The 60050-nt window shown below is 61.7% G+C and overlaps 3 protein-coding genes across 4 annotated transcripts in view; all 3 read right to left on the bottom strand.

Annotated features, from left to right (window-relative positions):
* Positions 1 to 3487: 3487 nt before the first annotated feature.
* PLD4 (phospholipase D family member 4) lies at positions 3488 to 10271 on the bottom strand (the record flags this gene model as incomplete). The annotated part of the gene is made up of 14 exons (XM_080707239.1): positions 3488 to 3690; positions 3930 to 4026; positions 4123 to 4288; positions 4379 to 4518; positions 5013 to 5213; positions 6284 to 6411; positions 6896 to 7016; positions 7326 to 7509; positions 8084 to 8348; positions 8662 to 8748; positions 9218 to 9266; positions 9632 to 9805; positions 9915 to 10049; positions 10236 to 10271. 14 exons carry the CDS (start codon positions 10269 to 10271, stop codon positions 3488 to 3490), a joined length of 1986 nt encoding a protein of 661 aa, XP_080563365.1.
* Positions 10272 to 18712: 8441 nt separating this feature from the next.
* Positions 18713 to 38295, bottom strand: CEP170B (centrosomal protein 170B; the record flags this gene model as incomplete). Of its 2 annotated transcripts, none has more annotated exons than XM_080707375.1 (18): positions 18713 to 18966; positions 19043 to 19094; positions 19395 to 19488; positions 19578 to 19666; positions 19769 to 19909; positions 20389 to 20548; positions 21680 to 21923; positions 23291 to 25012; positions 25105 to 25195; positions 25599 to 25772; positions 25919 to 26631; positions 26894 to 27376; positions 27528 to 27629; positions 29094 to 29229; positions 30023 to 30081; positions 30509 to 30587; positions 31493 to 31582; positions 38191 to 38295. In XM_080707375.1, the coding sequence occupies 18 exons, from the start codon at positions 38293 to 38295 to the stop codon at positions 18713 to 18715; spliced, it is 4788 nt and encodes a 1595-aa protein (XP_080563501.1). The 2 variants fall into 2 exon arrangements, with proteins under 2 accessions (XP_080563501.1, XP_080563502.1); XM_080707376.1 differs by having other exon boundaries at positions 21680 to 21818.
* Positions 38296 to 59851: 21556 nt separating this feature from the next.
* Positions 59852 to 60050, bottom strand: part of ZBTB42 (zinc finger and BTB domain containing 42) — a gene marked incomplete at both ends in the record, with an annotated part of 1239 nt that continues 1040 nt past the window's right edge. Inside the window, one exon of the mRNA XM_080707850.1 lies at positions 59852 to 60050. This exon is cut by the window's right edge and continues 1040 nt beyond it. Within this exon, the coding sequence (XP_080563976.1) occupies positions 59852 to 60050 (199 nt within the window).

Here is a 60050-nt window from a genome sequence, read left to right as displayed (position 1 = left end):
GCCCGCCTGGGGGACGTGCTGCTTCTTGGGCAGGCTTCCAGGGGCTGTGAGTGCGGCGGTGTGGGGAAGCCTCTGTCCACTGACGCTGTTTCCTAGCGGATGCGGTTTTCCTCTTTCAGGTAGAGCGCGTGGTATGCAGGGAAGCCTTGCCGCCTGCTCACCTATGAGCTTACTCTGTTGACTATCTCGCTGGCACCAAGCTTCACGCTGCTTTGTGTGATGGCACGCGCTTGCTGGGCAGGAGGTGTTGGCCGACTGGTGCTGTGCACAGTGGTGACCACAGGCAGGACCCGCCAGCTGGGCACAACACCTGCAAGTGGCCAGAGACATCGACGCGTGTGTGCCCGCCTGCCAGTGCCTGGCTGTTCTTCCAGTGCGCGGTCCGCGCTCTGGTACCTCTGCCCCCATGTACACGCCGCAGCCAGACTGTGGTGGGACTGGCCCCGCTACCCCGATGGCAATAAAGGAAGTCCTACACCCCTGGCAAGGCTGCTGAAGCCTGTGTTCTGCGCGTCCCGCGCCCCAGCCCCGCGCCCCGGCCCCGCTCTTCATTAGGCTGCGCTAGACAGGGTCAGGGTGCGTCTCCGAGTGCCTATATTCCCTGAGCCAGGCTTCAAGGGAGACAGAGAGAAAGACAGGGCCCCTGAGCTCATGTGGGGCAGGGGCCACTGGCGCATGCCCTCCCACCAGCTGGAAGACGGAGCCAGGACAGAGCAGTGTGCAGAGCAGGGGCAGGAGGCTTGGTGGGCCCTTGACCAGACTCAAGGCCACTGCACGAAGGGGATTCACGTGGGCAGCCGAGCGAGCTCGAGGGGTTCCTGCAAGCTCCCGGCTGCCCACAGACACCCGTGAGCTCGCAGTGTTCTGAGGGGTGTGGGCACTGGCCCCGGCCCCGGCCCCTCATCCTGCAGGGCGCATGGCTGCTGTCACCAGTGGAGAGCGGCCACTCTGAAGGACCGGGCAGAGCACCACCCGCCGCTCCCAAGGCCGCCCGCGCTCTGGTTGTTCTGAGCGGGCCTGGAGAAGAGGCGAAGACGTGGGGACCCTAGCCAGGGAGGAGAGGTGGGTTCTTCTCACACCATGTCAGTCCTGCCTGCCCCTGTGGCTGGCTGGGACAGTCACCCAATCAGAAGGCACGACACTTCTAGAAAGAGGAGGTCAGCGGGCCTCTGCCCACCGCCCAGCAGGGCCGCTGCATCCCCGCCCTCTGCCACCGCAGGGGTCCCTGGCTTCATGGGCTTCCGTTTCACTCTGAACCGGGAGGAGTGGGACGTTGTGCTGGAGGGCAGAGGGGTGGCTGTGTGCCGCGTGAGGTGGCCAAGGTGGGTGCCCACAGGATTGCCAGAGGCCTTGGTATGGGTCAACCACGTTACAAAGCCTATGGCCACATCTTAGCACCCTGAAACAACACCACTGAAGGTCCCCCGTTTCCCCTGGTCAGGAGTCCAAGCAAGGCCTGGCTGTCCTTGGCTGGCAGGGGCTGGTGCATCATTTCCTGGCTCACCTGAGGAGGGGCCGCGGGGCTCAAACGGTTGCTGGCAGCGCCCACTTCCCAGGGGCTGGATGACTGAGGGCTTCTTGCTGGCTCGAGCTGGAGCCACCCTGGTGCCCCGCCATGTGGCCCTCCCCACAGAACGACGCCACCAGCAGACACTCCCAGCAGGATGGTGGTGCGGTCTGTGTCATGTAACCAAGGAGGAGCAGGCCATCACTGTGCCAGGATGGGTGAGGTTACACAGGTACCAGGAGACAGACGGGGGGGGGGGGGCTCACTTAGAGTCTGCCACACCCCAGAAGGGCCACGGTCCCCTCCTGTCCAGCTGGCTCTCCTCCAGAGAGCGGGCGGCTTGCTTTGAAGCGGATCTTTGAGGTTGTCACTGGCTACCAGACCCCAATGTGCAGGAGCAAGCCTCTCAAGATCAGAGGTCAAGAGCTCTCCTGGCCAATAGCTTCCGGTCCTGAAGAGAGGGGCGGGAGCTGGGCTGGCAGGGGTGCGGTGCTGCTTGCGGGTGGAGCTGGGAGCACCGCAGGGGATGGTCACTGCTGGCAGCAGCAGGAGAGGCTGGGGCTTAGCTGGCTGAGTGCGGTTCACATGCAAGGCCAGCTGCCGGGAGCTCCTGGCCTTTCAGCGCTGCCTGGGTCTCTGGGCCAGGCCTGTGAGGCATGACTTGGGGCAGAGGGAGAAAAGGCACCTGGGTGGGGGATGCAACAGCCACGCTAGACTGGGACAGAGACTCCTTGATTTTCCCTTTTTAGAAGCGTCCACATCCCCTGATCTGAGTGACTCCAGATCTCACAAATCAGGCGGAAGGCAGGCTGAATTCAGAGGACCTTCCGTGCAGCACCGATGCTGAGCCCCACGGTGCCTTTCAGACTGCCCAGCACAGTCCCCGTGGCCCAAGACCCGCCCACACACCAGCACCGCCCACACAGTAGCCACGCCCTGCCCATACACCAGCCCCCTCACTCTAGCCCCGCCCCACACGCCAGCCCCGCCCACGCAGCCCTGTCCCCACTAACCCGTACCCCTCACACCAGCTCCGCCCACACGCACTAGCCCCGCCCACGTGCACTAGCCCCGCCCACACGCACCAGCTCCACTCACAGACGCCAGTGCATCCTCGAGGGCCCGGCTGCCCCACACACACCAGACTCCATACGGTTCCCTCCCACCTTGCTCCTCCACGTGTCTGGAATGTGTGCAAGACCCGAGAGTGACTGGGGGAATGGAGGGCGTCCCCTGGACCCTGCTCCCGGTGATGGGGAGCCAGAATCCGGCCAGGATAAGCCCCGTTTGGAGGGTGGGTGTGCCCGAGTTGGCCGCCGGCGCCCAGCCCTTTCCCAGCCCCATGAGGGCCTGAACTGGGCAAGTTTCCACCGAGCTCCTGCGTGCTGGATTTAGACAGAGCACAGCCTCGCCTGTGGCTGAGGGCTCCCTGGAGGAGGTGGAGACAGGGGCTAGCTGTTGCCTCTGCCCTAGGGTGGAGCAGTCCTGACCTGGAGGGCCTGGCGGGAAGCAGATGCCCTGTCAGATTTGGACATTTCCACGTGGACTCCCAAACCATCAGAGCACCAGGGCCCTTGCCGCGAATGGGGCAGTAGGAAGTGACCCAGGAATGCAGAACTTGACCTGGGCTGGCCGGCAAGCCGTCCGCATCTTATTGGGGGTTGCAGCAGGCCAGCTGTCACCAGTGGCCCCCCAGCCTTACACCTGGGGATGCCACCCGTCACCCCAGAGGTGCAGCCGAGGGCTGGCCGCTGCCCTCATGTAGCTTGTGGGGCTGCCTGGGCCGTGGCCTCTTCTTCCTTTAAAAGCCGTGTGATTTGAAGGTCCCCAGAATTTTCTTGACTGTGGGAACCTGCAATCAGCGAATCGCAGCTCTCGGGGCTGGGGAGCATTCTTTAACCACTGCAGTTTCTGAGCTTGAATTGACCCCTGGTGGGCACTGGTATCCGCCAAGGGCTGCGGGTCCACCCAGGCTCGGCCTCAGCCCTGCCAAACACAGTCCTGGCCCGGGGCCTGTCCGTCCAGGCCCACAGCATAGCGGGAACTCCAGTCGCGCTCAAAGAGACCCCGCAGCTGTTCCTGCACAGGGCGCGGCCCTGGCTGGGCAGGGGGGGCTCTCTGGGTGACCACGAGGCCTACGCCCGAGGTGGTGCTGAAGTAATCCTCGGACCAGTTGGAGGTGCCTGGGGGTGGGCAGCAGAGACACTGGGCTCAGCCCTGCCGCTGACGGCAGGTTGGGGATCGGTGGCACCTGGCTATTCTCGACCGGAGGGCCAGCTGGCTCTGGCAGTGGGACCCCGCCCACCTCACTGGGATGGCTGTCCTCACTCAGCCTCCTCTGCCCGCAGCTCTGGGATGCCCCGCCTGCCCGGGGCTCTCATGGCCACGGGGCTGGCGCACGCGCAGGCCCCCAGCTGCTCACCTATGTAGGCTGCCTTCTCGGTGACCATGAACTTGCTGTGATTCACCCTGCTGAAGGGGATGTTGGAGTGGTTCCCCACGGGCACGATGAAGACTTTCTTTGGGGAACAGAGAGGGAGCGAGTTGGGGGGTGCTGGGAGGGACAGGCGGGGGCTGCTGTCCCTCAGCCCACCCTGGGAGAGAGTGGTGCTCACCACATCCACCGAGACGCCGGCTGAGGGGTTGTTGAGGGCCTGCAGGGACCGCAGGTAAGGAAACATGCTGGGGTCCGTGCTGAGGCCACAGCTGACCAGCAGGCGCACGCACACGTGTCTGCTGACGGCGGCCGCCCGCAGTGCGTTGTCCAACACCGGCCAGTACCTGGGGAAGGGGCCAGCGTTCTGCCTACAGGTACTTGGGGGGGAGGGGACGCGCCCTCCACCCTTCAGGGCTGTGCCTCCCCGGGCTCACTTGGCAGGGTGGCTGAAGCGCGTGGTAGGGAAGTACTCCATTACAGAGGCGTAGATGAACTGCTGGGCGCCCCTCAGCACAGCCAGCACCGCCTCCAGGTCCCTGGTGCGGCCGCGGGGGCAGAGTGCGGGCGGTGAAGCCTGTGGCGGGAGAGGCATCCCTGGACTTGCAACACCACTGTGCCCCCAACAGGCCAAGCCGTGTGTGTGTGTGTGTGTGTGTGTGTGTGTGTGTGTGTGTGTGTGTCTGTCTGCTGGTGTCCCCTCTCCCTCTGCAGAGTCAGGGACCCCTTTGTGTGCTGCCTCCCCCACCCCCACAGCCTGGCCAGAGCCTTGGGACCCCCCACCTCATCTCAACAGTCTGGAGACTCCCAGGGCCACAGGGCCTGCCGCCTCCCTGGCCACCTGTCTCCCGCTGACGGTGCTGCCCTGACATCCTCTCCAGGAGCCAAGGCTGCCTCCCGGCACAGCCCCAGGGCCCCCCTTCTGCTGGGCCATGGCCCCATCCACGGCCTCACTCCCTGGGGCCAGCTCTACAGGGCTGTCTGAGGGCCAGGCCCAGGGTGCGGCAGGCTCCCTGTGGGTCTGGCCAGGTGGGAGAGCAGGGGCTGAGGGCCCTCCTTAGCCTGCCTTACCGAGAAGTAGGCAGTGGTGGGCACTCCGTCAAAGTAGGCTCGGAAGGGCCGGGCACGGTTGATGCGGGTGGAGACATTCCGAGGCCAGGTTCTGGGGAGAACAGCCTGCGGTGCTCCCAGCATCCAGTAGGTCTGGAAGGTTTTTTCCAGGTCCTGGGCCAGGTGGCCGCAGTTGTAGATGATGGTGCCAAGCTCCTTTACCTGAGGGAGTGGAGGTGGCTGTAGGAGGCAAGGTCTTCCGGGGCTGGACGGGGCCACCGCCGGCCTTGGCCCTGCCTACGGGCAGTAGCTCAGCAGCACCTGCAGGGCTGCGCTGGAGGGGGGCTGCTCCATGGGCCCCTGTTTTCCTGAACATTGTATTCCAGTTATCAAAACAATACTTGACTAGCTGGGCATGGTGGCTCACACTTGTAATCCCAGCATTCGGGAGGCTGAGACAGGAGGATCATGGTTTTAGGGCAGCTGCAGCTACTTAATGGGGCCCTCTGCAACTCAGTGAGACCCTGTGTCAAAGAATAAAAAATAGAGCTGGGTGTGGTGGTGCATGCTTGTAATCCCAGCATTCGGGAGGCTGAGAAAGGAGGATTGTGGTTCGCAGACAGCCACCGCTACTTAGTGAGGCCCTCTGCAACTTAGTGAGACCCTGTTTCAAAATAAAGAATAATAAATAGGGCAGGGCAGAGGGTGTAGCTCAGAGGTCAAATGCCCCTGGGTCCCATCCCCAGTACTGTAAAAAAAAAAAAAAATTGACTATTGCAATAAGCAACATAAAATGCATAAAAACACAAAGAAGGGAGCAAAAATCACTCTTCGTCAAGCAATAACTGCCGTATTTGCATTGGTGTTTTGACATGCACGTACGTGTGTGTGCGTATATGTGCATGTGCGTGCGTGTGTGGCTGTGATTCAGCCCCAGGGCCTGGCATATGCTAAGCGCACACTGTACCGCTGAGCCACACGCCCTGCCCCGATTCATTTTCCCCGTGTTGCTGCTTCTCAGGAGGCTGGTGCTGTGTCTCACGTGTTTCCCTGGGGGACGACGCCCGCGCACCTCTGGGTCCTTGAGTCCAGGCTGTACAGAGCGTCACAGCTGGCGGAGCCAGTCTCCAATCTCTCCACAGCGATGCATGAGCCCGGCTATGCCACCCAGGGCTCCGTCCGCTGGTTTCTCGTGACACTGGCTTCCCGGATGGTGGGGACAGCAGGTGGAGCCCCTGGGAGTGGGGGGGAAGAGCCCGGTGTGCCTCCTGGCCCTGGGCCCTGGGACTCACCTGTGTCAGGGACCGCCAGTCCATGTTGGCACTCCCCACGTACAGGTGCCGCCCGTCCACAACCCAGAACTTGGTGTGCAGGACGCCCCCAGTGAGGTGCCGCATGGGCACCTGTCGCACCTGCGCGCCTGTGACAGTGTGACAGGATATGCTGGCCGCTGTTACGGGCTGGCTGCACGCTGAGCCTCATTCTGGGCTCTCTGAGCTGAGTTAACGCACCCTCAAAAAAGCCCTTCCAGGGGGATACTGCTGCCATCACTGCCTTACAGGTAGAGAGACTGAGGCACACACAGGCCCAGGATCCTCTGGGGAGCCCAGCTCCAGAGCATGTGGCCACTCTGCCGGCCGCCCTGGCTCCCTGGGTGGGGATCCTGGCCTCGGCGTCCAGCGGGTCAGAACAGCCTGCGCTCTGCCCAGGGGACATGATGTGTCCGGCTCCGTGAAATTGCCTGAGCCCAGGGAAGCAGGTTCAGGGGACCCGGAGGCCCAGGCTCTGCCCTCCAGCGGGCTCCGGGAGCACAGCCCCCGCCCCACCTGGCAGCTCAGCCCCTCTTTGCCCTTGCCCTGGGCCCCCAGGACAGGATGGTGGGGCCTGGAGCGTCAGGTGCCTACCATGAGCTGCCAGGACTTTCAGGTCAGTGGACTCCTTGACCAGCGTGGGGCTGTTGGTGGCCACTGCCAGGGAGATGTTCCTGTCCAGGACTTGCTGCAGCTTCTGTAGAAGGGCCTCTCCCTGTGAAGCAGGCTGGCCATGAGAGATGGCTCCCAGGCGGCCCCAGGGTGCCCCAGCCCGGCTATTTGGGTGCCCTTGATTGGGAGCAGAACTGCACCCTGGCGCAGCCTGAGTGCTCTGACCCCCAGAGGCCTACCCTCTCTTCCCGCACCCAGAGAGCCCCCCAGGAAGGTCATGGCCCCTGCTCTGTCCCAGCCCCCACTGCAGATCTGAGCGCTGGGCCTGGGCCGAGAGCTCGGCATGGATGTATGCTGGTCGCTGGACAGGGTGGGGCAGCCTCAGAGTTAGGGGACGGGGCCCGAGATGCACCGGCTTGGAAGAGGAGTCGTTGACCCCGATGTCGGGCCCTGTGAGGGACCAGTAGTACGAGGCCATGTGGATGCTCTCCTGGGCAGTGTCCAGCAGCTGGAGCCAGGCCTGGGCCAGGGGCTGGGCGGACGGGCTGCCGGCTGCAGACGGCAGGTCCTGGGGGATGCTTTCCACAAGGACAAGCCTGTAGAGAGAGCCAAGACGGCCCTGCGTGGCTGCGAGGCCCCGGCTGCGCAACCCCGGCTGCGCCCTGAGCCGCACTGAAGGACGGCCAGTAGTGGGGTGGGCCCAGTCAAGGTGCAGCCAGAGCGGCCTGGAGAGAAGGCCGGGCCCACAGCCCTGGTGGCAGTGACAGCCAAGGAGACAGGACTGCCTGGCTGGTGTGGGGAACTCTGGGAGGCCCTGGCTCCTTCCCAGCCCACAGGGAGCAGTCGGCCTGCAGCTGGGGGCCCGGACCCCCCCATAGCAGGGTGGGAAGGGCAGAAGGAGGCTGTGGTGCCACTGGGGCAGTAGCACCAGCCCCCATGGGGTGGAAACCTCAGGTGCCAAGGTGTTGGCCAGCCTAGCCAGAGCCCCCAGGCCGGTATGCTGCAGAGCACCCCAAGTCCTCGCTGCCCCCAGCCCTGCTTGAGCCTGACAATCCAGGCCCTCCCTTTGACCCGTGCCATCCTGCAGGTGCTGGCAGGGGGCAACACAGCCCCAGGGCACATTCAGAGGTGAACCACAGGTGCGCCCCGTGAGGTCCGCCCTCATCCCACCATAGGCCCTCTGGGCACACGCACTGGCAGGCGTCCGTCTGCTGCCCAGCCTCCCCCTGCAGGGTCCCCCAGGACCCAGGAGGAGCTTCCTCAGGGTGCATCTGGTGCCAGGTGGGGGGTGCTGTCCACAGGAGGCGGGTGAGAGCCACGAAGCCGAGACTCAGTATAGCCAGGACGCCGAACACCTGCAGGAGAGGCCATTTCTGCAGGGCCCTGGGACGGTCAGGACAGACTGCCCAGGATTCCCAGGGACCTGGCTGCGCTCCTGGGGGTGAAAAGGGAGGGGGAGGCAGGCCCAGAGTAGGGCCCAGGCGCTGAGTAGGGTGGGTGCCCCTGGTCCCTGGCAGAGAGATTCGGACCAGGTTTCCGCAGGGTAGGGGGCTTGCCCCCCACTCACCTGGCCCTCTACCCCCGCCTGGCCTGGCTTTATCTTTTCTACTCAACCCTGGGGGTCAAGATTTGATAAAAAAAAAATTGACTCTAAAACATTGTTTGTAATTATAACAATTAGGAATTGGACCAAAACCTGTTTCTAAACGTTCTAGACCCTGGAGACCCCTCCCTCGAGGCCCTCCTACCTTGCAGGCTCCGCTGCAGGGGCGGGGTTGGGGCACGGAGCAGGGCTGCGCGGGGTCCTCCACTGCCGTCCACACCGCTGTCAGCATCTGCACCTGGTGGCTTGGTGTCCCCTTAGTGCCGCCCCCTCGTGGCGTCCCCAGACACACACTGGAACCCCGGGGCCAGACCCACCTGGTGTGGGCCAGTGGCTGGCGCCAACCCACCCTGGGCAGCCAGCCTCGGTGGCGGCTCCACGTGGGCCCAGAGCGGCTGCGCCCGCACCTGGCAGGCCCCGGCAGGCCTGGCCCGGGGTGTCTGGGTCTCAGTTCCTTATTCTACCTGCAGCTGAAACTGAGTGTGAAAGGGGCCGTTTCTGCTTTCACGCTTGGTGTCCCTCCTGGGGCCATGATCACTGCTTCCCTCCCAGGCTGGCCCCTGGTCGCCCCCCTCCTGGAGACTGAGGCACAGGGAGGGCCCAGGTGGCCAGAAGTCCCGGGCGGGCGGCGTGCCTCTGCGGAGATGGAGGACTCGCCAGCCGCCCCAGGAGCCAGGAGCCAGGAGCCAGGCCAGCCCCACCCGACTGGCCCCAGCGCAGCTGAGCTCCACTCTCGAAGGTGGCCCCCACCTACAGGGGCAGCTCAAGGCACCCAGAGCCCCACAGCCAGGGTCCTAGCAGCGCGGCTCCAGGCTTGCCCTCCTTCCCTGACTTCTGGGGAGTGGCCAGTGTGAGGTCCTGGGCTGGGGCACCCCTCCTGCTCCTCCTGGGAAAAAGGTTTTCACCCCTTAAATGCCCAGGCCGAGCTCAGCAGCCTGCCTCTGGGTCCTGAATCTTGTCTGAGGGCCTCCGAGGGCCACAGACCCTTGACCTCCTCCTGCCCACGGGGCTGTGCTGGGCCAAGGCAAGCAGCTGTGCAGGGTGGCTCCCGTGCCTGGGGCCTGGGGTGCTGTGTGCTCTGAGTTGGGGCTGGCTAGTGGGAGAGAATGACCCACTTGCACAGGCCTTTTGGGGCTGGGCTGGGCGGTGGAGCCCAAGCCTCCCAGCACCCTGGTGGGCCTGCCGGGCTCAGAGGGCAGCCGAAGAGCGGAGTTCTTCCCTGTGTGGCAGGGGCCTGGGCCCCCTCCTGTTGGCCTACTGGAGCCTGATGCCCCAGTCATCCTGGCTGGCTGCACGGGCCAAGGACAGGACATCACGGGCCCCTGGAGCTGGGGCCACAGAAGTGGCAGCCACTCTTTCCTGCTGGCTCTCCCCTGCCCTGGCCCCGTCAGCACCTACCTCTGGGGGTCCTGTCTTGGCATCCATCTCGGCTCCAGCCACCGACTGCACATTTAGCTCAGCGGGCAGGCCTGCCACTCCTCCCTGGCCCCCACTTCCCCTTTTAGCCACTTCCTCTTTGTTCTGAGCACCCACCTCAAGACAGAGAGCTGGAGCTGAGGGGCCACTGGAGGAGGCCGAAAACTTTCACCTCCAGAGGAAACCCTCCCTCCCAGAGGGCACAGACCATGGGCCACAGAGCTCCAAGCCCAGCCACATCCAGGGGCTGGTGGTACAGAGTCAGTGCTGTCTCCATGGCCAGAGGGAGCTGGGCCCCTGTACCCTTCGGGTCCCAGTTCCTAGGCGCCCTAGCTTCATGGCCCATAATGGCAGCTCAGCCATTTTGTCTATGCTCCCAGCAGAAAATAAGAGATCCCAGAGGAGGCTTCCTGCGGGCCCCATAGAGCCCACCCTGGTTTTCCGACCTAGAGCTTGACCCAGACCTGGTCACCAGGCTGCACCTAGCTGCAAGGGAGGCAGAGGACCTCGTGCTCGGCGATGGTCGCCGGGCTGTCTGAACAGATAGGTATGTCTGGAGGCTTGCAGCGGGGCTCCCGCCCACGGCCACCATGCTCTCCAGGGCTCCTCTCGCCTCCCCTGGGCCTGGAGGACAGTCCTCTGCTTTGAATGAGGTTCGGGCTCTGCCCTGCCCCCTCTGTCAGTGGGCAGCGGGCTTCTGTCCAGGGTGCTGACCTTTCAGTGTCCAGAGGGAAGGACGTCGGGCTCACCGAGGCGGTAGCATTTCTCAGAGCAGGGGGTCAGCGAGTGAGCCAGTAAGAGAGCCTCGTCCCCCCTTCCTGCTGGACCGCCCAGGGCAGCCTTGGCCTCAGCCTCCCTCTCCAGGTGGTAGGGAGCCGATACCTGGTGCTGCTGTGTCCCGGGGACTGGGTGAGTTGGGCCCCATGGTAGCAATGGCAGGAAGGGGACCTAATAGAACGGCTTTCTCCAGCTGCCTGGGACGAGGTGCTGGGTGAGGGCTGGTGGACGAGGCACCGGAGGCCCTGGGCTCCCTGGATGCATGGGCAGAGCCGGTGCCAGGGGCCAGCTGTGGTGGGGCCCGGAGCCCTCTGCTCTGTAGGTCCCGGCTTATTAGCCAGCCGGTAACCTGCCCCCACCCTTCCAGCCAGGACTGGGCACAGGTGTCGCCGTCAGCCTGTGGATGAACCCCGGGCTGGGGACATCTGAGCAGAGCCTCAGGTTTGGAGGGGCTCATGTGCCCTGGACATACCCTCTGGCCTGAGACTCGCCCCGAGAGGAGCACAGACCCCCGGGTGGGGCTCAGGGAAGCCACCAGGACCCTGTGCCACTACTCCCTGCTCCCCTCCCCCCACACAGGCAGGGCACCTGGGCTCCAGGGCTCCTGGGGGCAGGGACAGGAGCTGGAGGTTCCTTCCTTCCTTCCTTCCTTCCATTTTTTATTTTGTACTGAGGAGTGAACCCAGAGAAATTCTACCTCTGAACTACACCACTGGCCCTTTTTATTTTGAAACAGGCCTCACTAAGTTGCTGTGGCTGGCCACAAACCCGTGATCCTTCTGTCTCAGCTCCCAAGTACTGGGATTACAGGTGTGGGGCACCACACCCGGCTTCTTTAATTTCCTATTTCAAAAACTATCTTCTGGGAAAAACCATCTCATTGTCAGCAGGCCTAAGGGATCGTTTTACCCCTAACATGAGTCAGCGTCTGAGAGCCACCTGTAGCCATGGTGAGCACTTCAGAGTAGGCCCATGGTGGTACTGAGAGCCAGCTCTGGACTCCAGGCCGCAGAGCGCACAGCTTCTGTGCCTGTGTGTCACCGCCACCTCCAGACCACCCAGCAGCCTCCCTGAGGGCCCTTCCTACCCTTGGGCTCAGCACGCGGGCTTCAGGAGCCCACAGCGGGCCTGTGCACCAGGCCTTCCCCACGCAGTCCGGGGCCCTTGTCTTCCCACCAGGCTGGGCGCATGCCAGCCATGCTTCCTTGGGGTCGCTGGACGTGGTGACATGTTCTGAGAAGCCACTGGGAATCTGTCGTGTGCACATCAGAAAGTGTACTTACGTAAACCAGGTGGTAGCGCCTCCCCACTTTCTCGGTCCATGACCACTTTTAATTTTGTTTCCAGGTAATATCTCCATGTAGACTTATTTTTTTTTTCTGTACTGAACCCAGGGATGCTCTCTGAGCTATACCCCTAGCCTATTTTATTTTTGGTTTTGAAACAAAGTCTTAAACTGGGAGCGGTGGTACATGCTTGTAATCCCAGCATTTGAGAGGCTGAGACCGGAGGATCGCGGTTCGTGAGACCCTGTTTCAAAATAAAAAATAAGCCGGGCGTGGTGGTGCACACTTGTAATCCCAGCATTTGGGAGGCTGAGACTGGAGGATTGCAGTTTGTGGACAGCCTCAGCTACTTAGGCCCTCGGCAACTCAGTGAGACCCTGTTTCAAAAAAATAAAAATAAAAAATTGGGCAGGGGGTGTAGCTTGGAGATCGAATGCCTCTGGGTTCCATCCCCAGACTCGCAAAACAAAAAAAAAAAAAGAAAAGAAACAGAGTCTTCCTCAATTGCTGAGGGTGCTGCCGACTCGCCCAGGCTGGCCTTGCGCCTCCTGTCCTCCTGTCCAGCCTCCCGAGCAGTGGGACTCCAGGCCCCACGTGGACTCTTACCCGCAACATAGGCAGCCGACAGTGCAGCGGGCCCTCGGCAGGCATGGGCGGGAGGAGCCCGCCGCTGGCGCAGTGCGGTACGCTGATTCACCATGAGGTGGCTTTTTTTTTTTTTTTTAATAAGTTGAAGGAAAACATTCTAAAATTATGCCTAAATTTTTAGCATGAGCCGGGTGTGGTGGCGCATGCCTGTAATCCTAGTACTTGGGAGGCTGAGATAGGAGGATCCACAGGTTCCCAGGTTCGTGGCCGGCCTCAGCAAATGAACGAGACACTGTTTCAAAATAAAACAAAAATAAAATAGGGCTGGCTGGCGTGTGGCTCAGAGATAGAATGCCCCCGGCTCAGTCTCCAGTACAACAAAAGTATGGCATAGTAGCCAGGCGTGGTGGCCTCGTCCATTATGCTTGTAACCCCAGTACAGGATACAGGGACAGCACAGTAAAGCTGGGTGAGGTGGGACACACAGGCAACAGGAGAGTCACAGGTTCAAGGCCAGCCTGGGCGACCTAACAGGACCCTGTTTAAAACTCAAATAAAGCAGCTGTGGTGGCACACGCTTGTAATCCCAGCATTTGGGGGGCTGAGACAAGAGGATCACGGTTTGAGGACAGCCTCTGCTACTTAGTGAGGCTGTTTGCAACTCAGTGAGATGCTATTTCAAAATAAAGAATAAAAATATAGGGTTGGGGTGTAACTCAGAGGTAGAATGCCCCTGGGTTCCCCGGTACCTAAAGAAAATAATAATAAAGCCGAATGTGGTGGTGCACGCTTGTAATCCCAGCATTCAGGAGGCTAAGACAAGGAGGATCGAGGTTCATGGCCAGCCTCAGCTACTTAGTGGGGCCCTTTGCAACTCAGTTTTGAGACCCGGTTTCAAAATAAAGAATAAAAAAATAGAGCTGGGGGTGTAGCTCAGAGGTAGAATGCCCCTGGGTTCCATTCCCAATACGCAAAAATAAATAAATAAATAATAAAAATAAAATAAAAATAAAAATGGCTGGGGGTGTAGCTGAGATGTGGAATGCCCTGCGTTTAACCCCTAGGGCCCCCAAAGCCCAGTATTGTAACCACCGCTGGCAAGCGCTCCGCACTGCACATGACTGTAGGTGTCGGGCTTCATAGTCCTGGGGTGTGGCAGGTGTAGGCACAGCAGGGTCTGCAGGAGCCTGAGTCAGTGCTGGGCCCGATGCCACCACCCAGTGACATCACTGGGTGAGAGGAACTCACCCTCCTAATCCCATGGACTGCGCTGCGGTGGTCTGTGGAACTGACCCAGGGGTATTCTACTTATGAGCTATCCCCAGCACTATTTTATTTTTATTTTGAAATAGGGTCTAAGTTGCTCTGTAGCTGAGGGCCTCAAGAAGTTGCTAAAGCTGGCCTCAAACCTGTATCACTCCTGTCTCAGCCTCCTGAGTTCTGGGATTTCAAGCGTGCAACACCACCTGTGGTTCATTGAACCTTCTTTATTCTCTTTGCCCCACAACCCCAACGACTTGGAAATTGTATTGAAAGGCTCCATTTAGAGAAAAAATCATAAGCCCCTAGCAGCTAGCTAATAGTTAAAACAGCCAGCTAATAGTTAAAAAGAAAAAGTATATTTTACTGCAGCTTACAGCTTAGGAATGTAAGATATGCGATAAGCCCACCCCATCTTATCTATGCTGTCTGGGCCAGAGCGCCTTGACCCGGGAGCTTACTGACTACACCTGGTATTTTATCTAACACTTGACTACAGAATGTACTTTTCAAATGATTCTGTAATTTTCTGTAAACGCATGCAATTTAGCCCAAAACCCCCTAACTAATGGTCTTTTCCCTATAAATACCCTCAGTTTCAGTGGCTCGGGGCTGAACTCCTATACGAGTCGGCCCCAGTGCACTGGCTCCTTAATAAACCTTCATCTTTTGCTCATTGTGTCAAGGACGTAGTCTCTCATGGTACTTGACGTCGCTTATCCCGAGGTTGATTGAGGGTTTCCCCTCGGCGGGGGTCTTACAGTATCTTCTTTTCCCCTTAAAAACAATGATTTTAGCCGGGTGTGGTGGCACACGCTTTTAATCCCTGCTCTTGGGAGGCGAAGACAGGAGGATCGTGCAGGTTTGAAGCCAGCCGCGCTGGCTTAAGAGACCCTGTTTCCAAATTAAAATAAAAAATAGGTCTGGGAGTGTAGCCCGGAGGTAGAAGGGCTTCCAGGAACCCCAGTACCACCAAAATAAAGAAAGAAAGAAAGAAAAGAAAGAAAGAAAGAAAGAAAGAAAGAAAGAAAGAAAGAGAGAGAGAGAGAGAAACTTTTGTAGTCGGGCACTGTGGCACATGCCTGGAATCCCAGTGCTTGGGATTCTGAGACAGGAGGATCACAGGTTTGCACCCAACCTCGGCAACTTACTGAGACCCTGTTTCAAATTAAAAAATAAAATAGGCTGGGGTGAAGCTCAGAGGTGGAATGCTCCTGGGTGGTTCCACCGCAGGGTCCCTGCCTCCGCCTTGTCGCACGCACGCATGCACGCAGCCTGCGACCGGAGCCAAGGGCTTGTCCGCTCCAAGCGCCTGGGGGTGAGCCGTCCACTGCCGCGGCCGCCCTAGACCTCACTGTTGTCCCGCCGCACGCCTTCCGCACCGTGCACCTTCCCTGCGCTGCTTCCCAGCGCCCTGCTCAGTGAACCCCAGCAGCTCTGATGACTGCTGTGGTGAGAACTCCCCCGCATTCTTCCTGCCAGTTGCTGAGCTATCCGATCCCTAAGTCCGTAGTTTTCAAGAAGTTTGGAAAACATGTTGCCATTGTTCCAAGATTTTTTTCTACCCTGCTCCTCTTTCTGGAACCGCAGTGGCACACACCTGGCCTGCCGGGTGGTCGGCAGTTTCTGTGGTCCTGGCTTGGCTGGAGAAAGGCCAGAACAGCGCTGTGGTGGCACAGGCCCACAGGCCCAGCGCTTGGGGGGCTGAACAGGTCGCAGGGCTGAGACTTGGCAACTTAGCGAGACCGTTTCAAAATAAAAATAAAGGGCTGGGATATAGCGCAGAGGTAAAATGCCCTTGAGTTCAATCTCCAGTACCAAAACAGAAAGCAAAACAGCGACCGTCCTTGTCCGTGGCTGCCTGCCAGGGGCAGCACGCACGCACCTTCCATGTGAGGCGTGCGATGCGCTCTCGCCTCTGCCGCTACCTGCTCCTCGCACGCCTGGCGGCCGCCTGGACTTAATTGTGCCCCTTCCATGAATGTTGGAATTTGGACTTTGTTCTGGCAAAGACACGTCTCTTTTCTTTCTTCTTCCCTCCCTCCCTCTCTTTGTGGTACTGGGGATGGAACCCAGGAGCCTGCTGCCTCTGAGCTACACTCACAACTCATACTCCCAGCCCTATTTTATTTTATTTTCAAACAGGATTTCATTAAATTGCTAAGGGCTTTGCTAAGTTGCTGAGGCTGGGCACAAACTTGCGAACCTCCTATCTCAGTCTCCCAAGTACTGGAATTATAAGTGTGTACCACCACACCCAGCTTTTTATTTTGAAACAGGGTCTCTGGTAAATTTCTGAGGATAGCCTCAAACCTGCAGTTTTCCTGTCTCAGCCTCCCAAATACTGGGATTACAGGTGTACGCCATCATAACACCTACCAGAAAACTTTTTTTTGCAGTGCTGGGGATTGAACCCAGGGACATTCTATCTCTGAACTATACCCCAGACTCTATTTTTTTCATTCTTTTGAAGCAGGATCTAAGTTGTGGAGGGCCTAAGTAGCTGAGGCTAGCCACAAACCTGCGATCCTCCTGTCTCAACCTCCAAGTACTGAGATTACAAGTGTGCACTATCACACTGGCTCTGTGTGTGTGTGTGTGTGTGTGTGTGTGTGTGTGTGTGTGTGTTACTAGGGATTGAACTCAGGGGCATTTTGCTTCCAAGCTTTATCCCCAGCCCTATTTTTTTTTTTTCCAGTACTGCAGATGGAACCCAGGAGCATTCTACCTCCGAGCTATACTCCCAGCCCAATTTTTTATTCTTTCTTTCTTTCTTTATTTATTTTGGTGGTACTGGGGATGGAACCCTTCTATCTCCAGGCTACATTCCCAGACCTATTTTATATTTTTTTATTTGGAAACAGGGTCTCTTAAACCAGCGAGGCTGGCTTCGAACCTGTGCCATCTTCCTTGTCTCCACCTCCCAAGTGCGGGGATTACAAGCGTGCGCCCCCACGCCCGGCCCCCAGTCTTGCTGCAGGACGGGGGTCTCACTAGTTACTGCAGCTGTCCTTGAACTGCAACCCCTGTCTCAGCCTCCCGTCTTGGGACCATGAGAGTGCACCTCAGCCTGGCTTTCTTTTTCAAGAAGAAACATTTGGTTTGCATGCTGGCCTAGGCCTCCCCCTGGTGGCAACATCGCAGACTCGCAATCTCCCGGGTCTGGGGGTCAAACCCTTTTCATTTCCAGCCACTGAGGCCCCTCCCTGGCCCCAGGGTGGCCCACCCCAACACCTGCAGGAGAAGCCGACGAGGCAGCAGGCGCTGGTGTGCTGCTGTGTGATACAAGAATGATTTATTAGAACAAACTCCATGACAAATCATATAAAATAACCATTTTCTGAAGGACACCCACAAGACCACCTGAGAACAATGTAGATACCTCCGAGAAGCCAGGCAAGGGAGTCACCAATCCCAGGTCGAAGGCTGGAGCTGGCAAACAAAGGAACTCATGTGTGTGGCGGAGGGGCACCAACGTGTGCTTTAAAAAAACTCCAGAGCGATGACCAGGGGCGGTAGGTGGGGACGCGAAGGAGTCTCAGACAACGGTGGACGAATGGCCAGTGCTGTCTCCAGGGGACAGGCTATGGGTCACTGAGGGGCATGCAGGGCAGGCGGCGGCCCAGGCGGGCCATCTAGCACCTCCTCCGATGGACAGCAGGCTCTAGGGTGGGGCAGCGGGGACCCCGCCACCCCCACACACGTAAACATCGGTGGGCTGAGGCACGCGGACCCAGGCTCGACTGCACAGCAACTAACTAAACAGGGAGGCCCATCACCCTCCGTGGGCCTCCGCAGAGCCTCACAGCCACCTGGCCCTTGAGGTCCAACACCACACGCCGCCAGGCTGGTCGAGGTAGGAGAGCCCCACCCCTCCAGAGTCAACGCCTCTTTGGCTTAGGGCCTCCAGAACGGCCGGGGCCGCATTCTGCTCACCATTCCCAGCTGCAAGGATCCTGAGAAACCGTCCCGGGGCCTGCCCTGTCCCAGGGCACCAGACCACCGGACCCTGTCGCAGAACCTAGGTGATACCCACGGCGCCCAGGATGGTGCGCCAGAGGACTCGGGCAGTTTAGGTCACCAAGCTACGCAGGAGCTCCTGGCAACCCAGTTCCCAGCCACCTTGGCCAGTGCTCACTGCCAAGGGTCTGCTTGCCCACCTACTCGCACACACCCTGTCTAGGGGCCTAGGATCCCAGGCTGGGAGAGCCCTGCAGGCATGCCTGGACACAATCTGCGTGGACGCATGCTGGGTCTACACCTGTGTTCTCCTGCCGACCTGGCGCACACTCGGGCTCTGCGGGGACAGCCCCGCTCGGCGGGCTTGGCAGTGGAGTTGGCACAGAGGCTCAGAGCTGTGGGCTTCCTGCCCGAAGGTCTCCGTGGCCACTCGCTCCAGGCTGCGGGGCTCTGGAGGCTCTGCCTGGGCAGGTGCCCTCCCCTGAGCAGGAGCAGGCTCATGCCAAGCCCTCGGCTCTGTGTTTGGCACTGAACGGCTCCTGGCCTCCTGGCCCAGCCCCTCTTCCTCTGTCTGCCTGGTCTTGGGCCAGCGTGCGGGGACCTGACAGGCGTGGACAGGGCCTCCCAGGCCGAGGGAGGGACTGCTGCAATGGCGCGAGCTGCTTTCCTTTAAAGCCAACAACAAAAATACCAGGGAGGAGAGGTGGGACGTACCCAGGGTGGGAGCTGGGCCAGGAGGCTGGGGCGGGGTGGGGGCTGGGGAGGCACCTGCGCAAGGAGGCGCTGGCCCTTGGCATTATGGCACGTGTGGGGGTTTTCATGGAACCGCCCGAGGTCAGAGGTGGGAAGAGAGATGGATGGGCAGGCACAGGACCACGCACGCGGAGGCCGGCCTTCCTCAGGCCACGCCTAGATCAGGAACTTTTCTGAGTCAGGGAGGAAGGCGGGCTCCGGGAGGCCAGGGGGCCCACAGTTGGGCCTCTGCGGGAAGCTCCTCAGCGGCGGGGCAGCCAGCAAGGTCTCCGCAGAGGCAGGCGTGGCCGTGGCCGGAGTCTGGGCAGCCATCCGCCCCTTCCCGAGCCCTGGCTGGGCCAAGCTCACAGAAGCCCTGTTTCCCGTGAGGAGGTCCAGGTTCCCGCTGGGGTCCACAATGGCGTTGATGACTGTGGGAAGGATGGAGGGGGTCAGACCGCTGAGGCCGGCCTCCGCCAGCTCCCCGCCCAGCCAGGCTACACCCACCTTCCAGCTGCTTCTGCACACGCCGCAGTTCCCTCAGGATGGAGCTGATTTCCTAGAGAAGGCGAGGGGGGGCAGGTAGAGCAGCACGCGGGAGGTCCCTCCCCCCGCCACCGAGCTCTGGCCAGAAGGGGGGCAGGTAGAGCAGCATGCAGGCCCCCCCCCACCCCAGCTCTGGCCAGAGGGGGCGCAGGTAGAACAGCACGCATGCGCCCCCCCCCTCTGGCCAGAGGGGGGGGGCAGGTAGAGCAGCAAGCGCCCCCCCCCAGCTCTGGCCAGAGGGGGGGCAGGTAGAGCAGCAGCACGCAGGCGCCCCCCCCCCCCCGGGCTCTGGAGGGCAGCCGCGGCCACTCACCTTGTTGGAGGTCTTCAGGATGGGCACCTCGTTCTCGGCGCTGATCCTGGCTTCCAGTTCCTCCCACGTGCGGCCCGTGTTCTGGAAGAGGATCCTGCGGGGAGGGACAAACGGGAGCAGGCCGCGATGGTGCCGGGCTGGGGACCCGCGCTCCCTCGGCCGGCCCACGCCACACATACGTACTTCATCTTCTCAGCAAGATGCTCCGTGTTCTCGCGGATGGTGTGTGACAGCTGGGACACTGGGTTCAGCATCAGGCTGTCGAGGATCGCCTGAAGGAACCCGGGCGTCACCATGGTGCCCAGGAAGCCCCACAGCCCATGTGGCCCAGACCCCGCCGGCACCCCACGGCTGCACACACGAGGGGGTGGCACCTCCTCTCGGTTCCGAGGCCTCGTCCTGTTGGCCAGGGTGTCCTCGCGGCTGTTCATGTTCTGGTCAAAGTCCTGAGAGTTCAGGGAGCCGGGCGGCACCTTCTGGAAGTTGAGACTGGCCTCTGGGATGCGCTGCACCAGCTGCAGGGGGCAGGTGGGGCATGTGCTCACCTGGCAGGGCCCCTGCTCCAGGCAGATAGGTCGGGGCCTGCACAGCGCCCGCTCTTTTCCCTGTGATGCTCAGGGTTGAACCCAGGGGCACTCCACCTTCCAACTATTTTATTATAGTTTGAAGGCCAATTTTATTCTTATTTTGAAGCTAGGATCTCACTAGGTTGACGAGTCTCACTACTTGCTGAGGGTGGCCTTGAACCTGCAATCCTCCTGTCCAGCCTCCCACCCCTTTGGAGGGAGGCACTGAGCTTGGGGACAGGTGCAAAGGTGCATCTGACTCCCCAGACCACAGGGTTCTGGTAGGGGCTACGTAGGGGAGCCAGCCCAGAGGCACCCGCTCGGGCCCTGAGCTTGGGTGGGTGCAGCTGCCACTGCCCTGTGCCCATCCTCTGCCCCAGCAGACCGCTACCTTCCCTGGCATGTACACCCAGGGATCCAGGGCTCACCTCCTCGCGGGCAGAGATGGTAGAGGCGGGGGTACTGGGCACATTCCCAAGGGAGGGGCTGCGGGTGGGCCCCGGTGAGCCCAGTGAGTCACCATCCCCGGCCACATCATGGATCTCCTGGGCTAGGATGGCCACGTCCTTCACCAGTGTCTGGCTCAGCCTGCGGGGGGCAAGGAAGATGCAGGTCCTGGGGGTACCCTTGTGAGAGCCCAGCTTGGAAGAAGAGGGACCCGAAAGCTGCTGCCCCAGGGGAGATGGTGTGGGCCAGGGTCCAAGCAGAGGGGGGAACCCCGGGCTCTGAGCGTGCAGGGGTCCTCTCCCACCCACCGGGGCTAGGCATGGTGGCCACCAGGCCCTCACTATGCAGACCTGACTCAGCCATGAAGGTGGGGGTGCCTCGGGTGCCACCTCTGCAGGCAGGGACACAGAGGCAGGTGGACAGTGGTCATGGCAGCTAGAACTGGGGGCTCCTGACCTCAGGGTCAGAGCCAGGTGAGGGAGGGAGCAGGCTCTGGGAGGATGGGCCTTCCCAGGACAGGGGTCACAGGAAAGCCAAGCTTCCACTCCAGCCGTGCAGGGGGCGCACAGGCCACCATGGCCTGCATCAGCAGCATGCCCAGGCAGCAGAGGAGGGCAGAGCCAGCTGGGGACGAAGGCAGCCCCCCATCTGGGGGTCCTCAGGCCCACAGCCAGCGTAGCCGTCTCCACACAGGCAGCTCTCCTGAGGCCGCCGGCCTCTGGTCTCCTCCTCCCAGTGCCTAGGGGCTCCCAAGCTCTGCACCCTCAACAGAAACACCTGCTGTTTACCCAGCCCCAGTGGCCCACCGGCCCATCCCAGGGAGGGTCCTCGCAGGGCTCGGCCGTGGTGGCACTGAGCACCGCCTGCCGACACCACTCACCTCACTCACCTCCCTGCACCATCCTCACCACCTGGCCCAGGATGGACCCTAACCCTCGCCTTGGGAAAGGCCTCCTGTGCCAAAGTCCCCCTCCATGCACCCAGCCGTCCATTCACTCAGCCCAGCCATCTCCCCAGTGCCCACCCACCTGCCCATGTAGCTACCACCAATGGCCCTCCCAGCGACCCACCTGTCCACCTTCCACCCACCTGTCCATCACCCGTCTATCCACTGACCTGTCTACCCAGCCTTCCAATCATTCACCCACGCTTCCTTCAGTCTCTCCCCCTACCCACCTACACACACATCCATCCTCTCACCCACTCACCCATCTGTCCACCCACCCCACCCCTCCCCTCCCCCACCCCTTCATGGAGATGGGCACAGCTCACCTTGCAATCTCCGCGATCTCCGCCGTCTGGACGATGAACCCATAGGGGTCAGGTTCCTCCTCGTCGTCGTCCGTGTCCCGCGGGCCAGGGGCCCGGGAGCGAGTCCGGCCAGTGGCGCCGGCCCGCGGGGTCTGCGTGGCTGTTGAGGCATGGGAGCGTGTGTGTTTGGGGGAGCCGTGGTGGGAGCCGTACTCCTCCTCAGAGGTGGACGTGTAATCCGAGCCCTGCGGTCGGCGACGCGTGCCTTGGGTGAGTGGATTGGTTTCAGAAGCAAGAACAGAACAGAGGGGGCTCAGCACCTGCGGGGCCCCAGGGCCCTCTAGGTGAGGGCCCACGCCGCGGGTCTCCGCTGGTGCCCCGCACCCAAAGCCCTCAGCACAAGTGACACACTGCTAAGCTCTGGGACATGCGGGCAGATGGCCGGGCACTCCCAAAGCCACTGCAGTGCCCTAGCGATGGGTCTGTGCCTGGTGAGATGAAAGCCACCCCAGGTGACCAGGTGGTGCTAGTTCACCTGGGCCCTGCCCGGGCCCTCCAGGTAGCTGGTTGGCCCAGGTGGCCTGGCCGCCCTTAGATTCATCCCCTCAGGTACATTCCCTGGGGCAGGGTCCTTGCCCAGCCCTGCTCAGAGCCCCAAAGCACCTTTTCTCCCCTGGTGGTACTGGGGACCTAACTCAGGGGTATCTGCCTCTGAGCTACATTCCCAGCCTCTTTTAAGTTTTGAAACAGGATCTCACTAAGTTGCTGAGGCTGGCCTCAAACCTTGATCCTCCTGTCTCAGCCCAAAGCAGCTTGAACAGCAAATGCACTGCGGTAAGGCAGGCAGGTGGGGCCGCATGCTCCAGTGGCGAGGTGGGCTGGGGACAATGGGGTCTACCAAGCAGGGGTCCTAGCCCACAGCCACAGCGTCCTGCCCCATGGACCAGCAGGCAGGGAGAGCGTAGGAGGATGCTGGGAGCCTGGGTGGGCTGGCCAGCCCAGACAGGGCTGGACAAAAGCAAGGGGGAAGGCCAGGGCCGCGGCACCTGGGCCTCAAACCAATCCACTCGGGCACCGTGTGGCTCCCTCCACAGGACAGGAGGCCTCAGCCGTGCAGGCGAGATGCCTGCCACGCCAGGCCGGGTGCCAGCTCCGGTGGCCACGGCAGCCTGTCCCTCCTGACTGGACACACAGACCTCGGAGTGCAGGGTGAGGCTCTGCTCCTGGGGGTCTGACAACCCTCCCTGGCTGTGAAGTCTGTGGACTCAGACAAGTCAGCGCCCCCCAGACAGGCAGACTTGGCACCCTTCACTGGCACAGGGGCAGAGAACCATGGACCCCTACATAGGCAGCTCAGGAGCCATCGACCCTGCCCCCGCCTCGGGAGTATAGGGGAGTAAAAGGGCCAGCCCCTCAGTCCACTGAGGAAGAGGACGCCCCTCCATCCTGGGGAGTTCTGGGTTCTTCTGCCCGATTTGGGGCAGCTACCCCAAAGACATGGTGTGTACATCTGCACTGCCCCCCAGCTCTGCGAACAGGAGCTCCCCTGGGGCCAGAACCAGGCCTGCAGGGACACTGGGCTACCTCAGGTGCAGGAAGCCCCTGGGCCCGTGCAGCCCCCGCGGCACTCACTGGAGGCGTATCTGGCGCTTCCCGGGCGGGCTCTGCTGAAGGGCTGGCGGGGGCCGGCGGCGGCAGTGGCAGTGGCTGCCTTCCGGGCGGCAGCACGGGCTTCAGCCATGGTAGGCTTGCGGTTGGCACAGCATAACTCCACGCTGCGGCCTGAGAAACCGGTGCGGGTGGGGGCTGCCTCGGAGTCACTGGGCCCTGTGAAGGAGCCAGCCCGCTTCCGGGGCATGGCCAGGATGTCCAGGCGCGACAGCTTCTTGGCCTGCTCGGCAGCGGGCCGGCCTGCGGACTCGGGATTGGCCGCGGCCCCCCGCTCACCATCCACAGCCTCAGTGTCCGAGGCCTCGCCCAGCCGGGCCCGTCTGAGCCGAGAGGCCCGTGTGGGCCGCGGCGTGGACAGGCTGTTGGACCGCGTCAGTGCCTGCTGCACCTTCTGGGCACTGGTGGAGCTGCGGTTCTGCTCCTCCCGGGCAGCCGGGGACGGCGGGGGTGCCCCTGGTTTCCGGCGAGGCCCTGGCCGACCGGCCCCGGGGGCCTCAGGGGTCTCGTGGTTAGAGCCCACATCGGAGGTGGGTGTCTGGGTGAGGCCAGCGCCTCTCTCATCATCGGGCCAGTCCAGGGACCCTCGTGGCCCGTGGCCGCGCCGGACGGCCAGGCGCCGTGGTGGCTCCCCGCGGCCAGGGTCTGCAGGGCCTGACGGGCGGTGCTGCTTCTCCAGAGGCCGCTCTCGGGCACTGCCCGGGGCGTGGCCCCCAGGGTCGGGAGCCGCTGGCGGGGACGGCAGCCTCTCCTGCAGCCCTGGGGCCTGTGGAGTCGCCGGGCTGGGCCCATTCTTACCGCTGAGCAGGCTGGCGGTGCTGGCTGTATCCACATCTGAGTCCCCAGACAGTGAGTCCTCGGGCCTGGCGGTGCCGGCCCCCTCGCCGTCGTCCATGGACTTGGACAGCAGCTGTGCCTCCAGGGCAGCCAGGGCCGTCTCGGTCTCCTTCAAGAACAGGTGGGTGTCCTGGGGATGGAGGTCCGCGCGCGAGGCCCGGGCTGCGGCGAGGTCCTGCAGGAGCGGGTGGCTGCAGATGCGAGGAAGCTTGCCGGGCACGGCAGAGCTGCTGGCTGGCTCCTTGGTGAAGCTCTCTTGCCGGACAAAGGCCAGCGCCTCCTTGGGCGGAGCGAGGCCAGGGTTGTCAGGCTCTGGGGACCGCCCAGTGCGCAGCTGGATAACCATCCTGCCGCTGGTGCTGACGTAGAGGCCGTCCCTCGCCGGGGGGCTGCTCTGGACCACCCGTCCCGGGCCCTCTACCTCTCCGGGAGGTGCGGAGGGTTTCCTGGGGAAGGCAACCTCCCCATTCTGGTCCCCAATGAAGAAGGAGGTGGGGGCCAGCTCCCCGGGAGCCCTCGGCGAGCGCCGCCCCCTGGCCCAGGCCGGGCCCTCCTGGGGGGTCCTGCGGCTCTCCTCCTGCTGCTGAGTGCCTGGCTCAGGGCCCCGGCCCCCGTCTGACCCGCTGGCATCACTAAGGCTGTCGGGGTCCAGTTCCTCTGGGCCCACGGGCTGGCCAGCCTGCTCGCTGCTTGGCTCTGCAGGTACGGGAGGCCCAGGTCCACTCCTTCTGGCAGCCTCAGGGCCTGCGGGGCTGCCAGCCCTGTCACTGGGCAGCTGAGGGAGTAGTCGCCGTGTGCGCACCGGCAGGGCCCCCTCAGCCTCTCCAGCTCTGCGCCCGGGGTCGTCCTCTGGAAGGTTGAGCAGGATGGTCAGAAGAGCCCAGGGCTGTGGGCACACAGGCCCGACCCTCCTCCAGGCATGAGACCCCTTACTCACATACCTGCCAGACCCGGGTCCGAGTAGCTGTCAGCCAGGCTGGCCCAGCGGGACACCCACTTCGGACCCCCAGGGGAGCCTGGAACCAGGAGGCCCTGCAGAGAGGAGGGCAGGAGGGTGTCGCAGCAGGGGCAGCACAAGCCTGGAAGTAGGCCCAGGGACAAGCTGCACCTGCCACAGGCATGCCCCACATAAAAGCGGCAGGAGACCCACGGTGGGCTTTGCTGGGCTCACACAAACACAGCATGATGGGCCACCAGGCCAGCTCTGCCAGAGGGGCCAGGTCAGTGGTTGGGGCTCAGCTCCAGGCCAGAAGCTGACTTCCAACCCTTGGCAATGACCACCCTACCTGGGGCAGCGCACACTCAGCTCTGGGCCTCGACACCTGGCCCCAAGCCCTCCACACCAGAGCCCCGGCCGCCTCCAGGGAAGGCCCAGCCAGCCCTACCAGGCTGCTGACCTCAGGTCTCGGCCCTCTCGAGTCCTGTCTCATTGTACCTGTTGTTCTGCTGGGGCCGCCATGCCAAGAGGCCGAGGGGAAAACTCCTGCAACATGGCCATGCGCTGGGCCACGCCCCCGTCACCGGACTCATCTTTGTCGCCGCTAATGACTGGGCGGAAGGTGACCGAAGACACCCTGGAGAGTTCAGGAGATTCGAGCACCCCAAAAACCTGCCAGGAGGGATGGCACTGAAGGGTCGGAGGTGCCTGGCCCCCCTCACTCAAGCCTGGTGGCACAGCACACAGCTTGTGTGGCCCAGCTAGAGAGGCCTCGGCCCTGACGCAGGAGCCCCCTCCACCCCACACGGGCCGCCCACCTGGTCAATCATCTTGCGGGCCTCCTCCACCTCATGGTCCTGGGCCTCCGTCTCGATGGTGTAGGTGCCCGCATCGCTGAGGCTGTCATCCTCTTCCTGTCTACGTGCCTTGGTGAGCTGGGGGTCGGCGGGAGGCGGGGGAGGGCCCAGGGGCGCCACAGGGCTGGCCACCCGGGGCGTCGAGGGGGCGGGCAGCACCGGGGGAGCCTCCTCAGGACCAGGCCTGGCAGCTGGGGACCTCTCCTGTGCACACTGGGCCATGAAGTCCTGTGCCAGGCGGGAGCGGCGCCCGACACTGCCGAAGGGGCGGGCAGGGGCCCGGGCAGCGGGCGAGGCGCTGCCCAGGCGCTCCTCCGTCTTCTCCCGCTTGAGTGAGCTGGCCCTCTGTGACCCCAAGACACCTCCGCCCGAGCGGGCTGGGGTGCTCGGGCGCTCCCTGTCGGGCCCCCCTGGGCCCCGGCGCTTGTCAGCCTTGGGGTCCCCAGGCGGGGTGTGTGTGAAGGACTGGGAGCGTTTCTTGCGGGGCGTGTCCTCGTCGAAGAACTCAATGACGAAGGCCTGCTGGTTATGCAGCAGCTCCTGGGGGTCCCGCCTGATTTGCCTCTGCAGCCGCACAGGCTCCCCGCTCGCCTCTGTGGGGGCCCCGGCCGCTGGGGCCGCCTCGGCCAGGGGGTCCTCTGAGTCGCTCTGGGTGCCGTCCTCATGCTTGTGGCCTAGGGGGACCCAGCTCATCAGGAACCAGGGACGGTGCTCGCCCCTCGCCCCGCACCCAGGGAAAGCCAATGCACGCGGGCTCACGGGTGCAGGGGGACTGGGCGCCCCATGCCAAAGGGAGCCCGACACATGCAACAGACTCTGGACACTGCCATGCTGGGCAGGTGGCTCTCGGACAGTGCATCAGGAACAAGACTCAGGCCAGCCAAGGCAGGCCAGCACGCGGCGCTCGCGGAGGAACGCAGGCCACCATGCACTCACCCTTCAGGGTGCGGGTGTGGATGGGCAGGTCACTCTTGGTGCTGTGGCGGTCATTGCTGGGGCCGGTCCGGCGCAGCAGGCTCGGGTCATTCTGAACCAGCCAGTCGGCCACCTTGGTCTGGGCTGAGACCACCTCCACAGGCGTGGCCTCCTTGCCGGGCAGCCGCCGCTGGCGCAGGGAGAACTTGGTGATGTGGTCTTTGATCTTCACCCTGCCCGGGCTGCAGTCGTCAAACTCAATGGTGAAGGAGGCGTGACTCTGCACCACGGGGGCCGCCCTGCCCCCCGCCTCCTCATCCTTGGTGGGTGCCTCGTGCGCTGGCACCTCGGGGGGCCGAGCGGGCTGCGGGGCCTCCTTTGTGGGGATCTCGAAGTAGCTGGGCTCCCGCCGGAGTGAGTAGCCCTGCTGCTCGGCCAGGGCACGGAGGCCGTCCAGCATGCCGTCTGGCTCGCCATCCCGCTGTGCTGGCTCCTTGGCACGCTCTGGGGGGAAGTGACCTCAGAACAGGCACAGGACAGCCACCCTCAGCCGCCCTCTTCTGTCTCCCCTTCATAGGCGCCTGAGGCCCGGCCGCCCCACCCTCACCACATGCCTGGAGCTCAGGAGCCAGGCAGCCTGGCTGTGGAAGCCCACCTTGGTAGGCTTCCTCGGGGCGCCGGTCCTCGGGTGGTGTGCCGGTATCATCCTCACCCCACCAGGAGGGCTGCCCGTATAGGGGCGTGCGGTAAGCCGTCTCTGTGGGAGAGGTTTAGCCATGGGGTCACCAGGCTCCTAGGGCGAGTCCAGCCTGGGTCCCAGGGCCCGACAAGGCTCCGACCAGCTGCGACCACTCTGGGCCACCCATGCGTCTTCGAGCAGTGACGATGGTCTACTGTGCCTGGACATTCACAGCCTCATCCTGACCCGGGCCTCCCTCGGTGGCCGTGTAGGGAGGCTCATCCCGAGGGGGGGGGCAGTCCTCAACACCCCTCCCTGGGCAGGCAACCTCAGGCTGCTCCGGCCTCGGCCCCCAGAGCCTGCTTGACTGGCGGCACCCGGTTCCCGCCCTTCCCCAAGGCTCTATATGTGACTCAGGCCACAGGTGGGTGGCTCTGGGTCCACCTGCTTTAGTGTCTGAATCACTGGCCAGGAGCTACAAACTGGACTTCACACGCACTCCAGTTCCCAGTTGCCGTTCGGACAGGAGCGGAGGCTGGTGCCCCACACTGGCACGTTGGCTCCAAGGCACCTCCCAGCCTCTCGAGCCCTTCCCATCTCTGCCTGCACCTTGTGGTCACTGGAGTCTGGCCAGCTATGGCTCCCGCTGCCCACACCGCGAGGCCCAGGAGGGCCCAGAGGCCGGGCACCTGTCAGATGCCACATGGTCCCACAGAGTAGAGCTGAGCCTTTCTTGGCCCTGGGCTGCACCTGGGGCGGCTGAGGCAGGGTGTCTGGCCCAGCCTGTGTCTGCCCTCAACACGCTGCTCCGCCTCTCTGACTGCACCTGCTCCCAGCAGGCTCCCAGCTGTGTGTGTTCACTGCAGCCTGGAGTCCACAGGTGCCCCAGGCAGCTCAGAGAGCTTTCTGGAAACCTTCCTGGTTCCCAGCAGTCTTCCAAAAGAAAAATGTGGGTGGGGCTCCAACAGGGGAAGATCTGCCTCTGGGCCCCCAGCACCACACCGAGGGGCACCGAGGTACCGGCTGGCCGGCGGCTCACTGCTGGCCACAGCAGGAGCCCTTTCCACACAGCTGGGATGGGAGCCAGCCTCCCTGGATACCCCCACCCCATCCCCTGCACACCCAGCACACCTTCCTCTGTGCCCACCACCACTGGCCACTCACAGGCACCCGGCCCTCCTGGGGCTCTGTCACTAGGTTAGCCCATCCGCCTGACCTGCTGGCCCTAGGAGGGTGGTACTGCTTGGCAGGTGGGTGCCAGCGGCAGGCACATGGGCACACACCAACAGACCCCTGCCTGGACGGCTGCCAGCCCGGGAGATGTCGAGCCAGGGCGGTCATGTGGGGTGGTGGGGTAAGTGCAGGAGCACAGGGCATGATGGGGGCACGCTGGGCAAAGGGCGTGGGGAAGGATGCCTCGTGGAGGGAAGGGGGCACAGTGGGGAGAGGCACCGGGGAGGGGCACAGAGGGCACAGTGGTGGCTTGGCTGGCTCTAGGGGCCCTGTGTGGACAGCTCCCGTCTCCCAGCACCCTGGGCCTACCTGCTCCAGGCCTCCGGTCCCCTTTCTCCGGCCTGGGGTTGGAGGACTCGCAGTAGGGCGTGTTCTGGGGCCCCTCGCCCTTCGTGGGTGCTGAGCCCTTGACGCTCACCTGCAGCTGACTGGTGTACTTCTCGTGCTGTGGACAGTGCGGCAGGGGTGAGGCAGGGGCACCAGCCTGGGCCCCACCTGGGCAGACCCAGCCTCTCAGTTGTCATGAAGTCTCTCACACCCGAGGCGGGGTGCTCGGTAGCCCCAGGGTGTGCTTGGATGGGAGGATGGAGCAGGCCGGGTTCATCAGAGGACAGGGGCTGGCCACTGCCCCAGGCCCCACCTGAAGCAGGCCCTGTCCCCCCAAATCCTTCCCAGCTGTGTGGCCCTGTGCTGCCCAGGCGAGGGGAGAGGCCACACCTGCCTAAGGGTGTGCTTACGACCCCACACAGACAGCGAGGGGAGAGGCCACACCTGCCTGTCCAGGCTCCCGGCAGACTGGGGGCTCGAGAGCTGGGGAGCACTCCAGAAGGCACTCCCATGGCCCCCAGGGGCTCTCCTGGGTCAGCAGGCCTCCCCATGCCCAAGACCGTAGCTCCTCCCTCCTCCCCACAGTGGGCTCGAAGCCGGGCTTTAGCCTCCCCCCAGGCAATCCAGCAGCCCCTCCAGGTTCTCAGCCACCAGCCAGCTGAAGAGCTGTGAGGCCAGGCACAGAGGCCAGGGCCAGCTCTGTGGAGCAGCTCGCAGGCCTCAGCTCCAGGCCTGGCCCCACCCAGCAATGACTCTGCCACCTGTCAGACTAGGCCGTCCAGCAGGGCAGGGCCGGCGGCTGAGCCCCAAGCCAGGATGGCCCCAGGTGCCTGGGGAGTGTTGGCCAGGGAGACACGGCAGCAGGAACAGACAGGGCCCGGCCCTGGAGGCCAGAGACCCCAGGCACTGACCTTGAGCGCCTCCTCAGGGAGTCGGTGCTGCACACGCTCCAGCACATACATGTTTGAATGTGGCCACACGTTAAGGAGAACATGGCGCAGGAAGAGCCGGGAGAACCCAAGGCCTGAGCTGGAGTCCACACCCAGTGGTCAGCGAGCAGACTCAAGTGCCCATCAAGGCAGACGGAGGGCTCCTCCTCAGGGGACCCACCGCGTCCCCCATGCTTGGAGCCCAGGGTGGCCAGCCTGGGCGGCCTGAAGGTCAAGTGAGGACTCTGGGTCCTGGGCAGTGGGCATTCGTATCCCAGGTCCTACGCGACCTCAGCCACAGCAGGTGGGCAGGCAGGAGGACAGCAGGGGCATGGGCAGCACGGGTCAGCTCCAGTGTACCCGAGGGCCCAGCTGTGGGCCCCGGGGCCCTGACCCTGCCTGCAGGACAACAGCAAGCCGTGGCCTTGGGTTGAGCGGGAGGCAGGGAGCAGGTCAGGGAAAGGGTATCGTAGCCGAAGCGGATGACGTCGTTAAGCTTCAAGGTGATGTACTTCTGGTCTGGGATGCGCACGTCATTCACAAAGGTCTGCAGAGGGAATGTGCCGCCGTGCTGCTGACCCCTGGGGCCGCTCGGTGCCGCGACAGACCCCTGGGGGCTGCAGGGCCAGGGGCGCATCCCGGGCCCACACGCCCCTGTGGGGAGCGGAGGAGAGCCCGCTCCCCAGGTGCCACGTGGAGGTGGGGCTGCTCCGCCTGCTGCAAAGGCTGAGGGAGGCCGGACCGAGACTGACCCGGGCAGTGGAGGGCCACACCCAGGGCTCCATGGAGGCCCAGTGAGCGGGTGCCCTGAGGGAACCAGGGAACCCCCATGCTCTCGGCTGCATGGGCCGGGAAAGGTGGGAGCCTGGTTTGTTTTCTTACTGAGATAGCATCCCAGGGTGGCCCACGTCCATCAAACACAGAAAGAAATGACGATCTCTAGACTGGTGGCCCGGATAGACACACGCCCTATGGGGCCCTCCTGCCCTTGCACCCCACTCAGCAGCTCCTCCAGCCCAGCCCCCTACTCCCGTAGTCAGCCTCTCTCCTGGCCACCAGACTCACGAGAGGCCACACAGCCCCACGTGCAGGAAGGTACCTGACACAGCGCCTTTCAACTCAGGGGCCCACTTCCCTGCTCGAAGTCTCCCCTACCACCTGAGGGGTCCACTCTCCCCAGAAAGCAACCCCACCATGAGGGCCAAGCCCCAGCCAGGGGGAGTCTGGCCTCCACAGCTGAGGGAGACTGCTGCCCCCAAGGAGCAGGAGGCCCTGGGGTGGTGGAGGATTGGGCGGAGCCAGGGCAGATGAAGGGGCGAGGCCAGAGCTGAGGGGCGGGGCCAGAGCGTGGGGGTGGGGACAGACTGAAGGGGAGCAGGGGCGGGAGCTGAGGGGCGGGGCCAGGTCCTCCGCAGAGTCCAGCACACTCACCCCAGAGTCCAGCACACTCACCCCGTTGAGGCTGCCCAAGTCCTTCACCCAGTGCTCATCCCGGTCCTGGTCGTAGTTGATTACAGCATGCTGCTTGTCCACGCTGCGGGACTGGGAAGGCAGGTGGCCCTCAGGAGCCACGTCCTGGGGAGGGAGGCCCAGGAGGCAGAAGCACCTCCTGCAGGCCCACCAAGGAGGGGCACCCCACCGAAACAGCAGCTCTAGCACCCGAGCCCCCTCCCCAGCAGCGTGTGTGCCCTCTCAAGCCCACAGGCCCAGAGCAAGCCCCAGCGGCGAAGCAAGGGGCCAGGACTACACCCCACCCCCACTATCACCCCACCCCTCCTGCATGGCCACCCTCCCCAGGTCCCTTCGCTTTAGCAGTGGGAGGGTGGGAGCCCTCTGGTCATCTGGAACAGGCTGTTTCCTCCCAAGGGCAGGCAGGGGTGGCAGGCAGGGGCAGGTCTTCCCCTCCTGGCCCAGCCCCAGCACCAGCCCCAGAGGGACACATGCCAGCACTCAGTGTGACATCCCACATAGCCCCACACCCCATAGGCCTGGCCTGGACACGTGCGCACACGCACGCACACGCACACACGTGCCCTGCAACGCACAATGCACGCCCACCTGCGTAAGTCTATTTTCCTGGCCACCAGCCTAGCCAGCACCCCTCCTGCCAGTGGCCCAGCGCCCTCGCTCCCCGGGGCAGAGGTGGCACAGGTCACGCTCTGGCTGAGGCACCAGCAGCATGGCCTGGAGCACCTGCTCCCCAAGGACAGCAATCTCGGCACAGCCAGGGCCAGCTTCCTGGAGATGAGTGGGCACTGCAGCCCGCCTCCAGAGCTTACCAGCCTCCCCTCCCCCGGCTCCAGGGGCTCTCAGTCTCTCAATGGGAGCCCAGCCCCCAGCCCAGGTCAGCAGCCCACTTCCCCAGGCAGCCTGCTTCTACGGAGACCCTCCTCTCTGGTCTGCTCCACCTGGGCACCCTCTGAGAATCAGAGGCCCCAGGGGAGGATGCCTTCCTTCCCAGAGACCAGGGCACACAATGGGGCTGGGGAGGGGTGGACATGGGCTTAGCCCTGCCCCCCCCACTCAGGGTCACCAGGCCAGGCCCTAGAGACAGCAGGTGGGAGGTGGGTGGGTTCATAGTGGCCAGCAGGCCTGAGCCTGGGCCCTCACTCCTGCGGCCTCTGCCATCCCAGAAGTGAGCACTGGGAAGCCCCACAGCAGTCCTGGGGGCCACAGAGAAGCTGGCACAGGAGGGCAGGACCATACCTCATCCCACCCAGACCCTAGGTCCTCTGAGGCAGTGGGTGGGGGCGCAGGGGGTCACTTAACAGGGTCCTCAAGCAGCCATCTCTGAGCCACCTCCATCTGCCCAGCCCACATCTTCCCCAGGAAGTGGGGAAGAGGCTCAGGTGAGAGGCAGGTGAGATGCAGGTGGGAGGCTCAGCCTGCTCTCAGCCCTCCCTGGGAGGCCCCAGGACTGGTCCAACCCACCTGCCCCCAGAGCAGCAGGTCTGGCAGGATGTGCAGGCCTGGAGCCCTACAGCGCATCCCAGGCCCCACCTCTACCCCATTCCAAACTCCTCATCTGAGGCTGGTACCCAGAACAGCCTGAGGCTTGGAGGGGAGGCCAGGGCCACACCAGATCTGCGCCCTCCAGCAGAGCTGGAGCTGAGGTCCCTGGTACAGGCCCCACCAACCCTTCTTCTTCCTCTGTGCCGCACGGGTAGCCTAGGGCAGGGTGACGCTTTCTGGGGGGCTCCTTCCTCTGAGCTGTGGTCTACCGAGAAGGCAGGGGTTGGAGGAGCTTCCCCCCAGAACCGGGGTGCGGGGGGACTGAGGGCTCCTGATTCCTACCTCAGGGCCAGCCTGGAAGCTGGGAGGACTGGGGTCCCAGCCAGGGCCGAGGGTTCACTTCACCTGCACCCTATCCTGGGCACACACAGTGCTCCTCTGCACTGCTGGGCATTCAGAAGGGACCCCTGCCTCAGAGAAGCACACCCTGAGGCCCGAGGGCCGGACCCCCGCCCTCCGTGCGGGCATCAGACCTCCTTGGGAGTCGGGCGGGAGAGGGCAGGGAGGGCGTGTCACAGGGGCTGCTGGGGCCGGCTTCCGCCCGAGGGCACCTGGGATGGCCTGAGCTCTGCTGGCCTGAGGTGGACAGGGTGGGCAGCCACCTTTCATGAGGACTGTCCCGGGAGAGGTGCTTCTAACCTTTCCAGCCTGGAAACCCCCTCCCAGAAGCCTCAGACCCCTGAGGCCTGACCTCTACCTCCTAGAAACAACCCGGGAGCCTTCCAGGGGCCCCTCCTGCCCAGCCTGTGGCCCCCCTCCAGGCTTCTTCCAGTAATGTCCAGCCAGTGTGCCCCTTCCACCCCCAGGCACCCACACCACGTTCTCTGTCCTCAGCAGTTCTTAATCTGCGTCCACACCAAGGCCACTCACTGACCTCCCAGCCCCCGCCTGGCCCTTGGACTATCCCGACCTCACCACACTCCTACTGAGGCTTCCGGGACTCCCCCTGGCCTGGGAGGAGGGCCAGCCTTGCTCGGAGCCCCGGGCCCTGGAGGCCTCTCTAAACCTCTCTCTCCTACTAAGCCACCCTCTGGGAACTGGCCACATAATTCGGGGGGCTTGGCACACCCAGCCGCCTGGCCTTGCAGGTGCTCACACAGTGCCCCTGTCCCGGCCCACCCTCCCTGCCCACCTGCCCTCCCCAGCAAGATGCTTGCCCTCAGCCCAGCTGCCAAGGCCCTGGACTCACAGTTCCTCGGGCCTCCATCACACCAGGGCCTGGGCTGCCCACCCACTCCTGGGGCCGACCGTCCACTGCTGGCCAGGGCCTTGCCCCAGACCGCTCCTGCTAAGGCCCTCCCAGGCTGTAGGAGCACCAGAGACTCAGGCCCCTCAACTCCAGAAACCACTCTCCTGGCCCCGCACCGCGGGCCAGAAGCAGACCCCATCCGGCCAAGCCCACAGTTCAGGAGCTGGAAGCCAGCCCGCCCAAGAGAGGCGGCTCCTGGCCCATGGCTCAGAACTTAAAACCACACAAACCGGGGGCTGCGGAAAGGAAAGGTCCATGCAGAAAGACGGGTGGGCAGTCACGCAAGTGGCCGCAAGAAGCCCAAACACATGGACTTGGAGGAGAAGGCGGGCCATCATCTGTGCTCACTTGAAAATGGAATAAAGATGTGTTACCAAGTTCACGTCTGATGCCCTCCACCAGGGAGAGTCTGTCCAGGCTGTGCTGACCCTGGCGGGGCCACACCCTCTGGCCAGCTCATCCCCCGCGTCACCACCTGCGAGGCCACAGACACCCACGGCAGGCTGGCTGGGCTCCTGGGTGTAGTGGCTTCTGGGGCCACTCTGGGGGTGCTTTCTGAGTCTCAGCGGTCACACATGTTCATGGATAGCCAAAGGTCAAACTGGGTGGAGACAGAGAGGACAGAGGAGACCGCTCACAAACCGTAACACACTTATGCATACACACGTATGCACAAAGACGTGCAGGAGGCCATGCAGGTGCACACACGTGCACACTCACCATGCAAGAGGTGTGTTCAAAGTACGTGTTTGTACACACATGTCACTTACAGGCACATATACTGCATAGCCATGTACTCAAATGTACACATGAACACATATGTATACACAGACATGAGTGCATGAAGGCACATGTGTGCACCTATATGCACATGTACAGTGCACAGGTGTACATTTATAGTATACATATAGATATGTATGCAGGCTGCTGCACGTACAAGCACATGCACAGTGCACATATGCACACACATGTATACACACAAACATGTACACAAGGCCACACATGTGCACATAAGGCACACAGGCAATGAACAGGCACATGCTGGCCCTGAATGCATGCACACGTGTATGTGCATAAGCATGTGCATAAAGCCACATGTACACATACAGGTACATGCACAATGCAAAGGAACATGCTCACCATGTATGTACACACATATTTGTGTGTGTTCATGTCTGCACATCCTTGCTGGGCACCAGCTCTGTGCCAGGCCTCACTAGACAGCCAGCTAACGAGCGCAGGCCTGTGGGCAGGTGGCGTGAGGGCCCCCCCCCAGCCCCTCCTCCCCGCTGGTCCCAGCCAGCCTCTCCTGTCTCCGGCAAGCCCTTGGCAGCCCCGCCCCCCGTCCCCCGTGGCGCTGCGACCCACAGCCTCCCCGGCCAGCTCCCTCTCTGTACAGAGGCCCGTCCCGCTCAGCTCCTCGGCCGCCCCCTGCAGTGCCCATCCAGCCCGTCTTTCCCCACGCGGGGACTGAGGCGGACAGCTTGCTGATGGGCAACGGGCCTGTGGCTCGCTTCTGCTGGAGTGGAGACCATGGGAGCAGGTGCCAGGCCCAGAGCAGGCCCGGGCAGTGGGCAGCTGTGGGCATGACCACGAGGGCACCCAGAGAGCACAGACAGGTGAGCAGCAGGAGCTGTGGCGGGCACGGGGGGTGGACGTGGAGCCAGGTCCCAGGGCAGGAGTGGGAGAGCTAGGTGGGGGCAGGAGGGCGGGGCTCCTGTCTGCACAGGGTGGGGGTGCGAGGTATGGGACGAAGGAGCAGGAAGCAGGTGGGGACAGAGGCTGCCTTGGGAGGTCCTGCAGAGCTGGGTCTGGGTGGGCTCGACAGGGTGTGTGTTGTCAGAGGGCCCCCGATGAAGCCCCAAGAAAGCCGCAGGGAGGGGGTAGGAGCAGCATGTGCGCCCAGAGGGGGCCGTCGAGGGAAGGTCCTGGGGAGCTGCCAGGGGGCAGGCTGCTGGTGTGGAGGCCAGGGCCTTCCCAGCAGGGCAGCGGAGGCCGAGAGGGCGAGAACGGGTGTACCTGAGCCGGGCCCAGGGGAGGCTGACTGCAGGGTGCCAGGGGCAGCTTCCTGTCCACATTCTACCTGCACAACCTCGCTGAGCTGCAGTTTCCCCATCCAAGACGAGTGTCCTACATGGCCACTGCACCCAGGACATCCTGGGGTAGAAATGCAGGTGCACCCAGGCCCAGGGCCACCTGGCCTGGACACCCAAGACGCCGCCGTGGCTCCTCCTGCTTAAGGCCCATCACTATCAGGCCCAGGAACCAGGAACGGGCCCCACGAGCCCTCAGAGTGGCCTCTCCCCAGTACCTCAGCAAGAGAGCGCCACGTTGGGTCCTGCACCCCAACCTTACTCCACTTCCTCCCAGAGGTCCCAGAGTGCCACCTCCTTCATGAGGGGAGGGGGACACACAGCCCTTGTCAGCGGCATGCTGTGCGCGGTCCACATACTGGCGGGGGCACCGGCGTGGCGGGGCACAGCCCGCAGCCCTGCCCGCCCTACAGTCTTCACACTTTCAAATGATTAAAGACCCTTTAAACATCATCAAGAACCTACAGCATGATGCGTGACACGTACAGGAAGTGGGCATCTCGGCCTCTATAAATAGGGGCCGCGTGCCGCGCTCACCAGCTCCGCCATCGCCCGCAGTTGCCCTCGGCTCCACGGCAAGGCGTGGCCCGCAGGGCTCTCTCCTCCCACCAGAGCCAGGAAGACAGGATGAAGGGCAGAGCACTCTGGATCAAAGGGACCCCAGGTGGGAGTGGGAACCCCACGACCGTGCCACAGCCGGGCCTGACCCGGGACACGAGAGCACGCCTGGCTCTCCGGGCTTGGGCCATCCTGACTCCATGGGGACACCCCAGACTGGGGCTGTGGCCCAAAAAATGCCACTCGCAGAGCCGGAGGGTGGGAACCAGCTCCTTCAGCCTCTTATACGGGCCCTAGTCCCGCTCATGAGGACCCTCATGCGCCAATCCCCCCAAAGAGCCCACCTGTCAAAACTATCCCACTGGGGGTAAGTTTTCAACATGCGCATGTCGAGGGGACACAAACAGCCCCCAGCACAGACACAGAGGAAACAGCCCTGGACAGAGGTGGACAAACAGCGGCTTCCCGAGGGAACGCGCACCGGCCGGGACCCCACTCGGCCCAAGCCCAGCCCTCCAGGCAGAGCCGCCTGCCTGGGAGTGTGCGTGGCAGCCAGGCTGCACGGAGAGCTGAGGGCAGAGCCACAGCCAGCCTGAGACACGGCCGCACCTCAGCCGCACCAGACAGGGCTGCCCACCAGGGCGGAGCTCAGTGGGCTATGGCTGGGGGCCTACAGCCCCTGAGGCAGGAAGGCAGGCACTCACACCCAGAGGAAAGGACACCCGGAGCCAGGGTGGGTCCTACCGGGTCAGCACACGGCTCCCACCCTGTTTCCAAAGAGAAACGCATAAGCCCCAAGAAGCCCAACTCAGGCTCAGAAACCAAGGGCAGGCAGAGAGAAGTTTCTGCTCGCCAGGCGCCGGTCCCTGCTAGCCTCTCAGACCCGGAGGAGAGACCCTTCCAGCTGGGCACCGTCCATACACCCTGGCTCTCCCCTGGACACCTCCGGGAACAAGACCGCTGGGACCATCCTTGGCACTGTATGACTGGATGATGAGGACACGAAATATGCCCCTTCCAGCACCTTGTGCAGGCGACCTCAGGCCCGTCTGCACGAGGGCATGTCCTCGCCCTTTCAGGCCCCCGCGCCTCTGGCAATATGACAGGAGCCTAGACACTCTCCCCTGACACGTGGGGCAGGAGCCTGTGCCACAAGTGCCCATTCACCCCTGCGCGGGCACGGGAAGCCCCGAGCCCGCGGTGGGTCCAGGCCACGTAGAGCCGCCCTGCCCACTCACCTGCAGCATGAGCTCACACTCATCTCGCCCCACAAAGATGAGCTCGCGCGGGAGCCGGTGGCGGGTGCCGCTGGTGCTCACCAGGAACCAGGACGTGACACTCATCTTGGTACTGGCAAGGCTTGCCTGGCCCTGGAAAGGAGTGACTGTCAGGATGGGCTCCCAGCCTGAGCCCCAGCCCCCTGCACACAGCCCAGGCCCAGCACAGACCTGCCCCCTAAAGCTCAAGCTGGCCACAGCCACAGCAGGACACCAGCCCTTCCCCCACGTGTGGCCCGAGTCCCTTCGCTTTGCCCTGCATGATGACCTTTCCCATGCCTACTGTAGGGCCCACACTCCCACCAAGGTCCTGGGACCTCCCCATCCTCCAGGCCCAATACTTCACCCTCTCTCTAGGTGCCAGGGGCCGAGGTCACAGTGGCATTGACATGGCGCACCGGGGACCTCAGGACATAAGTCGGAACCAGAGGGCCCACTTCCCCCTGAAGGACACTCTGGCCGTCCTGGAAGCAGACAGAAGGCCTTGGAGCCCAGGACTGGCTCTGCTACTGCAGAGCCCAGTGCAAAATGAAAACACAGTAGCCTCATTCAAAAACCATGAAGAATTTCTAAGCCTGGGACCTAAGGAGTGACCCCAAGCCTGGGCTCTGGGCAGGGGCTCTGGCAGGGGGACAGTCTCAGGCCTGCGAGGTTGGCCTGGAGCCCCCTTACCCTGTACACTAGAGTCAGCACAGAGTAGAGCTGGAGTGAGCAGGAGACTAACCCGGAGGGACCACAAGGCCAGAAAGAGGCGAGGGCAATAACTGGGAGGGGGAAAGTGGCTGGCCCCGGGGAGCAGAGGCGAGAGAGGCAGGCCTCAGCATGCAATGGCTGGACTCCAGAGGAGTCGGGAGAGGCTCCTGGTTCCTAGGGGCCCTTGCTAAGCTGGGGACAGCCACACAGGGTCCATGCAGTACACACACGGGACACGTGCACCTGGGGTCCCCACACACACGAGGTCACACCAGGCGCCCACTGCCCTGGGAGCCAGGCCGGGCCCTGCAATCCCTAGGGCTCAGCAGAGAGCTCTTCAACTACGCCTCAGCCTCCTTCCAGGTGGGAGTGGGCAACACCGACACATCTACCCATCCCAGGGCACCATGCATTCATGCTCCGGCACGCTGTCTCCTTGGCAGGAGGGGACAAGGTCTGCACCAGGAGAAGGCAGTCCCAGGAACGCATCCTGGCCCTGCCCTTTCCTAGGGCCTAGCCTTCAATGGCCCGACAGGCCCCACAGTGCTACCACGGGGACTCCAGGGGGCTCCCAAACCCCACCTCCCATTAAACCCTAATCCTGCTGAGGGAGGGGACAGGGCCCGGAGCCCCACCCCAGGGGCCCAGACAGCCCCTGGTCTCCACTCCACCTGCTGCCAGCTCCCTGGGGCCCACAGGCCTGGGACTCCCCCAGAGGAGGCTGCGGCCTCTGGCTACAGCAAGAGAGGCCAAGGCCGGCGAGCCTGGTCGTAGGGCTGTGCGAACCTGACTGCCCCGCCACCACCAGCCCATCCCGAAGGCCTGACCTCCCCAGCAGCCTGCCGCCGGTTCGGGACCGGGCCACCCGGCCACCGTTGCTAGGAGGGAGAATAATAAACACCCAAACTTGTCCCCTCGGCCTCCCCAACCAGAAGGGCCGCCGCCCCATGGGGAGGAGGGAGGAGGTGGAGATGCGGTGGGGCACGGGCGGTGAGGCGGCCCGGCGGATGGAAGAAGACGGAGCGAGGCTGGAGACAGGCCGAGAGGAGCCAGGGACAGCGGGCAGAGGCGGCGGCGAAGGGAAATGAGGGAGGAGGAGGAGGAAGACGGAGGGAGGGAGGGACCGCGGGAGGAGGGGGACCCGGCCAGAAGGGAGGAGGCTGGGAGGCGGCCGGGCGGGAGCGCCAGGCCCGGAGGGGGAGGGCGAGGCGCCGGCTCCTGAATCAGCGCTGGCGAGGGGCGGCCGAGGCCGTGCGGGTGGCGGGGGGGACCGTGCGCCCAGGCCGCCCCCCCCGCAGGCCGCGTAGACGCGCTCCGGGCGGCCCCTCCCGGCCTGGCGCAGACCCGGGGCCGCCTCCGCGGCGGGGGGACCGGCCTGGCCAGGTGCGCCGCGGCCTCCACCCCCGCCTCTTTGTCCCGCCCGGCAGGGCCCACTCCCCGGCCCTCCGGCTCCCGCGTCCCCGAAGGCGCGCAGGTATGGGCGGCAGAGGCCCACCGCGGCGAGCGCGCCGGCGGTCCTACCTGCGCCCGGCTCGGCCCGGCTCCCGCCGGGTCCCCGCGCGGCCCGGCCCTCCCGCCCGCCCGGCCGGCCGAGCGCTGGGCGGGGCCGCCGCCTAGGACCTGCCGGGCGGCCCGGCGAGCCCTCGGCACCGCGGCGGCCGGCGACCTCGCGCGGCGGGCCCTGACGTCTGCGGCGGCACGCCCCGCCCCCGGCGCCGCGCCCCGCCCCGCCCGCCCCGCCCGCAGCCCCGCCCCCGCCGCCACCAGGTTAGGGCGGCGGGCCCGGCAGGTGAGCGAGCCCCGCCCCGGCCCCGCCCCCGAGGCCCCGCCCCCGCCCCGAGGCCCCGCCCCGTCTCGCGGCCCGGCCCTGCCCTGCCCGCGCCGCAGCGCCGCGGCCCGGCCCCGCCCGCAGGTTAATGCTCACCCGGCTCCCGGGCCTCGGCCTCCGACCTTCGGCCCCGACCGCCCCGCCGAGGTGCCGGGTGAGGGAGGGGGCGAGCCCCAGAAGCCCACGCCCGCGGGCCTCCTCCTCACCCCCACCCGGCTCGGGCCGGCCGCGGGCGGCGGGGGCTCCGACGCCCTCCCCGGGCGCCCTCCGCAGGGTGGGGCGGGCTGGAACGCGGGCGCGGCCCCGGGAGCGATTCCCACGGCGGAGGGCTGGCGCCCCGCGCAGAGCGGGCGGGGGCAGGGTGAGCGGGCGGGGCTCTCTGGACGAGGCTCCCGGGGGCCTGCTGCGCTCCGGGGGGGGTCGTGCGCACCCAGGCGTGGGGCGCAGGCGGGGAGCCTGAGCCTGGTCCCGTGGCGGCGGGGTCCGACGGGCGCCCGGGCCTGCTCGCCTCCGGGGCGCCCTCCACAAGCTGCGGGTAGCGCGGGGGGAGCCGACGTACCCCGGGTAGACGCGAGCCCGCACGGACCTCTCCCGGGGGGAGACTGGGCGCGCTCGGGAGTATGGCCGACCTTGGGGCCCGGCCGCCGGCGCTCAGGCCTTTGGACTCCTCCCAAGGACCTGGTGGAGCCTGGGTTTGAGCTGGCAGAGACCTGTTCAGGTGAAGGCTTCGGCGCGCACTGTGGGCGCCCACGTGGGTGGGTGGGAGGAGTGGGGGCAGAGGACGCAGAGGCCTGGCGCTGAGCGGGAGCTGGGGAGCGTGCTGGGTATGGACGTGACCCATCGCATCTCAGGACCGCGTGGGTGGGCCCCAGCCCACCACATCCCCAGCTCCCTGCCAGCTGCCACAGGTGCGCGGTTCCGGGCCCAGGCGATCCATAGGCCCTCCAGCTCTCCCCAGGCTTCACCCACGGGTGCCCACGCCTTGCTAAGCGACCCTTTCTGAGAGTCGCTTTTTCTGTTTGTGTCTTTTTCTTCCATCAGGATCCTGACTTCCTGGACGGGGACACAGAGAGTGGAGAGCCAACCAGCCATGGGGAGGTCACTGGGCCGGGACCCACACCAGGGCGCAGGTGTGGCAGTCGGCAGCGGGTGTGGGGCTGGACGGTGGGCTGGCCAGGGGCCCTCGGACAATGCCGGGGACCAGCTCTGGTCCTCCTGAAGTGGGGTGACAGTTGGAACCTCCCTAGTTCATCCCAGGGACCCACAGGGAGACCAGGAAAGGCAAACCAAAGGGGGGGCTGGCCCCAGTTCTCCCACCTCGATCCACACATTGAATGCAGCCCCGAGTTGGGCGGGGCTTCCCACACCCATAATCCCAGCACTTGGGAGGCTGAGAAAAGAGGATTGCAAGTCTAGTGTGTGATAACTTAGGGGGACACTCTGTTTCAAAATAAAAAATTTAAACCAGGCGTGGTGGTCCACGCTTGTGACCCAGCATTTGAGAGGCTGAGGCAGGAGGACCACGATTTGCAGACAGCCTCAACTACTTTGCAGTTCAGTGAGACCCTGTTTCAAGATAAAGAATAAAAAATAGGGCAGGGGGTATGGCTGGGAGGTAGAATGCCCCTGGGTTCCATCCCCAGTACTGTAAGTAAATAAATAAATAGTAAATCAGGGCTGGTATGTAGCTTAGAGATAGAGGCAGAGGTAGGAATACCCATGGGTTCAAGCCTCAGTTACACACACACACACACACACACACACACACACACACAAAATGGGACCCCAGTAAAATTAGCTTCAGACCTGTTTTTAAAACAGAGAAGGCCAGGTGTGGTGGCGCACGCTTGTAATCCCCCGCGCTTGGGAGGCTGAGACAGGAGGATCAGTCAGGTTTGAAGCCAGCCTCAGCTGGCTTAAGAGACCCTGTTTCCAAATAAAATATAAAATAGGTCTGAGAGTGTAGCCCGGAGGTAGAAGGCCCCTGGGTTCCATCCCCAGTACCACCAAAAAATAAAAATAAAATAAATAAAATAAAACAGAGAAGTCTAAAGACTCCAAGGGGAAATAAAGACAAAAGAACGAACAGTCCTGAAGGGACCTGAGGTATGTGTCCAAAGATACACAATTAGACATTAAGCGCAGGACAAGGTGCCCCACACCACTAATCGCTAGGAAAGGCAGAGGCGCCACAAGGGAGCACGGCGCACAGGTCGGGTGGCTCCCACCGGCCCGGCAGGGCGCAGGCGTGGTCTGGCACGCGTGGTGTGCACTGGTGGTGGGAGTCGAAAGTGGTCCCGCCACCACAGAAAGCACTGTGGCAGTGTCTCAAAGACTCACAATGACCAGAGGACCCGGCGGGCCCACTCCTGGTTAGGTCCCAAAGAGAGCTGAAGTGGGGTTTGAGCAGACAAATGTGCGCCCATGTTCACAGCAAGCACGCCGTTTCCCATAGCCAAAAGGAGGCAGCAACGCCAATGTCCATGGACAGACGGATAAACAGATGTGTGTGTGTGTGTGTGTGTGCGTGCGTGTGTGTGATTAACTATTTTTAAATCTTAAAAAGGAAGAAACTCTGCTGGGCGTGATGGCGCACGCTTGTAATCCCAGCATTCGGGAGGCTGAGACCTGGAGGATCGCGGTTCGCTGACAGCCTCAGCTACTTAGTGAGGCCTTCTGCAACTCAGTGAGACCCGGTTTCAAAATAAAGAATAAAAATTAGGGCAGGGGGTGTAGCTCGGAGGTCAAATGCCCCTGGGTTCCATCCCCAGACCCGCAAAAAAAAAAAAAAGAAAGGGCCACTTGCCTGCGGAGAAAGGCCAAGCCGCCACACGCTGCGAGCACCACAGGGTGCGCAGATGGCACCATCCAGAGACAGTGCTCCCACCGACAGACGAGGGGAGCAGCCCCCAGGTGCGAGCAGGAGTGTGAGTTTGGGGTGCAGATGGGAGGACTTTGTTTCCACAGTTCCCCCTTGGGGATGTGATACACTTTTTTAATGATGGAGCCACGTTAACAGGAAGTTTGCTCTCTTTCGCACCTTTGAGACAGGGTCTTGGTATGCGGTCCGGGGTCTTTTGTTGTAGTCTTTATTGGAGAGAGCCGGGAGGGAAGGGTCCCCTGAGGGCTGTGGCAGAGTCAAGGGACTGCCTGCACCCCAATCACCGGGGCTTGGGTCAATGACCCCGTGGGGCCAGGCATGGCGGCGCATGTCTGTGATCCCAGCGCCTGGGAAGCTGCAACAGGAGAATCACAGGTTCCAGACCAGCCTCAGCAATTTAGCGAGGCCTAATATTAAAAAAAAAAAATACAGTGGCGCACACTTGTAATCCCCGCTCTTGGGAGGCAGAGACAGGAGGATCGCGCAGGTTCAAAGCCAGCCGCGCTGGCTTAAGAGACCCCGTTTTCAAATAAAAATATAAAAATAGGTCTGGGAGCATAGCCCGGAGGTAGAAGGGCTTCCAGGAACCCCAGTACCACAATACAGCAGGGGAGAGCGTATAGCTCAGAGGTAGAGGTAGAATGCTCCTGGGTTCAAACCAAGTGCAAAAATAAATAAATAAATAAATAAATAAATAAATAAATACAAAAGGACGCGTTGGCTGCAGGGTCCAGCTGAGTCTGAGGCAGTGCTGGATGGCGCAGCGTGTAGCCCCAGGAGTGGGGTGGTGGCACCCAGGAGCGATGGGGAGAGCAGAAAGCCCAGGTCAGCGGGAGTCAGAGGCCTCCCTCTCCTGCCAGCCAGCCCCATCTCCTCCCAGGAGGCCTTGTGGAGGCTGCACTGGCCAGGAACTGGCCGTCCTCCTGCAGGACAGCATGCACAGCGGCTGAGGACCAAGGCGGGAGCAGGAGCGTTCCCACCTGCAGCCCAGGCTCCCACGCGGCTCGGGAGCCCATTTCCCAGGCCTGTGCAGGTGTCCAGAGAACGGCGCCTGGCGGGGCAGGTTCCTCAGAGCCAGCGGAGATGGCTTCACCTGCACCGTGTGTTCCTAGGAGAGCAGGAGGGACAGGGGCTGAGGACAGGTCTCAAGGGCTCGGCCGGGCCACCTTCGGGACCTGGAGGCGGAGGTGGGCAGGAGGTGCAGGTGAGGCTCTCCTTTGGCTTCGCTGGCTTTTAGAAGGGGGAAAGCCTGGGGTGGTGAGCAGCCCCAGAGAGGGGAGGTGCAGGGCGCGGGAGCTGAGGAGGGTGACCAGCGGACAGGGCCGGGCCAGCAGCTGGGAGGCAGCAGCAGCTGCCAGGGCTGAGCACCACTGTGTGTTTGCCCCTGCAGTGCCCAGCCTGACCACCCTGTGGGCACTGTGGCACCCACGCTCTCAGGGGGCATCAGGAGGCTCCGCGTGATAATCTGGGTGTCCCTGGTGACTGTGGGGGAGGTGCCTGCATGGGGCCCTCACCCTACCCCTCCTCCCCCCCAGATCTAGGGCTGGGGTCACATTTGCACTGGGTTTTTGTTTTATTTTGGTGGTACTGGGGATGGAACCCTTCTACCTCTGGGCTACACTCCCAGACCTATTTTATATTTTTATTTGGAAACAGGGTCTCTTAAGCCAGCGCGGCTGGCTTCGAACCTGCACGATCCTCCTGTCTCCGCCTCCCAACTGTGGGGATTCCAAGGGTGGCCACCACGCCCGGCCACTGGGGTGCTTTGAAGGGTCTCTCTGTGCTTCTTGGTATTCCTGAGCCTTGACCTCCAAGCCAGCAGGAAGCAGTGATCAGAACCCCCACGGAGGGAACAGGGCAGGACTAGCCGTGTCTGCAGCGCAGGGGGCCCTGCTTACTCCACTCCCTGCACAGGGCAGGGGCTCCCCACCCAACAGATGGCGCAAAAGGCAGTGTCCCCCTTATGAGAGTGGGGACACTGGGAGAGAGTACAAAACCACCCAAGAGGTGCGTACATTCCTGAAATCTAAGGGACCTCAGTAAAAGCCGCTGGCCTTGGCAAAAGAAGCTGGTTAATTGTCAAGAACAGACTATTCAGCAGTCAATCTCTTCTATTCCAATAACGAGCCTCTAGCAACGGAACTGGGACATCCTTCTTCACACAGTGAATAACTCGATCATGCTTAAAAATGACCAAGGAGGGCGGGGCGGGGCTCACTTGCAATCCCGGAGGATCGCAGTTAGCCCCCAGCCTCAGTAACCCAGCGAGGCCTCTGCAACTTGCTGAGACCCTGTTTCAGCATAAAAAATAAAATAGGGTTGGGGGTGTAGCTCAGAGTCAGAATGCCCCTGAGTTCAAGCCCGAGTACTGCAAAGAGGAAGAGAGAAAGGAAAAGAGAAAAGGAAGAAGGAAAATCGCCAAGGTGGCACAGAACCTGTATGAAGAAAGCCGGGGAGTGATATGGAGCAAGGTCTGGGCGAGGAGGCGGCCCGCCGGAACCAGGAGGCTCAGCCATTGAGCCGGGGCTTCATGCATGCCAGGCAAGTGCTCTACCACACACTTACATCCCGTCCCCAAACCACCCAAATCTAACGTGGAAGAACAAATGTCCAGAATGGCCTAGAAAAGGAGGAGGAAGCAGGAGAGAGGCTGGGATCCTGCGTGTCAGCCAATCCTAAGGCTTTTCTAGTCTATAAATATGCAGTGGATTTAGGACCAGTCAGCAGGTCCACGAGCCTGAATAGAAATTCTCAAAACAAACACACTGGATAGGAGAATTTCCTTCATGAAGGTAAACTCAGAAAGAAAGGGTTTGTTATTTAGTAAGCAGAACTGGAAAAACTAGATAACCATCTGTAAGAAGAATGCACATAATATGTAAATGTTAAATCCAGACTGATCAGCCTGACGTGGTGGTGCAAGCCTGTAATCCCAGTACTTGGGAGGCTGAGACAGGAAGATCGCAGGTTCAAGGCCAGACTCAGCTACTTAGTGAGGTCCTCCACAACTTAGTGAGACCCGGTTTCAAAATAAAGAAGAAAAAATAGGACAGGGGGGTAGCTCGGAGGTCAAATGCCCCTGGGTTCCATCCCCAGACCCGCAAAAACAACAACAACAACAACGGCACGTGGGCACATATACACTGTGGAGGAGCATTCCTCAGGTCAAGAACTCTGGAGCTGCAAAGGAAAGATACATACAGTTAACTGTAGCAATGTTAAATGTTAGTGTGTAAAAAGATGCCATAAAGAAACTCGAATAAAAATAATAAATTGTTATTTGATAAAATAAAATTGATAAGACTTAAGTTGTACTGACCTATAGGGAAAAACTAGAGAAGTTATAGATTAATAAAATCAGAAGTGAAAGTAACATTTCTACTAAGCTTACAGGAAAAAAAGATGATATACAACCGTCGATTGTAGGTCAACAAATGAGATAGCCTCTACAAAGCTGACAAAATTCCCCTAAATAACCAACCACCAAACCTAGTGCAAGAGGAAAGAGAAATGTGAATAGCTCTTTAACAAGTAAACAGAATGAATTAGTAATAAAAAAAACCTCCCCAGAAAGGAAACCCTGGCCAGTTTGGCTTCACTGGTGACTCCGCCAACTGCATAAGGAAGAATTGACCACGATCCTTCCAGAGCCTTCTAAAAAATAGAAGGGAAAGGAACGCGTCCTGTCTTGTTCCACAGGCCAGTATTACCCTGATATCCAAATCAATCAATCACAAGGAAAGCAAATGTCCCTTATGAAAGTAGACATAAAAAAACCCTCAGCAAATATCGGCAATCTGAATACAGCCACGGAGAAACAAAGGTTGCTCCCATGACCAAGCGTAGGACTTATTTCAGGAATGCAAGGTTCATTTGACATATAAAGACAACCAGTAATGTACCATGTCAACACAGAATGAAGACCACGTTGTCATCTTTTTTTTTTTTTTTGGTGGTACTGGGGGAGGAACCCAGAGGCTTTCTACCTCCCGGCTATACTCCCAGACCTATTTTGTATATTTTATTAACTTGGAAACAGGGTCTCACTAAGTTGCTGAGAGCCTCACTAAGTAGCTGAGGTCACATCGTCATCTTAAGAGACACAGAAAAAGCATTCGAGAAAATACAATGCCCACAGCCGCAGCAGCTTAATGAGGCCCTCGGCAACTTAGTGAGACCCTGTTTCAAAAAACAATAATAATAAAGTAAGGCTGGGGATGTAGCTCAGAGATAGAAGGCCCCTGGGTTCAATCCTCAGTAACACACACACACACACACACACACACACTCAGAATACCATGGCCCACTCATGATTAAGACAAGACAAACACAACTCTTACAAAGCTAGGAATAGAAGCTTAGTTTCTTCCCCCTAACAGGGTGCTCATCAAAACGCCCTGACAACATCCTACCTAACCACCAATGACCAAATGTTCATCCCCGGAGACCAGGAACACGTCGAGGGTGTTTACTCCAGCACTTCCATGTGACGTTGGGCTGCAAGTTCTAATCTTGGCAATGAGACAACACAAAAGGTGCAGATCAGCCGGGCGAGGCGCACGCTGGAATCCCCGCGCTGGGGAGGCGGAGACAGGAGGATCACGCAGGTTCGAAGCCAGCCTCGGTTACTTAGTGCCTGGGGCAGGGATTGGCCTTGCCATGGAGCAGGGCGTGGCTCCAACCCACCGCCGTCTGCAAGGCTGGTGACTGAGCAAGGCCTAGACCTTAGACCCTGGCGGGAGTGCAGGAGTCCCACCCAGGGCCAGACTCGGGTCAGCCACAGGCCCAGAGCCCCTGCCGGTAGAGAGGCTAGGGCCGTGAGGCCTGCTCGGCCTCTCCCAAGTCTTCCCCGGGCCAGTGGCCGCTGGTCAGGTGACTGATCTGGGGGGACCCCAGGCTTCCTGGGGTTCTAACATATTGGCCCTGAACTGATACCACTCCCTGAGGACCGTGCTGCCACCGCCAGAGAGAAGGTCGTTCAGGGAGAAGGGGGCTTCAGCCCAAGTTCATCTCGTAGTGGGCCTAGCAGGTGCCTGGGCCGGTCCTGTGGCCAGGCCCCTAGCTCCTGTATGAGTGGAAGCCAGACACGCTGGGCAGCCGGCATGCCATCCACGTGGCCGCGTGATCTGTGGATGAGCGCTCCCCAGGCAGGGAGAGCAGGGCCCGAGCCCCACATCGCGGCCGGAGGCCCCAGGACATCGGGGTGGAGACCCTCCATGAGTCCTGTGGAGGATGCCCACTGACGCCCACTGGGCCTGCATCCTCGCCCCTGGAGGTGGGAGCTTGTTCGTCACTGTGACATAGGGGGCTTTCGGGCGTGACGGAATGAGGGTCTTGAGGTGACCCCAGACCACCCAGGGTCAGTCCACGAGGGTCCTTGTAAGATGGAGGCAGAGTCAGAATAGAGGATGAGACAGACCCAGAGGGCGGAGGGATGTGCTTTGAAGATGGAGGCAAACGTGAGCCTAGGGATGTGGACGCTTCTGGACACTGCACGGGCAGAGAGGTTCTCCCAGGCACTTCCCGAAGGAAGCAGCCCTGCCAGCACCTTGACTAGCTTTCAACCTCCAGAACTGTAAGAGAATGGACTTGGGCTATCTTGAGCTGCTGTGTTTGTGGAAAGCTGTTATGGTAGCAGTAGGAAACTAATACACACTCTCCTTTAGTTTATTTCGTCTCTGCAAAGCAGATGGGACCGGAAGTGTGGTGGACTGCCACTTAGATTGAATCCGGGGCGATCAATAGCGGCAGCTTTTCTAGATGCTGGGCTTTTAAATGTTGTGTTTTATTTTATTGTGGTCCTGGGGATTGAACCGAGGGTGCTACGTCCTCAGCCCTTTTGTTTCCATCTTGAGACAGGACCTCGCTAAGTTGCTTAGGCTGGCCTCCGACTTGCGACCCTCCTGCCTCAGCCTCCTGAGCTGCTGGGATCACAGGCAGGCAGGCACCACCATTCCTGGTTTACATGTGGTGTCTTTATGGGGCAAATCGCAACGAGCATCCGATCACCAGCCTGCAGCGTATCTACTCTGTCAATCCAGCCCACGCAGGCAACCAGAAAGCCTCGCCAGACCTCGGCCGGCATCAGCACACTCTTGCCTTCTTGTCTCAGGAGCAGGTGAGCCTCCTGCCTTTCATCCCAGAACAGCCTCCAGGGATCTGGTCGCACTGGCGCTGCGTAGAGAGACACATCTCGTGACACCACTTGGACCTGTTCTCGGGAAGTGCCACGCACGCTCGGTGCCTTGGCGAGACATGACACGTGTGCCAGAGTGCGGGAGAGACTCCCGACGCTGCAGGAGGCAACAAGCTAGGGCTCCAGTGCTCTGGATCATGGCGCTCACCCCATCCGCAAAGTTAAGGACAGATGGTTACAATCGGCGCTGCCTCCCGACCATCCCTCTGCCACCCTGGAGAGGGGTCTGTGTTCCCCGGGAGCTGGCCCATCCTGGCGAGGGCCAGGGCAAGTGCAGCCCGCGGACAAACCCAGGGCCCATCAGGCAGGGCAGGGCTCCCGACTATGGACTTGGGCTTGGAAGAGCTCCCGAGGAAGTGCGCAGTGCCGGGCTATGCCGGGAGTCAGGCCCTACAATCAGCAGCTGTGTGAGGAGCAGACAGTCGGGCCCTCACCTGTGGGCGTGGAGGAGCTCACCTGCAGGGTGAAGCCGGCCAGCTCCAAGAGAGCGTGGGGCCAGGAAAAGAGCCACGGGCCCAGTGCCGTGGGTATGGGCCTGCTTCCCCCCAGTGTCAGTGAGGACAGCGTCTCCCTGCAGGTCCTCTCTGTCTCACGTTCTGGTGCATTCTGGAGAGCCTTAGATGCTAAGGACTGCAGGAGGGCAGACGATATGGAAAGACTGTATAATGGGGCCGCTTCTTTGGAATCGTCCTTCACCCCGTCCCCTGCGCCTTCCAGGTCTCCCTAATTCTCTTGCTGAAGAGACAGGACATTGACTGCAGAATCTGTGCTCTGAGTCTCAGGGCCCAGACCCTCTGAGGGCCTTTGTCACACTGTAGCACGTATTATGTGATCCATGAACACACAACACACATGAATTAACTTGCAGGAGAGTCAAGTCTCTGAAAAATAATGCAGAAACGAGCCCAGGAGGTCGAGGTCGAGGTCCATTCCGACTTCCTGGGGAAGAAAGAAGACACACTCTTGAACGACAGAGACCCTGCTCACAGCCACCCGCTTGCCATTTTGTGGCATCGCCCCCCATAAAAACGCTCTCTACCACTGAGCCCCCTGAGAGGCTGACGGGAGTCCCTCTTGTTCTTATTGAGCTGCGTGTGTGTGTGTGTGTGTGTGTGTGTGTGTGTGTGTGTGAGAGAGAGAGAGAGAGAGAGAGAGAGACTGGAGACTAAACCCAGGGGCATTCTACCTCTGAGCTACACCTCCAGCCCTATTTTCCCATTCTTTATTTTTGAAGCAGGGCCTCACTAAGTAGCTGAGGCTGCCTGCAACCCTCCTGTCTCAGCCTCCCAAGCACTGGGCTCACAAGCGTGCGCCGCCACGCCTGGCTAGAGCTGCCTTGCAGATAAAGTCATCTTCCTTGCTCCCACACCACGCCTGGCTAGAGCTGCCTTGCAGATAAAGTCATCTTCCTTGCTCCCACACCCTTTCTCTCCACTTTCTTGGCCTGACGTTGGTCAAGCAGCCTGCACCTTTAAGTCTGATAACACATTTGGTGAGCCAGCCCGGAGGACTGGGGAAGCCTGTGCACTACCTCCAGCAGCGATGGGCTCCCGTTCATTCAGGAGACTCTCCCCTGCCTTTCTTGGTCATGGCACAGGCTTCTCGGATGCTCTTCATTGACACTAGGAGGACCTGATGGGTTTAAGCTGGTCACTGTGATGTGCTTGTTGGGAACACCCTTTCTCCATCTTCTGGGTACCACTTGGGCTTTTTTCCATGTATAATTTGGCATATGAAATCATTGTTGGGCCTTGTAATCAGTTCTGTATCTGTGATGCCCCTGAGTTCAATCCCTAGTAACACACACACACACACACACACACACACACACACTCACTCACTCACACACACACTGTATGTAGAGCCAGGCACCATAGTACACACCTATTAATCTCAGTACTTTGGAGGCTAAGGCAGGAAGATCGTAGGTTTGAGACCAGGGCATGGTAATTTAGTGAGAGCCTGTTTCAGAGTTTTGTTTTTTTGTTTTTAATTCCTGAGTTTTTTATTTTTTTTGGGTGGGGGGGGGGGGTTTGGTGGTACTGGGGGTGGAGCCCAGAGGGTTTCTACCTCCGGGCTATACTCCCAGACCTATTTTATATTTTATTTGGAAACAGGGTCTCACTAAGTTGCTGAGAGCCTCACTAAGTAGCTGAGGCTGGCTTCGAACCTGTGTGATCCTCCTGTCTCAGCCTCCCAAGCGCGGGGATTACAAGCGTGCGCCACCATGCCCGACTTGTTTCAGATTTTTAAAAAGAGAGGGTGGGGGTGTAATACAGAGGTAGAAGACCATGGGTTCAACCCCTGGTAGTGTATTCACGCACCCAGCAAGGGGAAGACAATGTATCTGATGTGCTACCTTTTGGTGACAGAAATGGGGGGGGGTGTGTGATATTTCCTTTTCTTTGCATGAAGAAATATTGGAGGATACACAAGGAACTGGTAATGGTGGTTACCTGACAGCAAGGGCCAGGGAGTGGGGTCCAGGTAGGCAGGGGACACAAGCCAGGGGTTGTCACGAACACGAAGCCTGCACTGTGCCACAGAGCCATGTCCAGCCCCAGTGCCTGTGTTCTAATGACAGAACAAAGATTAAAACCTAGCGCTTGGGAGAAAGAAAGAGGAAAAGCATGGAACCGGCCAGTCATGTGTGATCCTGGCATCAATGGGGCCTGAGGTAGGGCAGAGGTCAGGGCAGAAGGTCAGGGCAGCAGGCAGGACAGGACAGAGCCACTCGCCTCTTGGCAGCTGGGAAGCAGAGAGCAAGGGAGAGGAAGGGGCCAGGGCCAAGATGTATCCTTCAGGGACACAGCCCAAGGGACTTCCTTCCTCCCAACATCCCCAGAGCCTTTGGTTTTCACCATCGCCCGCTGGGGACCAAGCCTTCCACACGTGGGCCTTTGGGGGACATCCTAGACACAGCCGTAATGAGGGTGGAGCTGCCATGATGGGACTGGCTTCTAAGAAGAGGTTATAGAGGATTACAGATGTGCACCACCACCATGCCTGGATCCTTACATTGCTTTCATTTATTTATTTGTGTGTGTGTGTGTGTGTGTGTGTGTGTGTGTGTGTGTGTTACTAGGGGTATAATTTAGAAGCATTTTTGCCAGGGCCTCACTGAGTTGCAAAGGGCCTCACTAAGTAGCTGAGGCTGTCCGCAAACCGCGATCCTCCGGTCTCTGACTCCAGTGCTGAGATTACAGATGTGCCCACCGTGCCTGCTCCTTACTTTTCTTTTGCTCAGCTATAATGTCTGAGGTGGAGCGAGCTGCCCTTGTCCTAGAGATGCCCGTCCTTCCCTTGCAGCACTGCCCAGAAGGAAACACTGGGGTTCAGCCAGTGCTTTGCTGTGGCCAGGGCACTGGGTGGAGGGAGAGGGCAGAGGGCTGGAGGAGGGCTGGGGTGGGATGCAGAGAGAGGAGGGAGCCAGGGCACTGGGTGGAGGGAGAGGGCAGAGGGCTGGAGGAGGGCTGGGGTGGGATGCAGAGAGAGGAGGGAGCCAGGGCACTGGGTGGAGGGAGAGGGCAGAGGGCTGGAGGAGGGCTGGGGTGGGATGCGGAGAGAGGAGGGAGGGGGAGGTGGCAAGGCTCTGAGGCCAGGGAGCTATTCTGGCTGGCTGGTGGCATACACCTGTGATCCCGGTACCTGGGAGGCCTGCAGATTTGAAGCCAGCCTCAGCAACTGAGCAAGACTCTGCTTCTAAATAAAAGATAAATTAGAACTGGGGTGTGGCTTGGAGGTAGAGTGCCCCTGGGTTCAATCCCAGTGCCACGAGAGAGGAGTTCTTGTGCTGCGAGGTCTCTCAACCTCAGGTTCAGATGAGCTGGTGCTATGGGGCGATGGGTCCAAGCTGCGCAGGAGAGCCGGGGACTGGGGTGGGATTGGGGATGGAGGAGACAGAAAATTCGGAGCTGAATGCTTCAGCAAATGAAAGGGAAACGGAGGGGGTGTGGCGAGGAGGCGGCCGGGGCTTCACCTAGCAGAAGTGCTCTTGAGTGCTCGGGGCCATGGGAGCGCGGGCTTTGCTGACCCAGCTGGTCAGGGCGATGGAGCCGAGCCTGCAAGGCACAACCCGGTGAGCCCGAGGCGCAGGCGGGCTGGGAGGAGGGGCACCCAGGGCCCTGCCCTGGATGGTGTGACGAGAAGGCCAAGCCCGTGTGGTGGTGCATACCCGTGATCCCAGCACCTGGAAGGACTGCAGGTTTGAAGCACCCTCAGTAACTTAGCAAGATCCTGTTTCAAAATAAAAATAAAAATTAGGGCTGGGGGTGTGGCTTGGGGCAATGCCTGCTGGACATACATAATGGAAATAGGCACACATTCTTCTGGGGAAGCACATTCTCCTGCCAGAGCAGGACAGCAGGTCGGGGCTTGGCCTCTGGCTCCAGGCTGTCCTGAGCCCTCCATCCTCCCTGAAACACCAAGCGCTCTGGGCTGCATTGCTCCCCTCCCAAGACCTCAGAATGTGCCTGGGTTTGGAGGGACTTCACAGAAGTGATAAGGTAACATGTGACCAAGGGTGACCCCAGCCCAGTGGGACTGGAGTCCTTGGAAGCAGAGGCGGTGGTGCAGGCACACGCAGAGGCCAGCCGGTGACGACGCGGGAGCCTCAGGAGGGGCCCCGCTGGACACTTGCATCTTGGACCCCGCCTGAGGGACTGTGGACCTGTCTGTGTCCTGTGTCACAGTGGCCTGAGCAGACGACCACACAGCGCCCCGCAGTCAGCTTAGGGAGAAGGGAAGGGTTTCCTGTTCTTTGGGATTAGGGTTGGAGAGGCAAGTCCCTGGACTTCAGACCCACAGACTTCTCTGGGGGCCGCTTGGCACCCAGGCCTGGAGCCGGGTGGGTGGCATGTCTTGGTGCCATGCCTTCCAGCCTGGCATCTCCAGGAGCTCGGGGCCTCTGAACAGAGCTCTGCCTGCTGCCCCAGCCTCCAGCCCCGAGCGCTCCATGGGCAGCCTTTTCTGCCACCTCGGCCTAGTGTGGAGCTGCCTCAGGCCTCTCCCACTGCACGGGGCACCCACCATCCTTTGCAACAGCTATAGGATGGGGAGGGGAGAGAGGAGCAAGCAGCCAGCCCCAGAGGGTGAACAGGGCCGGGCGAGGCCAACAGCCATCTCCACACCAGCACTCAGGGACACCTGGTGTACCTGGAAGCCTTGCTGCCCGAGCCCTCTCAGCCTACTCCATCACTGCAGAGACAGCCAGAGGGAGGCAGGCAGGTGTCCTTGTGCTTGTAGTGAAGGTGGGTGGTGGAGGTCCTGGTGGTGGTGATGGAGGTGGGTGGTGGAGGTCCTGGTGGTGGTGGGTGGTGGAGGTCCTGGTGGTGGTGGGTGGTGGAGGTCCTGGTGGTGGTGATGGGGGTGGAGGTCCTCATGGTGGAGAAGGTGGTGACAGAGGTTAGGTGGCAGTGGTAAGGGTGATGTGGTGGTAGAGGTGAAGGTGATGGAGGTACTGACTGATGGTGGTGATGAAGGAGATGATAGTAGAGGCTAGGGGCTGAGGGGGTGTAGTGGTAGAGGTGGTGGAGGTGACTGGTGGAGGCAGAGGTTTAGGTTTAGGTGGTGAAGGAGGTGATGGAGGTATCGATGGCAGTGACGGAGATGAAGGCGGTGGAAGAGACAGAGGTAGTGACGGTGACGGTGGTGGTGATGGAGATAGATGGTGGGCGTGGAGGTGGTCAAGAGGTGGAGGTGATGTTCATACTGCTATGGTGTTGGATGTAGAGGTGAAGGTGGAGGTATAGGTGATGCAGACAGAAATGGTGCTGGAGAAGGTGGTGGAGAGGAGGTGGCGGTAGAGGTGGATGTAGAGATGGAGATAGAGGTGGACGTGGACGTGGTGGTGGTGATGCTGGTGGAGGAGATGGAGGTGGGGTAGAGGTGGACATGGTGGTGCTGATGCTGATGAAGGTGGAGGTACATGAAACTTCCCATACTCCCTCAAAAAGAAGAGGAAATGTCCAAGGTGGAGCTCCAAAGAAAGAGGGGGCAATTGTGGTGAAATATTAGTATATTTTGCCATATGTGGAGGAGATGGAGGTGGACATGGTAGTGCTGATGCTGGTGGAGGTGATGGAGGTGGACATGGTGCTGATGCTGGTGGAGAAGATGGAGGTGATGGAGGTGGACATGGTGCTGATGCTGGTGGAGGAGATGGAGGTGGACATGGTGGTTCTGATGCTGGTGCTGGTGGAGGAGATGGAGGTGGACATGGTGGTGCTGATGCTGGTGCTGGTGGAGGAGATAGAGGTGGACATGGTGGTGCTGATGCTCATGGGGTGAGGGGAGGTGACGAAAGCTCTGGTGGGGGAGGTGACTTGAGGTGGTGGTGGATTTAGAGGTGGATGGTGGTGACCAGGAACACGACGGTACAGAATCTGGGCCACGTGGTAGGGAGATGGTGGGACAGAGGTGGGGAAGAGGCAGGCCATGGAAGGCCAGGGAGAGGCCCGGAGGGGCTTGGCGCACCCCTCAGTGCTCACGAGGGTCAGGCGTGGGGCCATACCTCCACCATTTCTTTGCTCTAGGCTTCCTGGGGGGCGTCTGTTGAAACACTTCGGGCTGGAAAAGAACTCGATGTTCTTTATGAATACTGGGAAGGGGGAGACCAGATGAACCTTGGAGTGGGCAGCTCAGCACCCCAGGACCAAGCGGGGGGCAGCTGGCCCCGCCCTCCCTGCTCCACACCCAGCAGGCTTCCTGGGGCCACCCCACAGCTCTCTCTACTCATGTGACCTCTCACCAGATGTGCTTTTGCACAAACGGGCTGGCCTGGTGCCTGTCTCCTGAGGTCCACCGGGGTTCCTGAGAGGTCACCCTGCCTGGGGAGACTTCGAGGACATGTCTGCATCCCTTGGCTGCTGCCCTGCTGCGCCACTGTCCTGGAGAGGCCCCAAGCCTCTGCCAGGGATGTAGCCCTGGGCCCAGCACGGCAGGTACAGAGCTGAGGTTCCTGACATTTGTGAAAGCAAAGGAAGCCCCCCGCCAACAGGCTCTGGACTGTGGGCCACTGCCAGAGCCTCCACCTGCCTCAGTTTACCATCCAGCCAATGCTGGGTGGCCACCAGGGAGGGGTCTGGGAGGGGCTGGCAGCCAGCATGGGGGAAGAGGTAGGGGTGGGTGGGCTGAGTGAGCTCAGCCAGCGGGAAGCCCCCTCCCCCAAGGACAGGACACTGCCCTCCTTCCCTGCCCCGTTGGCATGACAACAGCCTTCTCCTCCTCCCTGGCTGGGAAGGCCTCCGCTGAGTCATGGGCCCAATTGAGAACATGACAGGGCCTCCCTGCAGGACAGTGGCTCTGGTCCAGGCTCAGTGGGAGGCAGGGTGGCGAGTGTGGAGGGGCCAGGCCCCACCTCCCAGGAGCAAGGACTTGCATCTGAGGCCACACTCTGACCTCTGGCGACCCCTGACAGGTCTGGCCCCGCCTACCTAAGCCTTCCCAGGTTGAGCAGTGCCCGGGCCTGGGCAGGTCAGAGCTGATGGCACTTGGTTCCAGCCTGCAAGGAGGTTGAAGGAAGCCCAGGAAGATGGCCCAGGGGACTCCTGCTCACCAGCGTGACGTCAGGCATGGGGTGGACTCTGAGGTCCACGCTCTCAGGGGCCAAGCCTTCAGGCCACCATGAGGGTGCAGGACACGAGAGCCTTCACATCTACCCCAAGCCCGCTTCCGGGGGCCCAGCTCCACTGAGGTGGCGATGAGGTCTGGAGAGGTCCCCCGGGAGGGGCGGGGCAGGGACCTGGGGTTGCCTTGGGAGGCAGGGAGCACTCGGACCACAGAATCGGGTCTCCAATTCAAGATGCAGGCCTGCAGCCATCCTGCCCAGGGCTGGAGCAAACCTGGGGAAAAGGGGGCGCCACCTGTCACCAGCCTGCCCACCCAGGGGACACGAGCCCCGGAGTGCCCACCGCCTCGCCTCCCCAGCCAACCCGGCAGTGCCCACCCTTCCTGTCCCTCCCGTCCCCTGGAATGATCAGGGCCATGTCCACCTGCGGTGGGCTTTATTACACTGTCACCGTGACCACCACGAGCGTAGAGAAAGGGAGACACATTCATGTCCACAGTGGTGCCTGCGCGGCAGGCAGTGACCTGCTAACAAGCCTCCCCGCCAACCCTAAGCGGAGGACCTGCCCTCCAGGGCCCCATCCAGGGCAGAGCAGCGGGGAGACCACAGCAGTGGCCGCTGGCCCTGGGGACCCCACGACAGGCTCCCCCAGAACTTGTCTCTGAATGCCCTCCGCACGAGTAGTGTCTCAGATACGTGTATATATGTGCATATTTCATCTGAACCGTACTGGTTATGAAATTCAACCTATCACTTCTCTTTACATTAACTTCACAGAAACTGTGCACAGAAGACAAGGGATCCAGTGTTGGTAACGCAGGGTGGGCTTCCCCACCCAGGGGGGCACTCGGGGAGACTGAGCTACACCACACATGGAGGAGACTGCTCATCGGCAGGGCTGCCGGCGCTCCTTGAGCCCTGCTGTGAGTCGCGTGCACACACACACACACACACACACACACACACACACACACACACACACAGATCACAGAATCCCAGCGGTGCTTCCAGAGGTGGGATCCGGAGCCAGTGTGCAGGCCTATTGCCCACCGGCCGGCGGCCCCTTCCCCAGGTCTCTCCGCACTGCAGCGGTCCAGGGCCTTGGAACACGTGGGAGCCGCTGGTCTTCCCAGCTGGCCACCACCCCAGGAGAGCCCAGAGCATGCAGGGAGGTGGACGACGGGCCTGTCCACTCCGAGACCAGCTGTCACTGCACTCGAGATCAAGCTCGTGAATAAATACAACATCAAGTGTTATCAGGAGAAAGGACGGTCATCTAGACTTGGCCTCACTCTGTCCCCAGGGCCACTCTGATCGCCGTGGAAGCAGCCCCGTGGGCCGGGGAGAGGCGGTGCGGCCACTCTTCCACCTGCTGAGCCCGGGGCCTGGCTGCAACCACCAGGTCTGCCCGGGAGGTGGTGAGGCAGTCAGCCACACCAACTGCACATGCAGGGCTGGGCTCCTTCACCGTCCCTGACACGGCCGCCAAGGCTGTGGGCTAAGCGGGGCGCTGCGAATCCACCCAGGGGATGGCGGCCCTCACCCTGGGTCCCCATGAGACTGCCTCTCCTATCCGCGCCCCGTTGGGCAAGGGAAGCCACAAATGTTGCTTCTGGTAAGCAGGCAGCCCTTGGCCTTGGCCCTGTTAGTGCTGTGGAAATGACCACGGCCCCAGAAGAACCCTTCCAGGCAGGAGAGCAACCCTGACGCTCAAAGCTCAGCCCGGCCGGGGCAGCCACTCCCAGGCCCCTCCCCACCTGGGCACGCTCAAAGGCACCCGGGCTGGGTGCTCAGGCCTCTCGCCCGCCGGCAGACATCTGGAGGCGCTTTCTGGAACTAGAGAGAATCCACTTCCAGATTCCCACTTTCTCTGCCCAAAGTTCCAAGGCGGTCAGGATCACAAGCCTGGGAGCTCCACCCAGCGACGCTCACTCTGACGGCCGTCCTGCTGCCCCAGGGTCCTACTGGGGCTCGCCCCCTGTGACACCAGCTGTCCCAGATGGCCCCTGCTGGCATTCACGGTGCCCAGGGCCTTCCCAGCAGGGATCCCTCTTCCACCCACCGGGAGTGGCCTGTTCCCTCCCGAGCACCCTGCCGGGACTCGCACCAGCAATTCTTCTGAAACGTAAGTCACTCATCTATCACGGTACCAGGCTCACCCCCTCCCTGCACACCAGAGCTGGGGTTTAAGATCCTGGAACGGAGGACAGCTGTGCCGCCTCACTCTGAGGGGCCTGGGCCCAGTGGGACACCCCGGCTGCAGGGCACCTCGGGGAGGTGTCCTGCACAACCCGCCAGCAGGAGGGAGGAAAGGCGGGAGGCGCTGTGTCTGAGGCCGCAGGTAGCAGCATCCTTTCGGGGAGGGGCTTCCACCCAGCCGGAGCCTCTCACCGCACCCAGTGCCCCACAGGCTCTGCCCCTTCTCTTCCACCCCAGCCAGGGCCCCAGCCGGGTGCATCACACCAGCAGGGACTTGACGAGGCCGCAGTGGAACTTGCGGACGTGGCGGTACAGGTCCCCAGACTGTGTGAAGCGGCGCTCGCACCAGCGGCAGGCGTGCGGCTTCTCCCGCGTGTGCACCACGGCGTGCCGGCTCAGGTTGTGCGAGTACTGGAAGCTCTTGCCGCACTGCCCACACGTGTAGGGCTTCTCCCCC

The sequence above is a fragment of the Muscardinus avellanarius genome (genome assembly GCF_963383645.1).
Source record: "Muscardinus avellanarius genome assembly, chromosome: 12".
Taxonomy (NCBI): domain Eukaryota; kingdom Metazoa; phylum Chordata; class Mammalia; order Rodentia; family Gliridae; genus Muscardinus; species Muscardinus avellanarius.
The sequence above is the reverse complement of the archived record's forward strand: the minus strand, read 5'-3'. Positions and strand labels throughout refer to the sequence as shown.